Source organism: Clarias gariepinus, chromosome 28, assembly GCF_024256425.1.
Source record: "Clarias gariepinus isolate MV-2021 ecotype Netherlands chromosome 28, CGAR_prim_01v2, whole genome shotgun sequence".
Classification (NCBI taxonomy): domain Eukaryota; kingdom Metazoa; phylum Chordata; class Actinopteri; order Siluriformes; family Clariidae; genus Clarias; species Clarias gariepinus.
This window is the reverse complement of record NC_071127.1, coordinates 19417178-19484092: the sequence shown is the minus strand read 5'-3', so window position 1 is coordinate 19484092 and position 66915 is coordinate 19417178. Positions and strand designations below refer to the sequence as shown.

Here is a 66915-nt window from a genome sequence, read left to right as displayed (position 1 = left end):
TCTGAATAAACTTCTCTGCAGCAGAGGTCAGTTTTGCTTTCCTGGGAAAGTCTTCATGAGAGACAGTTTCAGTGTCAGGGTGCTTGGTAGGTTTTGCAAATGCACTTGACAATACTGGTATTGCAAGAACTCTTTAGAACAGCTGACCTCCGTGTTTTAACTACTGTTGGTGCATAATTAAGTCATTAACTGGATCAAAAATGTGTAGGAAGCTTAAAACTGGGTGAGGATCAGTCAAACTCTGCTACAGTTTTATGTCACATCATGGCAAGACTGAGCATCTATGTTACTTTATAAATTCAAATTCAAATTCAAATTTTATTTGTCACATACACAAACATACACAGTACGAAATGTAGTGAAATGTATTATACGACTGCCATTGACCCTAAAAGAGAGTTACATTTTACAAATAAGAAATAAATATGAATAAAAGAAATACGATAGAAATTAAATTACAAAATTAAATTAAACTAGGAAAAATTGAACTAAAAATAAAAATAGAAATGTGCTATGAAAAAATAGAACTAAAAATAAAAATAGAAATAGGATGTACAAAATAGAAATATACTGTGCAAATTGAAATATACTTTACGGTGTGTGCAAATATGCATGGAACAAACTGTCTTAGTGCAGAGGTTATTAAAGTGACTTTGTGCACTGGTATATAAGCTGTACATCCCAATAGGACTCTTTATATCTTCCCTTTCCCTGTATGGCTTCGTGTGCCATTGAGAAGGTGGTTAGCTTCACCGGATTGAGTTCACACGTCATGTTAAGGTGGGGTGGTGAACCTTTTCCAAATCAGTGATTCTGTTTTTGTTTTTTAATTTAACATGTTGGTGTTATGTCTTTTACTTGGATGTTAAAAGTTGGGCTGAGTACATACAGCTGGATAAAACAAAAACTGTGTCTGTCTTTTTTTTTTCAAGCTAAAAAGCAAGAAGGTGATTCTTTTCTATACCCACTGTATAAAAATGCATTAAAAACAAATTCGTTTTTTTTAAATATATATAATTATAACAATAGTTACAAGAGTTAAGCAGGGCTGTTCAAAATCAAGGCCAGAGTGGTCAGTGGCCATATATATTCTTGAGTTAAAAAAAGTAACTAAGCACATTTATATTGATCTGCATGTTTGAGTGCAGTAAAAAACAAAGTGTGGTATCTTGGGTAAAACTGTATAAGTTAAGGTTGACCAGTAAAACAGGATGAGTTAATGTTAATCTATTATAGAATAACAAACTGTGTATAGTATGTTTACTATAGTAAGGAGTCGTCCAGTAGAGGGCACTCAATCAAATTCAATTCAAATTAATTTTATTTGTAGGTCTTGTAGGTCTTGTAAGGTCTTCTAACAACTGTCATTGTCGCAAAGCAGCGTTACACAATTAAAAGAAAATGTGTATCAGATTGTCCCTGATGAGCAAGCTGAGTGCAATGGTGGCAAGAGAAAACTCCCTGAGAAACCTGGAGAGAAACCAGACTCGACAGAGAACCCATCCTCATTTGGGTGATAACTGATAGCAGGATTATTTTTGCAGTCATACTGTGTGTTAGGAGGCTTGAAGTTTAATATAACAATATTCAATATAACACATTCAACCACTAATGTTTGTATTTTAATCATAGGCTTTAAAAACATTGGACAAACTCTTTGTGGCATTACCCATAGGTTCTCTGAAGACCAGTCTTTAATGATTTTTATAGCTTAATATAATTTTTACTTGTTTTTCGTGGTTTTTGGCTGCTCCAATTGAGGGGTCTCCACAGCAGACCATCCAATCCACATAACAACTTGGTACGAATTTTACATTGGATGCCCTTCCTAACGCAATCTTCTTATGTTATCTGAGCTTGGGACTGGCACTGCATCCAGTGGCTAGGGTTTGGGCATTGGCCAGGATTTGAACCCATGCCTTCTGCTTGGCAGGTGAGAAACCCACCACTGAGCCACCAATGCCCTGTACAGTTGTTGACAAATTATTGCATCCGCTTCTTGGCATATAATCTAAGCATAATAATATACAAATTTTCTGAAACATTTATCAAATAAATCTCGTGTAATAGTCAGCAGATTGCAGCACTGCAGCTTGTTAAGTTTCTGAGTAAGAGTACACTTCTCTTCCCTTTTTTTTTTCTAATTTAGTTGTATCCTCACTGTCACTAAGGGGCTCCCACATTAAGGCTATTATTACTCAGTCGGGAGGGCCGAAAACTATCACATGTTCCCTCCGAACCATGTGACGCCAGCCGACCACATCTTTTCGAACTGCTCGCTTACACACCATGGGGGCGCGCTATCCTCTCCTTCCGCTTGCGGGAGCCAGGGGGGCGGCGGACACACACACTGATAGCAGGGATTGATCTGCAGTCATACTGTTCAATTCAATTCAATTCAATTCAAATTTTATATAGCGCTTTTAACAATGGTCATTGTCTCAAAGCAGCTTCACAAAAATGAAAGAAATTCATTAAAAAAAAATATATATATATATATATATATATATATAATAAATTGTGTATGTGCGAGAAAAATGTGTTCTGATAATAATGAGATGAATGAATGAAATGTCTCTGATGAGCAAGCCAAGGGTGACAGCGACAGTGGCAAGATAAAGTAACAGATAGAGATGATATAACATCATGTTTGTTATGCAGCTGAAAGTACAATATAACAGAAATTCTTTAAATTAACATGAAGTCCAGTTCAGCATAGGGATGAGTCAGTAGGTGCAGAGGGCAGATGGGGTCTGGATCACTGGGAGCACAGGAGCAGGATGTGTAGCTCCAACCAGCATAAAGCAGAATCCAGCTGGAGCTGGTCCTTCTCTGGATGCCTCAGGATCCTCGCAGGGTTGGCCTTTGTCTACTGAAGCTGGTACAATCTCCAGATGCCTCAAGATGGGTAGATAAGTATGGAGAGAATTAGCGTAGTTGCCATTCAGGATAGATGAGTTACGCGTATGCCAGATTAAAGAGATGCGCCTTGAGTCTACTTTTAAACTGGGAAACTGTGTCTGAGCCCCGAACACTGTCTGGAAGGCTATTCCAAAGCTTTGGAGCTAAATATGAAAATGCCCTGCCCCCTTTTGTAGATTTTGAAATTTTGGGAATTACAAGAAGTCCAGAGTTTTGTGATTTTAAGGAACGTGGTGGATTATAGCATATCAGAAGACTAGTTAGGTATGTGGGAGCTAAACCATTTAAAGCCTTGTATGTAAGTAATACTATTTTGTAATTAATTCTAAACTGAACAGGTAGCCAGTGCAGGGATGATAATATTGGGGTTATATGATCATATTTTCTGGATCTAGTGAGAACCCTGGCGGCTGCATTTTGGACTAACTGTAGCTTGTTTATTGAGGATGCAGGACAATCACCTAGTAATGCATTACAATAGTCCAGTCTGGAGGTCATGAATGCATGAACTAGCTTTTCTGCAACAGATACGGATAGGATACTCCTAAGTTTGGTAATATTTCTTAGATGGAAAAAGGCTGTTTTTGTGATATTGGAAATATAATTTTCAAAGTTACTTTCTAATATTACGCCCAGGTCTTTTACTGTTGAGCTAGTAGTAACAGTACATCCTTCTAAATGCAGGCTGAATTGTGGAAGCTGTTGTGTGCTGGTTTTTGGGCCGATGAGTAATATCTCTGTCTTATCTGAATTTAGTAAAAGAAAGTTATTGGTCATCCAATCTTTTATGTCCTGGACACACTCGGTTAATCTAGACAACTTAGGTATTTCATCTGGTTTTGTTGAGATGTATAATTGGATATCATCAGCATAACAATGAAAACTAATCCCATGTCTTCTAATGATGTTACCCAGGGGAAGCATGTATATTATGCTATATAAAACTGACCCTTGTGGGACCATTTGCAATCTTAACTAGTGCAGTTTCTGTACTATGATGGGGCCTGAAACCTGACTGGAATTCTTCAAGGATGTTGTCTTTCTGCAAGAATGTGCATATTTGAGCTGATACTACTTTTCTAATATTTTTGATATAAAGGGGAGGTTTGAAATCGGTCTATAATTTGTTATTTCAGCAACAGTGTTTAATGTACTGGTGAAAATAGTACCCATGCTGCTAGACACTTCATCTAGATCATCTGCATTTAGGGGTCTAATAAGAAATTGGGACAGATCCGGCAGATTACTTGTGAATCTGTCTTTAGTAGTCGGTTTCATATTTTCTAACAAATCGATAACGTGGGGAGACACAGCTAATCTGTTCTACGGGTAGAGTATATATCAGGAGGTGATGATCTGTGATATCATCACTTTGAGGTTAGATCTCTATACTAGAGACATCTATACTGTGGCGTAGGCGGGGCGGCGGCTGACGACCAGCATGCCTTGCGGGGATGCCGGTGTGTGTTCACCATGTTGGGGAAAGGTGTTTGGGTTGGTGGCTTCGGCCCTGTTTGTGTGAGGGGTGTGTGACGTGTGAAATGTGAAATGTGCTCCAGTTTAAGCTAGTGCTGAATTGGATGTAGGCTCCTGAGTGAAGGTGCTGCTCATGCCTTACATGCTGGTGCTTAATAAAGTACTCCCAGCCATTGCATTGGGTAGCAAATAAGCTCACTCGTCTCTCCAGCATTCTTCCCGGCGTAAAAACGCTACATTGGTGTCAGAAGTGGGATGGAGAATAACAGGTTTGAGCGCACAAAGGAGGACCTTCTAAAAATCCAAGCGGGCCGCCGAGTAGCGGAGCGACTACTCGCGCAGAAGAAGCGCTTTCCTGGCGGAGCTAGCGCGAGCACACCACGTCAACCAACGCGGAGCGGGAAGCAGAAAATCCCGGCGCTGGATCTCGGGGCGGAGGCTGGCGCTGCGCAACCGGAGCAAGATACAGCTCTGTGCGCTGTTAGCCGGCAAAGCGACCTGCCGTTGCGCGAGGCCGAGCGTGCTGAGCCCATATCGGCGGCACATCGCGGCGGAAGAGCCGAGCGACCGCCCGCAGCTCAGTGGCGCTCGGTTCGTGAACCTAGCCGGGGACAGGGCTACTCGTCGCGGCTAGGCAACGAGCAGCTCTCCGACGTTTCGCGGCGAGGCGACGGCGCGGGTGACCGTAAGGAGGCGCTGCGCGAGGTCGAGCACGCTGAGCCTATAATGGCGGCACATCACGGCGAAAGAGCCGAGCGACCGCCCGCAGCTCAGTGGCGCTTGGTAGGTGAACCTAGCCGGGGACAGGGCTACCCGTCGCGGCTAGGCCTCGACACCGCTTCCGAAATTCCGCGACGACGCCGAGGCCAGGGACCGCCGGACTACTACCACTGCAACGTTCTCAGGCCTGAGGGACAGCCGGACTACCGCTTCAACGTTCTCAGGCCTGAGGGACAGCGTACACCAGCAGCCGCTAAACTAGCGCCGGGTGGACGGTTGGGGAGCCCCGCGGGGCTTTACATCGACTGTGTGCCGGACGGCGTTTTACTGCGGGCACTCGTGGACACCGGCTCCACTGTTTCCCACGGGTTGTGGAACTGTGAACCGCTCATCGCCAGGCAGAAGGGGCGAATGGGCGTGGACACTCACGGCCAGCTCGGCTCTCCGATGTCATCTACCGGGTGCGGTTGGCGGGGCGGGCACGAGTTTTGCCCCACCGGGACCGTCTTGCGCCTCCACAGCCGCACGCCGGGGAACCATCGAACTCTGGAGGCCGGACCGCCTCAGGGCTACATTTGCGTTCACTCCTCACCTGCCAAAGGACGCCGGCGTTCCCACCGCCAGCGCCGACTGCCTCCACGCCTCCGAAACGGAGTTCGTCATGGTGACCAGGGACGGTCACAGCTCGGGTGGGGGCAGTGTGGCGTAGGCGGGGCGGCGGCTGACGACCAGCATGCCTTGCGGGGATGCCGGTGTGTGTTCACCATGTTGGGGAAAGGTGTTTGGGTTGGTGGCTTTGGCCCTGTTTGTGTGAGGGGTGTGTGACGTGTGAAATGTGCTCCAGTTTAAGCTAGTGCTGAATTGGATGTAGGCTCCTGAGTGAAGGTGCTGCTCATGCCTTACTGGCTGGTGCTTAATAAAGTACTCCCAGCCATTGCATTGGGTAGCAAATAAGCTCACTCGTCTCTCCAGCATTCTTCCCGGCGTAAAAACGCTACAATACCATGAGATATAATTAAATCTAGCGTATGATTACAGCGGTGAGTTGCTCCATTTATATTTTGTTTAACCCCAAAGGAATTTAGTAAGTCCATAAATGCGAGGGCTAACGCGTCATTAGCATCATCTACATGAATGTTAAAGTCTCCTACTATCAACACTTTGTCTGAGTTAACCAATAGGTCTGATAGCAGAACCAAATTCTTTAAGAAAATCGACATATGGCCCTTGGGGTCCGTACCTGATGGCGTTGTAAAATATAGCAAGGGTTTATTATGTATTTCATTGAGTGCAACATTAATGATGAGCACTTCAAATGAGTTAAACCTGGGCCTTATTTTCTGATTAACAGTGAGTACATCATTGTAGATAGTGGCGACACCACCACCGCGACCAGTTAGACGGGGCTCGTGCTTATAAAAATATCATGATGGAGTGGACTAATTCAGACCAATATATCCATTTGGTTTAATCCAGGTTTCGGTGAGGCAGAGTATATGAGGCAATAATCTGATATCATTTCATTTATATAATATATAACACAGTATGGCTGATTGGTGTATGCACTGGGTGGCCCAAATATTCGGCTTAATTAGTTTCATAAAAATGTTTTTACAAGTAAATGGACAGATTGAGGCCTCAGACTTGGCATCACTTGTTTATACAGACAAATACAGGAATGTTGAATGTTTCTTGGTATATCAGAACTGTATGATATATGACAGGGTTCATGCTCAGCTGACTCTGATACACTACTGACCTCAAATTATGAGAAATGACTTTAAACAAACTTAAAGGAAAGGTTGAGTGGTGTTGGGTCTGGTTTTGTTTAGTGTTCATTTCAATTCCATTGGTGTGAAATAAAAAGAAAAATGGCAATGGATGAAGATTTTTGGGGCATCCTGTTAGTGAGGACATATGGGATAGGAATCACGAGTGACCACCCAAAAAGATATCCTGATACATTAGTGCCAATTTAATTTGTATTGCAATTCTGTAAGTATCACAATGTTATGTTTTGTAAGAATTTTTAGCCAAATATTTTACCAAATAATTTTGGCTCCTTCCACACTGAATGCTGTGCCATGTGAATGTTTTAGAGCACACAACCTGTAGGATCACAAAAGAACGGCACAATTTTACCACTTCAAATGCAAACGTTTACATTTAAAACTTAGTTTTAAACAATCTGAGAATTTTGGAGTCAAATTGCAGTACATAACTGAATACATTTTCCCCCCTACCTCTAATGAACATGTATTTTCTTTTTTTTACCCCCTTTTAGCATTCGCTTTTCAGTTTCTCACTTTGTTTTATTCATTTAAAAAAAGGGTCTTTTTTTCCAGTGAATTTTTATTGTTGACAAATGTGTAACAGAATTTGGTCCATTTAAAGCACACTGGTTAAAATGATCCTTGACATGGAGAACAGCCTAAGAGTTATGTCAGTGTACTGAAATTATCCAACTTAATCATTCTTTAAAACATGTCTAATACTAAGCTCTGTTTCTACACAATTACTGATTAAAATCCACATTCATTAAACTTCAAAAGTGCTACAAGTCCATTTCAAAACATGGCAAATCATTTCAACAACCTTCACAGAAGGCAAACCTTACATATTCAAAATTACAAGAAGTATTCATAACTCTTTATTTACTCAATATGCCATTTTGTCGGTTCTTTATTATTATACAGAAAACCTGTATTTAAAAAAGGACAAAGAAACAGGATTGGAATGCAGCAAACCTTAAATGTGTACAATACATTCTGTACCTTCTGCTTTCGAAAGCAGATTTAAATAAAAATGTAAAAAAAAAAAAAAATAGCTTCCTAGAGAAGGGTTTATGCTTTTATCCCCATGACATTATTACAGAGAAGTGGTAAGACATTGGATGGATATTTATCTTTTCAATACAAAAAAGAAAGGAAAAAAAAAGAAAAAAAGCCAAATATCAAGCCAATGGCATAACATTGTATGTTTGGATTTGTAACAGGTAAAAATGTCTCAAAAACTATATAAAATGTATGGCCAAGTCTCAGGCTGGTAAATGTCATGATCATTTTTAATTAGACAATTTATATCATAAAGTTACTGGAATGTGGAGTTGAGTGGACATCCTGTGTTGCGTGTAGTAATGACTGACATACCTCGGGTCAGAAAGGTAGCTACAGTATAAGGGGCTGAAAAGCCGCCAAGAGCGAACCAGACATAGAGTGGCATTACATTTAGCTTCCCAGGCAGAGCACATCTGTGTGTACTAGTTGGTTTTGTAATAGTTTCACTTTTTCTATCTTTCTTTGAAAATCACTGAGGGCAAGTCAAATAAATATAGCACTGTTCTTCTGATGCGTGCCTGCAGTGTCCTCAGTTCCCTCCAGTAATCATCACCACTAGCTTAGAACAATCAGTTTGGGACATAAGCTCTCAACCTGTGAGGTTAGCTGAGATGTACAGTACTGTGCAAAAGTCTTTTACTGAGCTTGCTGGAGAATATAAGTTCTTCTGGTAATTCTGTCACACTCGCTCCTTTCTATTTTTATGCAAATCCCAGGAGCGTACATTAGGTATTTTGTTTCCATCTGAAAACTGGTCTCTCTTGTACTATATATTGTTTCTTCACAGCCAAATATTCTCCTGTAATGTTATTTATTTATTAAATTTTAAGTGATTTTGTACACAATTATGCAGACATGATAAACATATATAACAAAATTGGTACAGCAAATAATATGGTGCCTAAGACTTTTGTAAAGTACTGTAGATAGGTTTATAGATAAACCTGACTGAAGCATTAATTTGAACCAGTTTATGTGGAGCTCCCCTTTAGCCGTTACACCAGATGGAGCAGCTCCATGACCAAAACACATTCCTGTTGTATCACACTGATCTTTTACACCAAATCTATGCACTAATCAGGTTCAAGCTATAAAGATTCCAAATTGCAGCATTCATGGAGTGTATTCTTATATTCTAAAGAGGACATTTTCCATCATATTTCCATCCATATTTTCCACTGCATCAAAAGAAATAAGTTCTTTAGCATGGAATGACTTGTTGCATTCATGTTTAGTAATTGCACAAAAAAAGGCTGTGTAGGGCTGTACACTGAATTTGCATTAGTGGAACATCGTGTATGACTATTATTTTGATAACTCAAAACAGCAGAGTAAACACTAGATAACACACACATTATGGTTTCATTGCCTCACTAGTGCATTAACACAACTGCACCAACGATCAAGTCTAACATTAAAAATTGTAAAACACGTAAGAGCATGTGCTGAATCAAACGCGGTTTTATGATTAAAATAAATAATAACAGACTATTATAGCTCTAAAATGTAGTTGATTACAACTAGAATTATTCTTGGACCCATATGTATGTTCTACTAAGTGTTTAGTCATCTTAAAACTCTAAACATCATTCTGAACATTGTGCCTAGAGTGATATACGGTAGAAGGCTCAGTGGTGTCTTGGTCTTATTTTGTTGCTTCATGTCCTGCGTGCCTTAAATCTGTGCAGGACGGGGAGAAATCTAAAGACCATCAAGGCATTCTGGAGCAGAACATATGGCTCAGTGTCAAAAAATGTGTTCTGCAGGATAACAACCAAAAGCACACACTAAAACACATCCAAAAATGGGCAAGGAGAAAACATTGGGTCGTTCTGACCTGGCTTTCCATTTCTCCTGATGTCAATCCTGTGGAAGGTTTGTGGGAGAGGGTTGAGGAGGGTGTTGGAGAAGAGTGTTTCACACTACCGGCAGAGAAATCTTATTCAGAATTCTAGAGACGATTTAACTGCAGTTATTGCCTCCAAAGGCTGTGATACAAAATTCTTAGGTAAGGGTACCAGTATTTCTGTCCAGTTATTTCCACTTCTTGTCTTATTTTAAATATTATTTCAATAAATCAAAAGTACAGTTTCTATTCTCCATCCGTCTATTATCTACACCCCTTGTGATGGCTTCAGAGATGCGGAAGCCATCACAGAGATCTCAGGGTACAGGGAACCCTCACTCTAAAGTAAGGAACTCAGGGCACCAACACATCACAGAGCACAAGCACACACACTCACGTACCCAATCACATACTACTGGGCAATTAGAAAACACTAGTACGCCTAAACACATATCTCTTTGGACTGCTGGAGGAAACTGGAGTACCTGAAGGAAACCCATCAAGCAGAGAGAGAATGTGCAGGTGGAATTTGAACCAACAATGTTACAGGTGCGAGATGACCACCTTGCAACCTAAAAATAAATCGTCATTTTGAAGATGAAAACCTCTTCTTTTTTGGGGGGGTTAGCCAGATTTTAAACTTTATTTCTGGATGAAATCTGCGCAAATTAGAGACATATTTCAGTGCTGGAAACCCTTGTTAGAAATATACAGTAGATATGTGTGTGCCACCACACACATTATATTAGTCTTTTCATTTTTAAATTCTTGCTTGATTGAAGGAAACAAAGTTGTAATTTAAAAACCATTTTATGTCTTCAGTCTGCAATTTTTTTTTTTTTTTGAGGAGCTTAAAGGCAGGTGCTTGTGTTTAAAGACGCTACGGACGGGGATCAGATCACAATACTGCCTGAAGCTGGAATTAACACCCGAGATGAAGAAGATGTAGTCTCGTTATACACGGTCTGGAGTCGTGGGCTCTAATACACATGGCGTCATCGAGTGTGTAAATAAGAACCCATTGCTGAGGTAATATGATGTGTTGCCCTGTAAAAACTATTTACAAATACATGTTTTTTGTGATGAAATTTGTCCAAACAATCAATACATCTTTAAATCTGTGTACTGTGCACTATTTTAGATTAACTCACAAAGGAGAGTTTTGGTATATAAAAGGGTGCTCTTACTATATTAATATACCATAAATGCTCTAAGACTGATAAATTATTTCCTTTCTAACATGTTACGTGTATCATGCTCACAGACACTATCACAATCAGACAACTGTACACATGGTCCCACGTGGCAATGCTTTTTTTAAAGGACGTTACGGTAATGCTCAAGTGATGCTGTTTTCACCAATACAAACCTCACTGATATCGTCCCCACATTCGCTCTGACTTACATCCAGCCCGAGAACCCCAGAGCCATGGCCATACATTCCACTTTGAGGATTTATCCCTATAAGAGACCCGGGTACTGGCATGCTTAAACCACTTCTACTACTACTACTGCTGCTACTACTACTGGAATGGTGCGGAGACAAAACTGGAATTCCGCTTCTGCCTCCGACACTGCCTTGACTACCTTTGCTTCCTGACTGCTGATGCTGAAGAGGATTTTGAGGAGAAACTACTGACCCTTCCGAACCTTGGGCCTCACTAGTACCGCTGATTCCACCGTGCCTTTCACAGTGAGAGCGATGCCTCATGAAGCTGTCACGCCACATAAACTTTTTCCCACAGCTAAGGCAGTCGTAGGGCTTCAAACCTGTGTGTGTTTTCATGTGCTCGGTCAGATGGTGCTTCATCTTGAACTTCTTGGAGCAAACTGGACAATGGAAAGGCCGCAGATCGAGATGCATGTTGATATGGCGGTCTCGCATGCTCTTGTGAGTAAACCTTTTGCCACAGTGGCACATAAAGACTTTGCCTGTAGCGCTAGCCCCGTTGCCGTCTAACCCGTCTAAGCCGCTGTCCATTCCTCCCTGCCCTGACAAGTGGACTGTTCCATGCTCCACAGCTCCCTTTAATGACACCCCAGGCAAAGCTTCTTGCAGCCCAACTGTAGGAGAAGCTTGGTTATAGAGAAGAATCTGGTTTCCTTGCATGTCCAGTGGGAAGAGTTGTGTTCTGGCAGCAGCTGTTTGGACCGAGTTCAGTAATGCAGAAACTGCTCGACTGGTACTCTGGCTGGGGTTCTCCAAAGAGTGTTGTGATGATGATTGGTCCATTAAACCACTTTCAAACTTGAGGTAGTCTTCAGGTGATTGGCAGTAGTCAACCTGTAACAACAGCAAAGTGGAATTCAGCATGTGATAGTGTGATATTGTGCAAAACAAGAGCACAGGGTGGAGAAGAAAAAAAAAAAACAGTTGACGGATCTGGCATGTTACTGTAGGATTAGTTAAAATGTTTTAGCCAAAATACTTCATATGAAATAGTCACCCGAAGTCTGATCAATTCACCAATTTCAATTCACTCTCCACCAATCAGCCATATAACTTTAACACATTAACAATGATTATACAACAATAACATACCAGAAAACTAGTGAAAGAATCTTGGGCACCCAGGGCCTACCCATGCCCGAAAGGCCAGCCTGTCCAGTCTAATCTCACAGAAAAATACAATGCTAGTCATGATAGAAAGCCACCAGAACACCCAGTCCACCAGAGTCAGCCATGCATGGGGCCCAGCAAGGAAAAAGAGCCAAAGGACACCGACTTGGCCTCCGAACTCCCCAGATCCCAATCCAGTTGTACACCCATGGGATGCAAACACTGGACAAACAAGTCCGAGGTTTACTTCATGTGCAGCTCAGAAAACAATTCACATAAACTCATAGGGAGGGTTCCAGCAGAATTTCAAACCCAATCACACCTCAAAAAATTTACCAGAATTTCACCAGAATCATTAAACATCTTCTCCATACTTTTCTCATTCTTGTTAAAGGAAACAAATTAACATCAGGGCGCATTTCTAATTAAAAGTATATTTATATACAGTATGTGTAATATATGCACATCATAAGCAACGCTGCTCGTGAAATGAATACCAAATTCATTAACATTATACAAATGGTAGATGCAGTGCTCAGTTTTGTCAGACTGCTATACCGAACTCTAAAACAATTAAATTTGTATAAGGTTTTTCTGTAAAAATTTTTTGCCATCCAGAATTAAATCTCTGGTGTATAGTATACTGACCTCACATTTAGGCGGTTGTAAGTGCTACTTACTTTGCAATCTCACATCTGCACCATCTTCAACCGAGTAACATACATTTAATAGTAAAAGGAAATAATAAACAAAACATTCTTACCTGTGCTTCAATTTCCTCCCTGTTGCTGAGGTCTGCCGAAAGAGTCCTAACATTGGAAATATTAAACGTTCTCTCTCTTTCCCTCTCCTTGGCGATGTCTAACTCCTGCTCATCTTCGTTTTCACCTCCTTCTTCTCCAGAGACCACGATAAAGTCATCGTCCCTGGAGCGCTCGGTTTTCACCACCACCCACTGCTTCCGAGGCATAATGCTCGGTTGACTGTACATGGGGCGCTTCTGCGGAGGAGACGACTCTATGTCCTGGTATGATGAAACCCCGAAACTGTCACTCACTCCCATTTCTTGATCAGAGGCAGGTGTTAACTTCTTCCTCCTGCCGCTGCCCTGTTCCTGTTTCCTTGGATACACAAGCTCATCATCTTCCTCTTCCTCCTCATCAATAAGAAAAGCATCTTCTCGACTGGATGGCATGCAGTAGTTAGGAGTAGAATGCATGCCCCCATCTCCCACTGTTCCAGTACTTGGCATTGTTCCACCAAAACTAGCATCTTTGGGGCTGAAGTAGTTGGTACTGCTGGGAGACTGACTCTCTATTAGTGAGGGACGGTTCAGAGGCTGCACCATGGACTGCGCCTGTCCTTCTCCTCCTCCATAGGAATCCCTGTTGGCAATACCGCTGCACCTAGTGCTCTCTGTGGACGGAGTTGTACCCTGTGGCCCAGAGGACCCTCCTCGGTCCTCTCTTAGTAGTTCCGTGCACTTGTCCACGATGTGCCACATCTGGAGCACACTCCCGATGGTGAGGTAGTTGACAATGTCTTCACGCAGCATTTGCAGCTGGCCAGTGTAGGCGCAACTCAGAACTCTCTCAAACGCCAGTGGGTCCATAACAGCTGGGATAGAGACTGTGGACATGTTCTTCAGTAGCACCTATTGAGCAGAGACACAGTAAGCTCTAATCGGAACACCACGGTCAAACATCTCAAAATAAATAAATAAAAAGTCCAGTTGTGACTGATTGAGCAACTTTGTTTTGGGTAACACAGATTGGAACAAAAATAAAAACATGTAGAACCAAATTCCCCTCACAGCTAAATACATTTTTTCCCTTTTCCCATGGATTGCCCTTTTACTTTTAATCATTTGGAATATACCATTTCTTACTTCTAAATACACACACCTTATACAATTACCGTCCACAGGAACACCTGTTAAGCTGCACATTCGTACAGTTATCACGTCAGCCAATGCACAAAATCACTGCAGAGATGACGAGGCCTCACATCAAACACCAGAATGAAGAAAAAGTCTGATGTCTTTGTGACTGAAGTCTGACGTGGTGACCATGGTAAGGAGGTTGGACTATGGCAGCAGAAGGTCAAATTAGGCTCTACTCCTGTCAGCCAAGGAATGGAACATGACGTAGGTGAGGAATCGTGTTTTGATGTAGTAAGGTATCGTGTGTGCGGAGATGCTTTTCTGGTCACCACAGTTGTAAAGAGTGGTTTTATGAGTTACTGTATCCTGGCAGATCAAACCAATCCTGGACATGTTTAACAGTTTAACAAACACATATAAATATACATTGTCACTGAGTAAAAGACACACCTGGTCATGAAAATAAGGTGAGGAGGCAGCTAACACGCAGCGATGCGCTTTAAACACGTGTCCCTGCACGTGTATGGAGAGGTCACACAGCTGCCCGTCCTCACGCTGCCGATTAAGGCTGTTGAGCACAGACGTCTGCACGTTGGGGAAACACACCTGCACCATCGAACCTGTTGGCACACCCGAGGCGCCATCACAACTGTTCTCCTCTGTTGCTGACTGCATTCCTGAAAAACGTAAAAGATTAAAAAAATATATATGGTTACAAACATACAAACATATATACACACACAACTAGTCTATTCACTGTTCCACGCCAAATGTCCAAAACAGAATGGTCATGAATGGTCCAGTGAGAGCAAACAGAGAGTCTTACAGTAAAAATTGTTAAACACTGATATAAATATATTCACCTGTCACTTCAGGTGAATTTTAAGGTGCGCCCATATTAGGATTGGAATTGAGAAGTTTTTCTTTTAAGCTCTCGATTCCCGATCATACTCGTAATCTACTCAGGCCAAGAAATGTCAAAACAACATGCTTCCCATGCTTTCCCATATTTTTATGTTCCATTGAGTTCTTCCTCATTCCTTATATTACAATACTTCCCATGGTTCACAGAAATACACACTTTTGGTGTGTCAGTCGTGCTATGTTTTTGCTGTGTTAAGTGTGTGAATACTTGTACAGTGGAACCTCAGATTACGAGCATAATTCATTCCGGAAGTGGGCTCGTATTCCAAAACACTTGTAAACAAAATTTAATTTTCCCATAGAACATAATGGAAACTTAAATTATTCGTTCCACAGCCCCAAAAAATAAATACATAAAAATAATTAACACAAGATATAATGTAAAAATAAAACAAATTATCCTGCACTTTACCTTTTAAAAAAGTAAAAAATAAATCCCGGCAGATAAGTGTTTCCGTTTGTGCACGCAGGTGTGTGTGCGTGTGTGTGTGAGAGGCTGGAGTAAGTGGAGACTCTTGCTTTCAGCCCCTCCAGTCTCCCCCTTCTCATCATACACATTAAAACTTTCTCCTCTAGAGGAGAGCCTGAGTTTTGTACTGAAAAAAAAAAAAAAAAACTCAGGCTCTATATCCTAGCTTACATCTCGCATTCGCGTTTACACACACCGGACTGCATTACCCACAATGCATCTCCCGCACTGGACTACACTTCTGTAAACAACGGTCATAAATCAATGAGTGTTCCCCGCTACACTGTTTTATCTGAAAATGAGCAATAAACCTCGCTAATGACACTCGTGTAAGCGCAAACTAACAGAATTGCTGCTGTAAAGTAAAACAAACAAATGAACCAGCACCTTACCTCTGAAAAGATTTGCGACAGAGCAAAACATCAGAGTTTCTTCGAAGAGCAGAGTGTGCGTCTCTCGCCTTAATTTTTGTGCGAGTGTGTGTTTGTGAAGGGGGCTTCACACATAGCCGGCAAAGTGTCAAATTACGCTCGTGCGCACACACACACACCGTAAGGAAGAAAATTTATTTTTAACCTCTGTATTGAGAATTTCTTTTGCTTTACTTGTGCGCACACACGTGTGTTATAAGAAACAGTACACGCGCTGTACACACGCGCTTCCTAACACAAAATAAAATATGTTTTACACACACACACAGTGTTTTACATAGTGTTATAGTAAACAGTACACGCGTGCACGTATGTTGATTATATCAGTAAGAGACGAGCACCAAGACCCAGCAGGGGAGACGATTCTGCAGCGCAAGAGAGAGAAAAAACGTTGGCTTAGTTGTGATCACGTGACGCTCGGCGTCAAAACAAGAAGCGCATGCGTGTAACATAATACTCGGTGCTCGTAAACCAAGCCAATGCTCGTTTTTAAGTCAAAATTTATTAAAAATCTTTGCTCATCTTGCGGAACACTCATACTCGTAACCCGAGGTTCCACTGTACGTGGATTTATTGCGTATTCACATTTCTCGAAAACTAAGCTGCAGTTCCTGAGACTGTCTCTGGACAAGTAACAATATGTATTCATGGTCACACATTTTGAAAATCCAAGTTTACATTATTTTTAATAAGATTTTTTGATATATACAGTGTCAGTCAGAAGTTTTAGTACACCTTCTAATTCAATGGTTTTTCCCTATTTGTCTTTCTATCTACCTTATAAAACGATGTTCAAAGCATCCAAAATATGCAATAATGTACTTTGATCAGTTATGGTTGAGATGTGTCGGCACTTAGGTGATATTTACATTGTTATGTAACCAGCGTCGTACTAAAGCAATGCAATGCAACAGAAAAATATAAGCCACTGCCACAAGTGAATGCCTTTATTTGCATATATAACTGGTATATAACGATGTAAATATACAGGTGACTTTTATGATTAACCATAACCATCACCCCCTTTACCCGTGCCTTTATACCTGTTGTTTTGTCTATGTCCAAAATGTTGTTTAAATTGTTTAAATATGATGGAGGCAGCATAGATGGAGAATGGAAAAGGAGAACGTAGGAGACTTTACCAGGAGAAATGACATTGCAGTTTTTTTAATCCTTTACAAACTAATAAAGATAAATAAGACAGATCCACAGTTCCAGCCTAGGATTGAATTACAGACCAAGGTGCACTTCCTTCACGCACACACCCGGAAATGATCCCAGGTTTGGCCTAAGTGCATTCATTTGTGCAAGTTATACATTTCTAAACCAGAAGTGTCAAATATTCTCCAGAAAGGGCTGGGATGTGTGTGTGTGTGTGTGTGTGTGTGTGTGTGTGTGTGTGTGTGTGTGTGTGTGTGTGTGTGTGTGCACGTGCTTGTTTCCATTTCAACCAAGCAGAAGCCTCACCTGATAGTCTATTAAAAGACAAGGACAACTTATTAAACAGGTTGGACCAGCTATGACCTCTTCCTATTTGGAAGTTTTTTCTGGAGTTCATGAACAATTTGCTCAAGAGGCACTTTTGGTCCACTTATTAAGTCTTTAAACTATTAAATTATTATAAACACATTCAATGGCTATAAAAACAAACAATGGCTCTGGGGTTAATTCAATTAATTTCAATTTTATTTATATAGCTTTTACCTATGGTCACTGTCTCAAAGCAGCTTCACAAAATGAAGTAAATTTATCAAATTAGCACTGTCGCCTTGCACCTTCAGGTCCTGGGTTCAATTCCAGCCTCTGAATGTGTGTGAATAAATACAACAGTCACCATAGGCCTCCACGGTCCCTAGTTGGACTACAGAGGTTCCTAGATGGATGAATGTAATAATAATAATCTAAACTTGAAAGTGCTAAATGCAGTGTTTCCCACAGGTCTGAAATCAACTTGCGGTGGTAGCCAGCAGAATTTACCCGCCAGCACAAAAATAGTCTTCTACGCACAACAACCAGCACACTTTTTCCCCCAGCACAAGGTAAGCAATACGATGAACTGAATTTTATTTAATTTTAATCAGGTATACAAACATGGCTGAGCAAAAAAATTACACTTCAAAAGAAATAGCACACATTCATAAGATCATGTGTTTTTGTGGTTGTTTTTGGTTGCTTCTTTCACCAAATAATAATAATAATAATGTGCAAAGTTTAAAAGTTCATCATTTTTGCAACGTCATTCCCATATTCTGGTAGCAGTATGATTTACACGTTTTAAAAGTAAGTTTGACATATGAAGCTTACCCAAATCCCAATCCCATTCTTTTTTTTCAAACACATGCTGAAGCCAGTTTTTTAACAATTCTTTTTTTTTTATCCAATACTGCATCTTTAAACTAAACCTTAACAGCTCAATAATAATAATATTAATAATAATAACAACAACAATAAATATAGTTTCAAGCAGTGATGAGCGGGCCCAAGCACCCTGCGTTATTGCACAGTGGGCACACGTGTTTAAAGGGCACATACCAATACCATTATGACATAATTTTAAAAAAGGGGGATTTTTATGTTTAGACTCCTAAAATTCTCCAGATGCTGGAAAGAACGTGATGTCACAGAAAGTTATGAACCACTTTTTCACAAGTTTAAGGCATCATCACGGCTGACCCGTTTGAGCTATGGAAAATTCCTCCGCAATTCTGCATCCATGTCTGGAGATGACATAGGCCCAGGATTGGAGCCGATCGTATAAATCCCTTAGGAGGAGTAGATCAAAATCCATTGGGTGCGTTTTGCAAACGACCCAAAATAACTGCCTTTCTGTTGAGTAGAGCCCATGACTTGCAACGCGAAAGTTGTTCAGCCCAGTGAGCTCTTACTGTGTACAAGGTTACATGCGCATACATGCAAGTGTGTATGAGCTATGCAGTTAAATCTTGTGAAAAACTCTCAGGCATCATAATGGCAGCAGATTTCAACCTGTCTACCAATTTTCATGAGTTTTTGAAATATTACTAGAAAGATATTTTTGAAACATTAAAATAATAATATAGATGTAATAAATCAGAGTTATTCCATAGTTAAACAGAAGCCTGGCTGCACAAAGTTTCACAACTGCTCTGGTCCAGAAGAGAAGACAGACACAGAGACAGAGAGACAGACAGACAGAGAGACAGACAGACAGACAGAGAGACAGACTGAGTGAGTGAGTGACTCGGGCAAAATGGCGGATCAGCCATAAGACGCCGAGCAGCCCAGAGTAGTGGAACAATGACGGGTTTTTAGTCACACACGGCCATGGAAGCTCTCCTTAGGCTCTATTACATTCTGGTTGAACACATTAAGGTCAGTCAGTAATCCAGTGAGTGTAAACACGGCGGTAACAGCGGCGTTAAATCAGGAAGCTCGGGACACTAATGGCGTTATTCAGCCTGCAGCAGGAAAATGACGTGATGGTGTCACAGATGCTCTCTGAAATGTTAAAACAGCAGGACACACACACACACACACACACACACTCTCACTCATTCACACACCCACTCTCGCCCTCCATCTCTCACTCACACACACACACACACACACACACACGTCTGCGATAGTAGAAGCTTCCTTTATCCCTTACAGCGACTGCATGCAAACAGCCCACTGTGTGTGTGTGTGTGTGTGTGTTAGTCAGCCATAACCTCATCAGCATGTCAGCGTGGCTAGCATCGAAATGCTACTTTTAAATCGTCTTACCCCTGAAAAACCCCCTTCAAGGACCAGCACGAGCACATCCGCGTGGCAAAATCTCCATCTTCGAAAAGCGAAACGCGAACATTTGCAGTGAAACGCTCGGCTAACTCCAGCGCGAGCCAGCTGCATGCGATCCCTTTAAGAAATCCCAGACAGCTTCATCTGGGGTCATTTAGCCGACCGAAAATAGACAGTGAGGAAATACAGTGATGTGTGTGAAGCAGAGCTGAGTCATATTGGTCAGGTATTAAATCAGCGCAAAAATGAGCGTGTCTGGGTTATACGTGAATGAGTTAACTGCACTACTTAAACTGTTTAACAGCTGACATATTTTGTCTACGATTAGTTTACTACAGTTTACTAATTTGTTACAGTAAACAGTAAAGTATATTAAATCTCATAGTAATTTATTACAGTATACTACAGACCATAGTAATTTATTACAGTATACCTGACCTAACAGTAATTTATTATAGTATACTACAGACCATAGTAATTTAATACAGTATAACATAGCCCATAGTAATTTAATACAGTATAACATAGCCCATAGTAATTTATTATAGTATACCTGACCTAATAGTAATTTAATACAGTATACCATAGCCCATAGTAACTTATTACAGTATAACATAGCCCATAGTAACTTATTACAGTATACCTGACCTAATAATAATTTATTATAGTATACTACAGACCATAGTAATTTATTACAGTATACCTGACCTAATAGTAATTTAATACAGTATAACATAGCCCATAGTCATTTATTACAGTATAACATAGCCCATAGTCATTTATTACAGTATAACATAGCCCATAGTCATTTATTACAGTATACCTGACCTAATAGTAATTTAATACAGTATAACATAGCCCATAGTAATTTATTACAGTATACCTGACCTAATAGTAATTTATTATAGTATACTACAGACCATAGTAATTTAATACAGTATAACATAGCCCATAGTAATTTAATACAGTATAACATAGCCCATAGTAATTTATTATAGTATACCTGACCTAATAGTAATTTAATACAGTATACCATAGCCCATAGTAACTTATTACAGTATAACATAGCCCATAGTAACTTATTACAGTATACCTGACCTAATAATAATTTATTATAGTATACTACAGACCATAGTAATTTATTACAGTATACCTGACCTAATAGTAATTTAATACAGTATAACATAGCCCATAGTCATTTATTACAGTATAACATAGCCCATAGTCATTTATTACAGTATAACATAGCCCATAGTCATTTATTACAGTATACCTGACCTAATAGTAATTTAATACAGTATAACATAGCCCATAGTAATTTATTACAGTATACCTGACCTAATAGTAATTTAATACAGTATAACATAGCCCATAGTCATTTATTACAGTATACCTGACCTAATAGTAATTTAATACAGTATACCATAGCCCATAGTAACTTATTACAGTATAACATAGCCCATAGTAACTTATTACAGTATACCTGACCTAATAATAATTTATTATAGTATACTACAGACCATAGTAATTTATTACAGTATACCTGACCTAATAGTAATTTAATACAGTATAACATAGCCCATAGTCATTTATTACAATATACCTGACCTAATAATAATTTAATACAGTATAACATAGCCCATAGTAATTTAATACAGTATAACATAGCCCATAGTCATTTATTACAATATACCTGACCTAATAATAATTTAATACAGTATAGCATAGCCCATAGTAATTTATTACAGTATACCTGACCTAATAGTAATTTAATACAGTATAACATAGCCCATAGTAATTTATACAGTATAACATAGCCCATAGTCATTTATTACAATATACCTGACCTAATAATAATTTAATACAGTATAGCATAGCCCATAGTAATTTATTACAGTATACCTGACCTAATAGTAATTTAATACAGTATAACATAGCCCATAGTAATTTATTACAGTATACCTGACCTAATAATAATTTATTATAGTATACTACAGACCATAGTAATTTACTATAAAATACCTAATACCTGACCTCATAGTAATTTATAGTATGGTTTATGGTATACCATACCTCATAGTGATTTACTATAGTACACTACAGACAGGTATTAAATCAATACAAAATTAACATGCCTAATTTATACAAGTTAATGAGTTGACTACAATAGTTAACTACACTACTTTTATAAACTGTTTTTCAATTTACATATTCTCTACAAGTAGTTTGCTATAGTTTACTAACTTACTACAGTAAAGTATACCTAAACCCATAGTCATTTATTATAATATACCTAATAGACCTAATAAGAATTTATTGTAGTATACCACATAAGCAGTAACTTATTCTATACCTGACCTGATAGCAAGTTATTATAGTTTACCACAGGCTATTGTAATTTAATATAGTAATTTAAGCAATATGACCTAAGAGGGAGTGCTCTCAGGTGAAGTACGTGCTGATATTTATGAGGAATGCCTTTTATTCTATCAAATTACTTGGTTGGAACTAATTGTTGTATAAACTACATAATACAATTACCACTCCTATTAGATTAGATTACCCCAGATTAGGTTTCAGAACATTTGTGGCTTGTCCCAGTGTTTCTTTGTGAATTCCAATCTAGCCTTCTGATTCTTACTGCTGATGAGAGGTTTCCATCTTGTGGTATAAACACATCTCTCTCTCTCTCTCTCTCTCTCTGAGACTTTTCAAACAGTGGATAGTGAAAGTTTTATCCCTGCCCTGTGGAGAATGTTTGTGGTGTCACTGACTCCTTTTCCCCCCAATGCTTTTACAATGCTTTCTTTCTTTATCAGTAAATTACTAATTAATCAACAGGGTTTTCCTCAATGATTGTTCAATGACTGATTCATTTTCCCTTTTTTTCAGCTTCGAAATGGTTTGTTTTTCTCCCTTAGACACCCTGGTCCTATCCTGTTAAACAACAAATGTAGTCTTCACAGGTAAAACCCAAGGCTAAAACAAAGAGTAGATAATCAGAGCTATGAACTGTTTAAACAGTCCGTCTAACAGAACTTGTCTGGGCAACAAGACATCAGTAAGTCACGTGTTCCAATAATTTTGATCTCTTGCAGAATTGGCCCCCATTAAATGAGGTATTTTATCATTGAAATTCAATATGAAGCTTTTGCAACAGTTTTTTTTTTATTAGGCCATTGAAACATTTTAAAAATTTGTCTTTAGGCAAATTGCCTGCACTCAGTGCGGTGTATACATCATAATCATCTGTGCAGTCACAAAGTCACATAACAACAAAAATATATATTCAGTTTTCCAGAAAGTCTGTCTTTAATCTTTCTTAAATTGTGTTTGATCTTTAAAACCTTTATTTTTCAACATTATGTTTAGTAAGGAAAATCAGTATGAAATTGAATATACAAGCAGAATATCATACATCAACTTTTAAATGAACATAAAAATAAAAGCACATAAATCCCAAATACTGTAAAGAAAGCTGACTTTTAGGTAAATGTTTACAGCAATTCTACAAGTTAACCTAGAAATGTCAACTAAACGTCATAGAACATCATAAAATGTTTTTGTTTTTCTTGTGCATAGACAAAAAAGTAGGAAAAATAAATTGAGAACACCAGAAACCTATGAAAAAATATAGCTGCCCATCACAGTCTTTGGCAGTTACCACAAATTTGTTATTTCATTTTATTTTATTATTTATTTATTTTTGTGTAAAACCTTTATAAAGTCAAAGAAAATCCATTCACTGTCCAAGGTAATGCAATAAAAATATTGATCAGCTTTGTCAAATAACCGGCATTCACACCTTAATAATTCAATTTGTTTATACAATTTGCAAATATTTACCCACCGGCTGTTCTATGTACAGTTATCTCACACACGCACGCACACGTGCACACGCAGGCTTATTCCATGAGTAGAGGTGATGCAGTGATTCGGGCCGTGATGTGATTCAAACGTCATTTGTCTCACTGTTCACATGAAGTCGTTTAACTCTGCCTCCAGGGCAGCAGCCATCTCATCTGCTTCTGAGCTACTACCGTCTTCGTTTGACTCTTTACTTGACTGGCTAGCCATGTCTCCATCCATGTCATCGTCCTCCTCTCTTGTGTCTTGCCGTTTCCTCTTGTGACCTCTAGAAAACAAAGCTGGCTGTAAGTAGGGCTGAGAATCACCAGGGATCAGCCGATCCGATATTACACCTTAATGTTAATTTGATTTGCGATTCCCTACATGAACTGCCACACAAAACAATCACGATACATGACTGAATTGATTCTCCCCATCACTCAGTTGTTTCAGAAAGAGGACAGACGTATTTACACAGTGGGTTTATTCAAGATCACAGATACAAACAGACACACACCATATGGCCAAAAGTGTGTGTACCCAAGACCATTACGTCTAAATACGTGGTTCTTCCCCAAACTGTTGTATAAAATCTCTGTGTGCTCTAGCTTTACAGTTTCCCCTTACTGGAACTAAGAGCCTCAAACCCTGCAAGATCCACAGAGCCAGCTACATGAAGACATGATGTGTTAACAGTGTGTTGGAGTGGAAGATCTCAAGTGTCCTGCACTGAACTGCAGTCACAAAGCCGAACCATCACCTCTGGGATAAACTGAAACCGGCGCCTCCTCACAACAGCGGCATTAATGCTTTAGTAGATGAATGAACACTAATCCCTATAGCCATGCCTCAACATCTAGACTGATTTGATTAATGTGGCCTTTTTATTTTTTTTAGGGAGAGACTTATATGAAATAAATTCATTCCATAATAGTTACTAGTAATTGTAATGTAATAAATAAATAATATATTACTTACAAACTATGGAATGAGGTAAACCGTGTCCTAAAAAACTAAAGAAAAACCTTGAACTGCGAACGAATTGTTTTGCAAGACGAGCGAAAACTCAAATTAATTTTAACTTGATAAACGATTTAGGTCTTGGAATACGAGTAGTACATATACGCCTTGTCCGCTGAGCGTCATATGATCACAACTGAGCCAATGGTTCTTCTCTCCCTCTCTTGCTGCAGGATTGTGGGTAATCATCTCCCATACATGGCCTCAGTGTGTATGCGTCAATCGTATAGTCAACATCCATGTGAGTATAGTATATACTGTTTACTAAAGCACTGTGACCACGTCTGTGTGTGTAAAGCATTTTATTATTTTGTGTCCAAGTGTAGTGACTGTTCTTTAGTAACTGTACTAAAACACTATCCTCATAAAGGAAAAAGGTTAAAAAGGCTGCAGGGAAATGAATCTGTTTAACGGCAATGCAACGTCACATTTTCACGAAATCCTTAAAAGGAGGCAAAAGCAAATGTCATTAGAAAGGTTACTTGTTAAAGTCACACAAAAAGAAAAAAAGATTCCAGTTTGGCCAACAGTGAGCTGTGGTATGTTGATATTAGTGATGGTCAAAGTCGCCCTACACAATAACCCTCCTCCTCTCCTCTCTCTCGTCTCCCTCACACCAGCCACAAATCTTTTCAAGGTAAAGTGCAGGTTAATTTTTTTTATTTTATTTTATATTTTGTATTCATTTTTTTTTTTTTATGATTTAAAATTTTTGGTGGGTTTTGGAATGCATTATTGACTTTCCATTATTTTCTAGGGGGAAATTCACTTTGATATACGAGTGTTTTAAATTACAAGTATGTTTCAGTAACAAATTATGCTCACAATCCAAGGTTTAAGTGAATAGTTAATTAAAATCAGACAGCCCTGTAGAGTCATAGTATTTAAGACTGAGAAATAATGAATCGAATTAATGTCAGTATAATAAAGATCTCCACAAACAAGAAGTATAAGAAGTCTTATGTGATTTTTTTAAGCAGCCAGTAAAACTTTTAAACAAAGTTAAACTTCTGCCAATGCCACAGAAGTATTGACTCCGAGATATAGGAGAATATACGCTAAGTAGGAGGGGCATACACGCTCTCTCCCCCACCTGTGAGCTCATTTATGTGGAAGAGCATTGAAAGCACTTTACTCTGCAAGTGTTACACTGCCATGTGATCAAGCAAGAGCAACAGATTTTAAAAAAAGATGATGATCAACTGAACCTGAAATCCTGTATACAACCAGAAAGCAAATTGTAATTTACAATTTAAGTGACTTAAACTCCATGAATTCTTCTAAAAGAACTAACAGATATGGTACCTTGCTATGCTCTCAGTCTGACTGCGATCTTCTTTAGATGTCGATGTCGTGTCTTTGACAGAAGAGCCCGGGGTCTGTTGGTAATCTGTTGGTTCAGCACTCTGACGGCTGGCATCGTCTTCCTCCTCGCCCTCCACTTTCTCGTCCTTCTCTTTTCCCTCACTATCGTTTTCACTTTCTTCTCCAAGAATATCATCCACCTGCAACGGGCATATACATCTCACTTCTGGACCTGGTCCATCTTTAAGATTAAAATGAATTAAAACTATACTTGTATTTAGAAAGCAGCAATTTCCTTACAAGTACAGGGAGTCCTCTACTTAATAACACATTCGACTTACAAACGTGCTCCTGCAAACAGAGCTCATTCTTAAGCCCCACAAAGTGAGTCTTATACGCCTTTGACAACAATGTACAATGTAAACCATACCAATCCACTCAACCAAATCTGTCCCCTTTCCCCATCATGTGGACAAAAACCATAATCAAGCCTAAGGAAATGAACCTTCATATAAAATGTAACAGTGTTGTCTCTGCGCCTTTAAATCGCGAGGGGAATCCCGGATGCCATTTTGTCTCAGAGCTGTTTTCCACTGTATTGGACTGTGAACTCTAGTTTTGTTGAGGATTTTTGGATGTTGAGGAAATTAGGATTGTTCCCCAAAGGAAAGCTTTATTAAGCTTAATTACAGGACATCCGTTTTCTATCATCATGTTTCCAAACTACATTGAAACTGATTAACACCAGTGAAGCCGACTTATTTCTACCCCCACACGCACACATACAATATACCGGGCTTTTGAACATTTTATACATTTACTTACACACTGAAAATATTGTATATGATTGTTAATATTGGTATCTGGTGCATAGCAGTGTCTTTTTTTGTACAATACACATGAGCTACTTTCGTGATTGAACCAAAAGTAGAACTGCAGTCCGTTTGTATCTGTGGAACTCGAAATGTTTAAATATGATTTAAACCACTTAAACCGCACACAGGTAGGAAAAATTATCCCACGACGCATAAAATTATCCATATTAAGTGCTTTTGAATCTGCTGATGGTAGAAAACCAGTGCCACAAATATCATCTCAGTATTAAAATAAACTTTAAAATAACAATAAAGAGCATACAGTATATTAAAAACCGGTCTCTCTGTGGATATTTCTTCAGTTGATCTCCACAGCAACAACAAACGTAACACTGAAAATGTAAACAGAACAATTCAAGGACTGTACCGAAAGTAATGCAAAAGTGGACTACTCAACAAAATGTACTAAAATATATTTATTCTCCATTGTTTAATCCCCCTTCTCGAACACTCTTTTTAGGGCAATTTCACATTAGGCACGATTGATTTGTGCCTTGAAACGAATGCCCCCTTCACTGTCCAAAGTTCACATAATTTTTTGCTCTCTGTTCTCGGGTACGCTTGGTTTGTGAGACGCCATTAAAGTGATGAAAAGAAGAGAACGAGTAAGTTAACCTTTGCCTGAAATTATTCATATTTCTTAAAAAAATGTCAGAGTAAAACTCTCATGTGCTTTCCTGCTTTATCGGCTACGGCTGTGTAGGTCAGAGACTGAGATTGGTGCATGCTACACATACGAACAGATTGTGATGTACGGTGATGATGTTGTGTTTAAACAGTTCTGTTCGATTCTAAACTAGTTTCATTCTCAGGTGCGATTGGCTTCTGTATGTGATATGATACTGAGTATGCTGTATCGTCCTTGAAAACATCATCTCCCGACTTTGCTATAAACAATTTTTTTTTTTTTTATTGTAAATAGGCCACTTATGCACTACTGGTTAGATGATAACTGCATTTAGCTCTGTACATGTAAGTTGCACAGTGATAAAGTTAAATCTAATCTAAACAATTATTTTACTCAGTTGGTTTGGTATTTATCTTCCCCTTCATGTTATTTCCATGTCGCAGACTAAACAGGACGGAGTCATGTGACCACACAGTGCCTCATAACACTGACCAGAGACTGTAACACTAAACGTTGTACAATTGCTGTTCAATGAGGACATCAGGAAGACGTCAGGTCTCACCTCTCTGTCCATACTGTCCAGGTCCTCTTTACAGAGCGTGTAGAGAGGCATGGTTTCAGACAGGCTTGGCTGGCGTTTTCTGCGTGACGGCGCCGGCTGCTCATCATCTGGTCTTGAGCTGTCGACATCTCCCTGCCGCAGAAATCTCATATCCCTGAAGGAAAAACAAAAACAAACAAACAAAAAGTTCCTTAACACTTTCCACACCGCATAAGATAAACTGCAGCAACACTAAATAAAACAAGTAGAGGGTAGGCCCGTGGCTCTGAGACTGACTTAGGACTTAAGGCGTCGCGTTAAAACTTCAGCGTCTTGACTCATTCCACAGTGTGGCTGAATTTGTCTCTTTATTTTTAGTCAATTATCCCAAATAAAACCGGGAAAAGAAATTCAGCATATAAATCTTTAAATGATTGTTATTTTATGCTTTAAGTTATTAACTAGAAACTCCACCCCCTTTCTCGACCTCATGTGCTCTTTGCCACGTCTGATCACTTTGCGTCATGATCGATGGAGAATGTTTAGAGCTACCCATCCAACCTGGTCGACATTGAACGATTCTGCCAAGAACTTTGAAATAAACGTCCAAAAGAAAAGTTGACCAAGCTTGTAGCATCATTCCCAACAAGCAGACCTGAGGAAATCACTGTTGCCCAAGGAGCTTTAACCAAGTACTAAGTTATGGGTCTGAAATGGAATATTTCAGTATTTTTATATTTTATTCCCCCCATAAATAAGAGTAATAATAACAAAAAGAAATACTTCAAATATTTTTTTTGCGTTATTATTATAGAGTATTGTGTGTAATAAGGTTTGAAAAAACTTTCCATTGCGAATGTAACCACAGTGATGGCCAAAAGTATTTGGACAACATATGCCATGTTTTATGTTAATCACTGTGCACATAACACAAGTAATTTTACACACAGACACACACACACACACACACACACACACATAGCCATTGACACCTCTTTTTCAAGCCCTTACACCAGTGTTTTTAGATCTTTGTGTCAGATGTTACTCTGGTATACTGAAGTATAATTACAAGCATTTCATAAGTGTCAAAGGCTTTTATTGACAATTACATTAAGTTTATGCAGAGAGTCAATATTTGCAGTGTTGATCCTTGTTCAAGTCCTCTGCAATGCTCTCAATCAACTTCTGGGCCACATCCGGACTGATTCCTGCGTAATCAATGCTTGGAGTTTGTCAGGATTTGTGGGTTTTTGTTTGTCCACCTGCCTCTTAATGATTGACCACAAGTTCTCAATGGGATTAAGGTCTGGGGCGTTTCCTTGTTATGGACCCAAAATGTTCAAGTTTACTTTCCAGAGCCACTTAGTCATCACTTCTGCCTTATGGCGAGGAGCTCCATCATGCTGTAAAAGTCATTGTTCGTCACCAAAATGTTCTTGGATGGTTGGAACTAAGGCTTCTTAGCCTAAATCTTAGGCTAAATTGTAAGTGAGCTCACTCGCTTGGCTGAGAATCAACCCCACACATGAATGATCTCAGGATGCTTTACTGCTGGCATGACACAGGACTGATGTTTGCAGGTGGTCACTTTTCAAGAGGCAGGTGGACAAACAAAAACACCTAGGATGTGGCTCAGAAGTTGATTAACAGCATGTCAGGTTTGGAAATATTGACTCTCTGCATAAACTTAATGTAATTGTCAATAAAAGCCTTTGACACTTATGAAATGCTTGTAATTATACTTCAGTATACCAGAGGAACATCTGACACAAAGATCTAAAAATACTAAAGCAGGAGATTTTGTAGAAACCAAATATTTGTGTCATTTTCAATACTTTTAGCCATGGCTGTAAATATATATATATATATATATATATATATATATATATATATATATATATATAGAAAGAGAGAGAGGGAGAGAGAGAGAGGGAGAGAGAGAGAGAGAGAGAGAGAGAGAAATACCTAAAGGGTACTTCATGTCCAGATGTTGTCGCAGATGATTTTTGAGGAGGACGTTGTACCTGAGGGCCTCTTCGGATCAACTTCCCAGTTACAGAATCATACGTGTGAACCTCTGGAGGCGGTCGGCCTTTGGGCTGGATGGAAACAGGGTCGATAACAGGCGCAGGGAAGGGCTCTTGAACATCAGGAAATGGTGATGGGCTACTACTTCTTTAAAAAAAAAAAAAAAAGAAAGGGAAATAATCTTAAGTGTTGTGTAATACATATTATTCTTCATCAGGTAATTAATGAAACTTGACTATGGTTAATAAACTAGAACCTCCTTAACAAGACTCAACCAGCAGAGCACTTCTACACAGAGATGATTAACGTTGAGTTTAACGGGGTTGTTCCTGTGGAAATGGTCTCATAGCCTTCACGCTGGCCCTGCTTGTCAATTTGTTCTTTCTAACCTCCTCTGCTTGTCCTTGCCTGTGCATGTTGAATGTGAAAAACTGCAATAAAGTGAGTGGATGTAAAGTTTTTGTCTTCTAATGAAATAATGTTCCTAACAGACCGCAAATTTACTAAAGTATTAATATGACGAGTAGATAATTATCATCAAATGTATAAAATTCACATTCAAAATAGTGTTAACGCCACAGAGCGTAACTATTATAATAATGCCAGCAGAATATGTGAACATGCCAGTCAAATAAGAGAGAGAAAGAGAGAGAGAAAAAACACAAGAAAGAAAATATAAAACAATAAAAATAACTGGAGTAAGACCTCTGTGATTTGGTGTAGTCCTCCTTGAGCGGGAACAGCTGCTCCTCCACTCTTTCCCATCGCTCCAAGCAACCCCAAAGCCAATCCGGATTCACCACGTGCAGGTGTTTACAGGCCTGGGCCTGCCGGACCTTCTCCGTACCTTACACATAAACCGGAAACATAAGAATATTCAAAAATATAGAAGAGTTTTTCCAGCAAAAACTGATGAAGTGTTGTTAATATATGATCACCAGCAGACGAACACAAACTGGGCTGCTTTCATTGTATAATAAACTAGATGTGCCTGTGACTTTGTGCGTGTAGAATTTAATCACACACTCATAAGCGCGTTTTTACAAACGCACAGCGCCACCATTTGTTGAATTTTAAGATGAACTAATGATTTTACTGCGTTACCGTTAAGCGTGAGATCGCGTTTATTAAATACAGTCATGTGAAAAAATTAGGACACCCTTTGAAAGCATGTGGTTTTTTGTAACATTTTTAATAAATGGTTATTTCATCTCCGTTTCAACAATACAGATAGATTAAAGTAATCCAACTAAACAAAGAAAACTGAAGAAAAGTCTTTTCAAGATCTTCTGTAAATGTCATTCTACAAAAATGCCTATTCTAACTGAGGAAAAAGATAGGACACCCTTGCCCCTAATAGCGAGTGTTACCTCCTTTGGCTGAAATAACTGCAGTGAGACGGTTCTTGTAGCCATCTACCAGTCTTCGACATCGGTCTGAGGAAATTTTACCCCACTCCTCAATGCAGAACTTTTTCAGCTGTGAGATGTTTGAGGGGTTTCTTGCGCGTACAGCCCTTTTCAAGTCACCCCACAGCATCTCAATGGGATTCAAATCTGGACTTTGACTTGGCCATTCCAGGACTCTCCATTTCTTCTTTTTCAGCCAATCTTTGGTTGATTTACTAGTATGTTTTGGGTCATTGTCATGTTGCATGGTCCAGTTCCGCTTCAGCTTTAATTTTCTAACTGATGGTCTCACATGTTCTTCAAGCACCTTCTGATACACAGTAGAATTCATCGTGGATTCTATGATGGTGAGCTGACCAGGTCCTGCTGCAGCAAAGCAGCCCCAAACCATGACACTTCCACCTCCATGCTTCACAGTTGGTATGAGGTTCTTTTCTTGGAATGCTGTGTTTGGTTTACGCCAAACATGTCCTCTGCTGTTGTGTCCAAATAATTCAATTTTGGACTCATCTGTCCAAAGAACATTATTCCAGAAGTCCTGGTCTTTGTCAACTTTATCTCTGGCAAATGTCAGTCTGGCCTCGATGTTTCTCTTGGAAAGCAAAGGTTTCCTCCTTGCACACCTCCCATGCAAGTTAAACTTGTACAGTCTCTTTCTGATTGTAGAGGCATGTACTTCTACATCAACAGTAGTCAGAGCCTGCTGTAGTTCTCGAGATGACACTTTAGGGTTTTTGGAGACCTCTTTTAGCATCTTGCGGTCTGCTCTTGGGGTGAACTTGCTGGGGCGACCAGTCCTGGGCATGTTGGCAGTTGTTTTGAAAGCCCTCCACTTGTAGACTATCTTCCGGACAGTGGAATGGCTGATTTCAAAATCTTTTGAGATCTTTTTAAATCCCTTCCCAGACTCATAGGCTGCTACAATCTTTTTTCTGAAGTCCTCTGACAGCTCTTTTGTTCTCACCATGGTGCTCACTCTCACTTCAACAGTCAGGAGCACACCAAACTAAATGTCTGAGGTTTAAATAGGGCAAGCCTCATTCAACATGCAGAGTAACGATCTACTAATTATGTGCACCTGGTGTGATATACCTGTGTGAGATCTAAGCCAATTTAAGAGGGAATACATGTGAGGGTGTCCTATCTTTTTCCTCAGTTAGAATAGGCATTTTTGTAGAATGACATTTACAGAAGATCTTGAAAAGACTTTTCTTCAGTTTTCTTTGTTTAGTTGGATTACTTTAATCTCTCTGTATTGTTGAAACGGAGATGAAATAACCATTTATTAAAAATGTTACAAAAAACCACATGCTTTCAAAGGGTGTCCTAATTTTTTCACATGACTGTAGATTTCAACTGCACACCTACAAGCGCATATTTTTTTTTAAATACAGCGCTATCTGTTAAATTTTGAGATGAATGGCATTATAATTCTAAATCTACATTATAATATAAAAATTATATTACATTTGATTTTATATATATATATATATATATATATATATAAACTTTAGTTGAGCGTGGAGCGAACACACTCGGTCTCGCGCACTGATGCTAGCAGAGTTCAGCGCCTCATAGACAGGGCGGAGCAAAAATTTTTTTTAAACGAGAAGGTAGAGGAAAGATACATGGCGGAGGCAGAGAAATCCGTAATCATGTAATTGTCTCCCCTGCTGGGTGTTAGTGCGCGTCTCTTACTGGTATAACCAGTGTACTGTTTACTATAACACTGTGACCACGTGTGTGCGCAAAAAACATACAGTGGAACCTCGGATTAGGAGTAATGCGGTTTACGAGTGTTTCGGAAGACGAGCAAAAATTTTAATACAATTTTGACTTAAAAAACGAGCGTTGTCGTGGGTTTCCGAGCTTCGAGTATCATGTGTAACACATGCGCTTCTTGTTTTGACACCGAGCGTCGCGTCATCACAACTGAGCCAACGGTTTTTCTCTCTCTGGCGCTGCGGGGAAATCATCTCCCCTGCTGGTGCTCGTCTCTTACTGGTATAATCAATCCGTGTGTGTGTGTGTTTTTCTTTCTCTCGCGCTGCAGAGTGTGTGTGTTATGTGTGTGCGCGCATAATTTGACAACGCCGGTTCACACAGACACACACACGCTCTCTTTCTCTCTCGCCTCTACTGTGTGTCAGTGTTTGAGTATGTGTGTTATGTGTGTGTGTGTGTGTTTTTCTTTCTCTTGCGCTGCAGAGTGTGTGTTGTGTGCGCGTGCGTAATTTGACACCGCGCAGGTTTGCACACACGCTCTCTCGTCGTTAGTGTGTGTCAGTTTTTGAGTGTGTGTGTTGTGTGTGCGTGCGTAATTTGACACTGTTGCCAGTTCACACTCTCTCTCTCTCCTTTAATGTGTGTGTGTGAGAAACAGAGAGGGGGTGCTTCAATCACACACAACCGGCACGGTGTCAAATTATGCTCGCGCACACACGTAACACACACTCAGCAGCGGAGGAGAGAGAAAAACACACACAGCGCCTGTGCGCATAAATGGAAACACTTATTGGTCAGGATTTATTTTTACTTTTTTTTAAGGTAACATGCAGGTTAATTTGTTTTATTTTTACTTTATATTTTGTGTTAATTATTTTTATGTATTTATTTTTTTGGGCTGTGGAATGAATAATTTTAATTTCCATTATTTCTTATGGGAAAATGTGCTTTGATTTACGAGTGTTTTGGCTTCCAGGACGAATTATGCTCGTAATCCAAGGTTCCACTGTACTTTATTTTGTGTCTGTTTCAAAAGCAAGTCTCATTAGAGACGTTAAAAATCCATTTTCTCTTACTGCTCAAGGCTTAGCCTGCTCTATGCCTGCTATGTGTGTCTGTGTGCACGTGTCATTGGACACCGTGCCCCACACACACACCCCTCCTACTTTCAACTTCACAGACACACACACACACACACTCTTTCTCTCTGCTCTACACAGAAACACTTCTCTGTCGCGATTATTTTCACAGGTAAAGTGCAGGTAAATGTGTTTTTCTTTTTACTTTACAGCAGTGATTCAGTTAGTGCGTTTAAAAAAAAATTAAATTTGGTTTACGAGTGTTTTGAAATACGAGCTGCTTCCGGAACAAATTATGCTCGTAAGCCAAGATTCAACTGTATATATTTGGCAGATATAAAGCATACAAGTCTATGTTTTTCGCTAGTCCATTTGTTTTTCTTTTATTATTATTCTAACAGCTCAAGGAGCACTTTAGTTTGTGCACTTTCTGAAGAGTTTAGTTCTGTTCTGAATAAAGGGTTGGAAATGAATTATTTCCTTTTTTTTTTTTTTCATCCGATTCATCGATTAAGCGAAAAAATAAACGACCAATTAATCAATTATTAAAATAATATTGTTAGTTGCAGCCCTAGTAATAATGACAATGTGCTGTTAAAACGGCCACCACGTTCACCTGACTTGACATCTTGTGATATTTTTCTATGGGTCTATGTGAAAGGACTGCTCCTCTTTCTACAAGCCTAGAGGAACTCGAGCAGAGGCGCTGGAGAATGTTACACAAGCAGCTGGACTACAGACTTCACAAGCTTTGTGAGATCGGTTATAAAATCTATATCCGTTTGAATATGTTGTTGAAATTTTGATAAATAAATCTGTAATTTTTCAACATGAAGCCTATTTAAATTTATTTGCCTGGGACATGTAGTGACTCAGATATTCATATTTTAAATGATGTAAAATATTTTTGGATACAACCTGATTGTACAGACAAACAAAATAACACTCAGACTCAGTACAGGTTTTATTTCTTAGCTGAAAAAAAAATAAATTATGGAGCTTTTTAAAGAAAACCCAGGACATGACTGGGTGTCTGATCGTATCCATAGTGATCTGTATGCATGCAGGTGCGTGTCGGTTGGTTAGGCTGTTGCTATAGAATTGCAGGCAGATGTTGGGTGGTTGCTATGGTACTGCCGCATATGATATGCGAAATAGTTGCTATGGTGTTGCTAGGTGCTTGCTATGTGATTTCTATGGTATGGTATCCAAAGTATTGCTAGATGGTTACTAGGTCGTTCCATGGGGTTTGATACACACACAAAGCCAGGAAAACATGTGTATGTGTATAACAGCGATAAATTCGCCTGCTGACAACGTGGGTTTGTAAAATGACAGGCGATGTCCCTCACAGTGACCCGTTACACAACGTTTCTGGACAGGCCTCTCCTGGACGTGGGCGTGATCTGGTTTTAGGAAGTAAACCTTAACATGAGGAAAAGCTCAACATGAAAAATGTGGCACAAGGACTCTGTTCTTCTGCTTCAACAGACATGTCGTGTGTATTTTCTATATATATATAAAAATCACTGATTCATTCTGCTATAGATATTAATATGAGTAATGCTAGTCTGTGTAGATACTCGGGTGCAGTAATAGTGAACTGGTGGTGGGATCAATTTTCAGGAAGAACAACGAAGCGCTGTACTGTGATGTTAAACAGATTAATAATCAATCATTAATCATTAGTGTGACCGACTCTCATCACTAGTTTGCTAGGGGATCTGTCTTTCAATTAATGCTGTCGATTGTAGTTTCTTTTGACTTTAAATTCTTAGAAAAAGAAAAAGGTCAGACTTTATATGAATATAAAAATTTTGAAAACGGTACAGGACAACAAAATCATCCTCAGTGCATCTCTGGTTGCTAGGTGACAGATAGGCAGATTATTCGGTTGAGTTAAAATGTTCTATATTGTATTATTATTTTAAGTCTGATCAGTCCCAGGAGCACAAGTTCACTGGGGATCATGATTCTACGTCTAAAACCAACCTGATGGCACTACAATAAAAAATAAATGTCTGTCCCAAAATAATCTAATTTCGTAGTCTGACGACATCGCCAATTCCCGCTCAAATTATCTAAAATTTTATTGAGATGGGTAAAGGCTAATTTTAAAGTTTTACATTTAATTTAAAAGAAACCTGAAGATGAGGCGTTTGAGAAACGACTTGTTTTCAGTAATGAGGCCACATTTTCTTACGAATGGCGAACAAGCATAATGTTCACATTGGGGGGCTGGGAAAAAATCCTGCTGCCGAGCACATGAAGGACTCGCCCAAAGTCAATGTGTTGGAGCTGGACTACTGAACATTTGTAAAGCTTTATGAAATCACTAATAAAGTCTATATTCATTTGAATATTCAGTTCAATTATCAGAAATTTTGATAAATAAATTTTTAATTTTTCAACATGAAGCCTATTTAATTTTGTTTGCCCCAAGACGTGTAGTTCTCCTAGATATTTAAATTTCAGATGGTTTACTTTTTTTTGGCACACCCTGTATGTTTTTTTTTTTTACCTCATCTTCGATTAATTTCTTGTCTGTTGGACTTTTTTATAAATTGAGATGAGATGTTCAGCACAACTGCAGCCTTGCTTTGTACAATGTTGCTTAAAATACTAAATATACTGTATAATACTGATCTACAAACAGTACTAAATCTAATGTTTTGACTTCTGTTTAATAACTAACTAAATAACTGATTGATTGATGTATAATTATATATCAATCTGTGAAAACCTGCAGCAAATAAGACTGAACATTAGATTTAATACTATTAATAGATTAGTATTATGTAGTATAAAAAGCAAGATCTCAGTTGTGCTTAGCATCTATATAATTTATAAAAAAAGTTCTACAGACAAGAAATTAGAGATGAAGTCAAAAATTAAAAACAGTTATATATCACAATTCTTTTGTGTGGTATGATTTATTTATTTTTTATTTTTTTAACATGTTTGCATTTGAGGGAGCACAATCTTCCTATAAGTGGCGCTTTAAACTAATCACACCTTGGCACGCAGAGCAGCACCCAGTTTGTTTAGCATTGTAACAAAATCTAAAAAAAATATATAAAAATAAACATTGAATTAACGTATTACAGATCAAATCGACCAAGGTTGCATGATCATTTCGTTTCGACTGGTCCCTGTAGATTCCCATCGCATTACCACCAACATTAAAAGCGATATTGCTATTTATGGTAAAAATTTCACATAAACGTTACAGCCAGATAGAGCGTGTTGCCATGGCGACGTAGGCACTGACTGACAGCCCATAGTAAAGGGAGTAACGAGTAACGGTAGTGTGGATTTGATGCGGTAAACAGACGAGTGTAGTGATACAGTAAGGGGTGTATTAAATATCGGCGCCCTTCGGCTGTCCAATCAGACCAGTGCGTTGTGTAAACAAACAGTGTGTGACGTACCTGCGCGTGCAGCGATTAAGTGGGTGGTGCTGTTGGGATCTTTGGCACTGAGCACGAGGTTCTTGCTAACTTTGGCCCCCAAAGCTTTTGCATGGTAGCTCTCTCGAGTTCGCTCCATGGGGTAGTTTGTGGGGTACAGGCCACTGAACACGATGTTGGTGCCTGCGAGAGAGCTGCTCTTCAGCTCAGGGACGATCTTACGAATGTCTGGCGTCTCGGAGAAGTCCCCCCGGAGGTAAGCCTCGTAGCGCGAGTAATACTCGTTGTGAATGCGCATCAAGATCTCCTGAAGGTAAATTAAATGATCGTCCTTGTCCGTGTCTTCCTCCTCCTCTTCTTCTTCTTCATCCACCATGCTATGGTCCAAAGACTCCTCGCCCATGGTGACACCTGACTGCTCGCTGTTTTGAGACTCCGTCTCGGTTTCCTTCTTGTCACATCCGTTATCACCCAAACTCTCTTCATCCACATCACATACGCCGTCCGCGTCCACCCCGCCATCTCCGTTCTCCTCTCTACCGCTGCACTCCTCATCTACGCTTGTGTCTTTTGGTTTTATGGTTTCTAAGGGCTCATCGTTTTTGTCACGGGGCGATCCCACTTTAGCCGAGTCACCGCCATCGGCTACAGTCACAGTCTCTCGCTCCTCAGTGGTACCTGACTGCCTCGTCCCGTCCGCGCCATCCAACTCTTCTACTTTAATGTCGGATTTGTTACTCAAATGTGACTTTTCTGTCCTCTTTCCATCAGGATTAGCTGATGCTCCTTGAGTTTCAGGCACATGAGCGTCATCATGAAGAGACTTTTTATCCTTGTCCTGTTTCCGATGCCCGTTATTCCTCCCCTCATCCGCTAATGATACAGATGTGGTCTGCAGAGGTTGACTCGCAAGGTTGCCTATAAGGCGACAGTTAAAATCTAAAATTAATTGATTGGCAAAAATAAACCACATAAGTTGCTACGTACAACAAACAATTATGGCCTTTAACACGATATTTTGATTTTTCGGAATTTCTCTAACCTTACCCTTTGCCTACTCCTATGTGTACAGTATTACGAAGCAAAAAAAAATAATTAGGAACTAAACACTCTTTTGTGTACAAACATGGCACTTTTGTCAGAGCATGTAGCCCTTTAAAACCATCGCTTTTTTAAGCACACTGAATTGGGTTTTTATTTTATCTCAACTTTACAAACTTTTTTAAGAAAAAAAAAAACATTTTAATGCATTTTGACACACACCGGCAGGACTTTCATATATAAGCAGCTGGGTTTTTTTTGTTCCTGGTATGGGTTAATGCCACTGAGTTTTTAGGATTAATCTCCCATGGGTTTTTACAGAAGAGCCCTTCTTATTCTTTTATACTTTTTACAACAGCTAACAGTAACAAAATAACCTGTATCACCCCTTTTAAAAAAATCTGTCAGAAGATTTGGGAAAAACCACATAAGGGTGTGATGATCGTAGGCGCTTATTTATTTTTTTTATTCTAAAGGTGATGAAAATTTTAAATCCAAATGTTTATTAATCCTAACACGAGTACTTGTTAATGCTTCACTGTATGTAGAATAAACAAAGATGCCACAGCCGTAAGACATCAGACATCCATCTGCAGGTTATGGTAGCATGCTGCCGTCAGGATCCACATATGGGCGAAGCCACCGCTAAACCTTACAAAGAAAATGTGTAAGTCAGGCCGGCTACTAAAACCCCCTGATTAAGCTGTAGAGGATCTACAGAGACGGTGCAAATGACAAGCAAATGAAAACCCGGCTCAGATCTGCACTCGGGCGGAGCCACATGTAAAACTTTATACTGAAATCCCCGACTGGACTGCAGATTGTCTACGGCAGGTGGGTGGATCAGGCGTCGAGATCTGAACCTGGGGAAAAACCTCATGTGTGTGGGCGCGGTCGCAGTTTTCTACACATTAAATTACCTGTGCTTTTTTTCGCCAGCTGAGCCTCCCGTGACCCGGGTGGAGCGTTGATGTCACCCGTCCCCTTGAAGTAGACGTATTTTTTCACTGTAATGAGGTTAGGGGCGAACTTCCACACGTCCTCTCTGTCGTCGATGATGCACACCATGGAGTCGCCACAAGGGAACAAGTTCCTACACGGAGCCCAAAACAAGAGGACGTACATTCAGCTGTACTGTAGTACACTTCAACAAAAAGGAAGTGACACCATGTGGCGTTTTTTGGCATTACAGTGTAACCGCTTTAGTAAACCTCAAGAGTGGTACAGTATATTGGCTGGTATATGATCAAAGAAAATGTATTTTTTAAGAATTTTAAACATCTATGCTTCCTAATAAAGGTTCTGTGAAGGTTCAGGGATTTTTTTTTTAATTCCCTTAAATGTTTTAGGAGGGGTTGCGGATAATTGATCCCCATGTGTTGCCTATGATTCACAGGTGGGAAAACAAACAAAAAAAAAAAAAACAGGTTATACTATATATGAACATTTGGTGTTTATATAGCATTGTATAATAATATGCAATATAGCATATTGTCTATATATTCTGATTTTTGCTTTGGGACAATGCCAATTGTTAAAAGCGCTATACAAATAAAAATTGAATTGAATATAACAATCTACAGCAACAGGAAATGAATCTCACACGTCAATTGTAACAGCGTTGTCTCTGAGTCTTTAAATCGCGAGGGGAATCCACGGGCCGCATTTTGTCTCAGAGCTGTTTTCCACAGTATTGGACTATAAACTCTGTTTTGTTGAGGGTTTTTTTTTCCCAAAATTAAGATTATCCACCATAAGGACAGCTTTACAGGACAAACATTTTCTATCATCGTGCTCCCAGACTGATTCACTGAATCCGATAAGGCCGACTCCCGCTCCCCCACACACGCACACATACAATATACCAGACTTTAGACAATATATAGATTCACTTATACTCTTAAAATATTGTATATAATTGTAAACACTGGTATCTGGTGCACTGCAGTGTCTATTTCTTTGTACAATACATGTAAGCTGCTTATGTGAACCGCAGTCTGTTCGCATCTGTGGAAATTTAATACTCGAATGTTCCTCAGTCCTAAGGGACTACCTGTAACGTAATAAAGAAACCTCGGACTAAATACCTGAGGTTTCCGGTCTTGGAGAACGGGTCGATGCACTCATCTCGAGACAGGATTCTGTGTGAGAAAAGTTTCTTTTCAGGGTCCAAAAAGCCTTTTCAGAAAACAGAACAAAGATAATAAGATGAGCATGTTAGTAATATAAATTTAATCTGTGAGATTTTATTCAGATCTACGCCAGTTAACCTGGACAAACTTGATTTTTTTTTTGTCTGCATTCGTCTGTGTAGCTTATAAACACTGGAAAGTAATAGTGTGTGTTAATCCAGAACTCTGGGGCTCGACATTACAGAAAGTTTGTCTGATAGTAGAATTATCATTTGCTCAAAATGCGGAAGGTAACATTTTAAAGTACACCAGGTCTATCATTTTAAGTCTGTGCTTCAATTGAAGTAAAGACAGTACAGTTAAACACTGTTTTAATTATTTATATGCTCTATAATCGATCACTCCGTGATTATTATAATTTTTTGGACTAATGCAGAGCAAGCAATAAAGTTGACAATAAAAAAAAGCAGAAGAATCTACTTAATCGATGATCGATCACTCCCTGGCTGAAAAAAAAAAAAAAATTCAGCACCTGAATTTAACTAAGCAAACAGATAAAAGCCATAAACATTGCGGATGATATTTGCGCTTTCTGTGAAATTGCGGGGGTTTCCATGAACAATTATTAGTCAGGTTCTGAAAAAAAAAAATCTGTAAACGACTTCAGACTTCAGAGCGGGGGTCGACTGTAACTAGATTTTCCAAGATGACGATACCAGGATTCATCAGGGTTAAAGTGTGAAGGAGTGGTTCAGGGAACATGAGGCTTCATTGTTACACATGGATTGGCCACCACAGAGTCCAGACCTCAACTCCATTGAGAATCTTTGAGATATGCTGCAGGAGGCTTTACGCAGCGGTCCAACTTTCACAGCATCCATACAAGATCTTGGAGAGAAATTAATGCCACTTTGGACAGAAATAAAAGTTCTGACAAAAATAAAATGGTTGTAATCAAAACCAAAATCTGTCCATTGAAACGTTAGTGTGTGAGATTTTTCTTTTTTTGGTCCGAGTAGTGTATTTTGTAATAATAAAGTTAAAATAAACAAATTTAAGCTATGAAACGTATGATTTAAATGATCTTATGTAATACTGTTTCACAGCTTTTGAAACTTTTTTGAGCCATATCTAATGTCAGGGTGGCACTGATTACCCGACACCTGTTTGCTGCTAAAGTTGAGAACAAATTCGTCTTTCTGGTAACGTGGTTACGTCGAACATCTCACCCATCCCTCTCAGCGCATGTCTGTAAGCAAGTGCCAAACGCAGAAAAGAGGCAACCTGTGGAACATGGAAATATGTTCATGACGTGAGATTTCAAGTGCTGAGATCTCTTTGTGTCTGAAATCCCCGAGTGTCTCCCTGACTCAAACCAGGGACTTAATCTCAACAATCACTGACTCAAATGTTTCCTTAAAACTTCCAGACTGTTTTACTATAAACCTCCTGAGAAGACGTAAAGACGTAGTCCTGAAAGAAACCAGACTTAAAACATAACTGCAAATGTTTAACCAGAAATTAAAAATTTAAAAACAAAAAACAGAGTGTGTATATCGGGTCACCTGCAATGGTGTGTGCGTAGAGTCGACTTCCGAACGTGAACACGTGCAGCTCGTACATCTTGGAAATCTTCTCCAGAAACTCTTTGCAGTAAGGCCTAAGACGTGTGTGCAGCATGGGTTCCCCTCTCCCCAACTGGAAATGGAAAATTCCCTGCGACAAACACACACACACACACACAGACAGTCAGGAACAGACTGCTGAGAACTACAGTAAGTGTGAGGATTGTGAAATCAAAGTCATTCCTCACTTTGGTGGACATGTTCTGGCAGTGCTGCTCTGTGGTGTGGATCAGAGTCTGGTCCAGATCCACCATGAGAACCAGCTTCCTGTTTCTGTGGAGCCTCTTCTGGTCTTCTCGGCCAAGCTGCTCTGCTTGCTGCTCTCAACACACACACACACACACACACACACACAAATACAAAACACAAGTCACTATATAATACAATATCTATACATATAACAAAACTGTAAAGTTGGTGAGTCTGTACATTTAAGAAATTTGCGATATTGTCTGGACTGGTGTGTTTGGGTGAACTAGAGGTAACGTATAGTCTTTGTTTCATTACAATCAGAGGAGATATGCTACTCTGAAATTTAAATGTAAAACGCCCTCAAAGCATCAAAAACATTTGTATGAAATGTGAAAAAAAAAAACTGAGATGTCAACAGTAAGAAACGTATACAGTGTTTGAATTAACAGTGTCTGAACTACCGTAATCAAGATTATCCATTATAATATCTATATAAATACAAGACGGTACATTATACAACCAGCTGTATACATCAGACCAAACAGACTAAACAAATGGGCATGAAAAAAATGATCAAGAGGTTCTGTCTCGGAAAAAACTAAATGTACAGGAATCCACATCATATTTAAATCTGTTAGATAAAAAGTCACTTTGACGAGGTGTAGAGCCGACACTGTTTGAAAAAGTTTTATACATTTTTTTAATTTCATTCCAAAATTCAACAGATTGTGCCGCTGTGTATTCAAAAAAAATCATACATTTGTATTATTATTTAATGAATACTATAATTATTACTATAATAACATAATCAGACATGAGCGCGACTCCACAGCTCACCTCTGAGCTGACCATCAGCTCAGGAACACTGTGCACCATGGACACCATTGCTGTCGAGATGGGGTTCTGCTGCTTCCCGTTCCTGTTCTGTAGCCTTTAAACACCACACACACACACACACACACACACACACACACACAAAGATCATATCCTAAACCTAAAGTGTAAGACTGGTGCTGAACTGGTGAGATAAACGTGAGTTACTCACTGTGTTAAGTCCTGACCGCACTCAGCACACAGACCCTTCATCACTATGGGGTGGCTGCATTCCTCTATTCTTGCTATAACATCCCTGGTTTAGACACACACACACCCACGCACACGAAAAATAACACATCTGATTATCTAAAGATATTCCAGGTAAAATGGGAGACACAAATATGATTTAAACTTTACTAATCCACGAAGGAAATTGTTCTGCCTTGACACACACACACACACTCACTGCACATCAGTGCCTTAATGCATCAGAGATGTGAATTCAAATCTGAGCCACATTCAGGCACTAATCTGATACAGGACCATGCGCTGGGATTAAGAATCGAGTGGATTTTTTTTTTTTTTCATTTTGCGTGCATGCGACCCTGTCCAGACTCATCGCTCCAGACAAACAATGAAGAGCATCCCCAGAATTATTATAAACACCTGGAGTGATGAACAGCACTGGAATATCAACTGCCATCATAATAATAACAATAATGCACCAAGGCTTAAGAATGAAAAAAGCTGACTTATTAACTTCTAATTTAAAGAAAGATGTAATGACGAGTTACAGACCGCCTCTTCACGTCAGGCCGCGTGATATGAGTGACATATTGTGACGAGGTAAAAACAAAGAGGGAAAAAAAATAAATCAGAGCTCATCATTGTTGGTCAGAAGTGACCGTTGTAGACGGTGTAGTCTGGATGCTTTATTAAGTAATATAACATCATGTCTCTTCACTCTCACGCCATACCTGCCAAAGAAACGGACGGGCTTTAGTGGATCGTTTTGGGGAGTCCCGGACATCAGAGCTTATTTTGTAGATTAAATCGCTGCTAAAGGAATGAAATCTGACGCGTCAAACTGAAATAGATGTTACAAACACCTTTTCTTCATAAAGCACTCGCAGTCAGTAACGTGTCTCGATTATTTTCTTCAAACGGTGAGAACTGGGAGTGATGTTTATCTGGAAAATATCCACGTGCGTGGACCGATCTCGAAAGTCGTGCAGTGTGAGAAGCGATAGAGCGTTTATGAGTCGTCCCCAAAGCGAACTTTTTTCTTTCTTAACGTATCCATCTGGATTGTAGGTTTAACCGCCTGTTATAAATGTTTCACACATCTCCCCAGCGTTAAAACTTTCCCATCTGGACATCAAAGAACTCTTCAGAGGAAAAGAACGCTTCTAGTGGGTTGTATTCGTGTCTGTGTTTGTCCCTCTCTCCTGTTTCGGTAAGCAGCGGAAACGCTTCATCAAGCAATAACTCTTCCTTTAACTCATTTTAGACTTTACACACAGTCACGCTTCATCTTTCATAACTAGCGGTCAGAGGGGAACTTGTTTTAGTTTGAAGCGAACCAAAGATCAATAATTATTGTTTACAACAAGCATCAATTTTTCTTTTCTCGACGCTGCATAAATAAAAGTGTTTATATACACACTGATCAGCCATGACATTATGACCACCCGGCTAATATCATGCACTGTGTGTCCTGACTCCTTTCTATCATTAACCCTTTCAGCAATTTGAGTTACACAAATTTGAGTTACACAAATTTGAGTTAGTGATTCTACTGAATCGGACTAAACAGGCCAGCGTTCACTCCACATGTGCATCACTGAGCCTTGGATGCTTTCTTGATAGATGCCGATCACTTCAGACCAGGATCATCTCACAAGAGCTGTCGTTTTGGAGTTGCCCTGACCCAGTCAACTAAAAAAAAATCACAATTTGGCCCCTATGACCAAAATGGACAAAAGGTTCACTTACTCCCTAATATATCCCACCTACTTCCAGCTGCGATTGTATTAAGATATTGTAACTGTAGCTACTGTGAGAAGGGACACAATTGTGATGGCTAGAGAACTGGGTCAGAGCAACTCCAAAACTGAAGGTCTTGTGAGATGATCCTGGTCTAAAGTGATTAGGATCTACATACCAAAAGTGACCAAAGGAAGGAAAAGCGGGTCATGGGTGTCCAAGGCTCACCACTGATGCACACGGTGAGAGAAGTCTGGCCCGCGTAGTCCGATCCAATAGACGCGTTGGTGTAGATCAGATTGATGAAAAGTTTACTGATAGAACTGAAAGGTGACAGAACACACAGCACATCACTGTTCAGGTGGCAAAAGGGGGCCATCAAGGACTAAACGAAGAAAACAGTGGTGACAGAACATGGAAATGGAAAATCACACATCAGACTGTGTACAATCATGTGTATACACTTCATCACGTGCGAAAGGCTGAACGTGCGCGCTCGAGCAGTGACGTCACATGGCGGGTAACTCTGACCGTTACATGACTTCCCTCCTGAAATGAGTTAGTGAGTGACAGGTTTGTGTAGATGAGCTGCACGCGTTGTTGTTTGTAGCCTGTAGCCTGTAGCCTGAAGCTAGCCGCTTACCCGGGAGATATGACCTCTCCGAGCTGGTAACACAGCTCTCTCACCACTCCAGCGCGGTCAGACTTCACCTTCCTCTCCGCCAACCCCCTGTGCGGCTGCTCCTGGTCCTCCGAGTCGGTAGGTATCGCCACGCAGAGCGCGACCACGGAGTCCACCGTCACCGGCGCCCCGGGCTCCACCTTCCACTCCCGCAGCCGCACCGCACGCGCTCCCGCCGGCAGCCGGATCTCCGTCACCTCCATCCTGAGGCCCGCGCGCTTCTGCACGCGCTGCTACAACCGCTGACTCTCCGGAGCCTCGCTAACGGCTAAACAGCTCCTCCGTTATTAACCACAACTCCGGGAATAAATAAACACGCACACTCCGCTCCAAACACTTACACAGCAAAGAGCCAAAATTATCCCCACAAACACACACACACTGGAATTCACATCAGTTCGCTCTTCCCGCCGTAAACCGGAAACAGAATTGTTAAAGTCCGGAAGTCAAATCGCAGTTTTTTTTTAAATCATAAATAAATATTTTTTTTATTTTCTAAGATGATTATTAAGATTAAGATCACTATAAGCTACAGTATTATTTTCCTTACGCTAAAACACTAGTCTAGTTTCATCTTTATTCGTTAAACTAAATTTAATCCCGGAAGTGTCGTAGGTACTACATTACCCATAGTTCCTCGCGCGCGTCTCAACCAATGACAGGCAGTACTGTCTAATAGACTACATGGTACATCGGCATACGAGTTTAATCCGTTCCGCAGGCGAAATTTTCATATACCGAAACACATTTTTCCATAGGAAATAATGTAAATGCATATAATCCTTTCCAGTCTAAAAAATATTGCCATTATTACCGATTTCCAACACTATAATCATGTATTTGTTTGCATATAAAAAGTCAAAACATAAATAAAGTAAAGAAACATTTTTTTTTAAAGTGGCAACTTTTTCTCCTTGCTGCTGTCTTTGTTTTACACAGTAATATGTAAACTTGCTTTGTTTGGCTTTCCACTGACAAAAGTTTTTTAAACGGCTTCCAGTGTACATACAACAACGTATCTGCAAGCCAGCGTTCAGCTCGGTTCGTTCACTCGTATCCCAAAAATGCGTCATATATGCTGATGCAAATTTCTTACAAGATTTTAGTTCTTAAGGCAAAAAATCTTAAAGGGGCCTTTGTATACCGATGTACCACTGTACAAGAATGTATCTTTACTACATTTTGTATTCGACAAAATCAAATGCTATGTGTCCCATGCATCCGCTTGGGATGCATGGGTCCCGCTTTTATGAAATTATTTGGCCCGTCCCAGCCCGCCCCGCACTGCTGTATCTATTTTTACAACCCGCCCCGCCCCGCACCCGCAACCATTAAATAGACATACTAGGCATTGTAATTCAAATGAATTATTTCAGCCTGAACGTGCTTGGAAACATCACCATGTAAACTGGCAACAACATATGATTATGAATATGAACGATAAATCAGGTCATATTAATAACAAGATAATGATACACATTTTAAACCTTTACAAAGCAGCATTTGTAATCTAATCTAAACAAATTTTTATTTTAGATTTGTATAGGGCAGGCCTACAGTTTACAGCCTACGCTAAATAACCACTGACATTTTTTTTTATTTATCACACAGAAATGTTCATTTAGAGTTTTTACATTCGCTGTGCAAAAAAAAAGAATTCTAAAACATTAGATTTACCAGCCAAACTTTTTTTTAATGACGTAAAGTCCCGACCTCAATTTCTCCCTCGCCTCATCTTCCATCTTCACTTTTATTTCTTTGTTTTTGTTGTGACTGGCAGCGGTAGCTGGGTCCGCGGGTTACCGGGTTACACTAATTAGCGCTATGCCATATGTTGTGATTATAGTTTTTTACTATTCCTCTCCTTAGCCATTTCTGAATCTTGGCCTCTGTGGCAGTTGCCTGCAATTTAGCTAATAAGCAGGACATGGTTTTCAGGTATCCCCAGCCCTCTCTTTTCACTGTTGAGGATATTGGTGGTGGCTCTGTATAAGCAGATGAGCCTATGGCTGATGTGTTTGAAGTTGATTCTCCACTCGTAGGTGCTTTTGGTTTCTCCTGTGGGTTTGGATCTTTTTTGTCGGGTTCTGGTATCATATTTGTCTGTCCCATATTTGTCTGAGCTCATTTCAAATTTGATGCGGCCACAGGTTTAAAAAAAGTTAGCAAAGGGGCAGCAAAGGGCTAAAAAAAATTTTTTTAACTGTAAAGGTTCAGCTGAAATAACATCTATAAACTACATAAGTTAATTGACATCAGGTCTGTGACATGATTATCCATAAAAGGGATGTCTTAGGGAGTCTGCATTACTCATCGGCATGATTCTGTCATTGACATTACTAAATGGGCCCAGGAATACTTCCAGAAACCATTGTCGGTAAACACATTCCACCGTGCCATCTGTGGGTCAAGGCTCATTTAAAATGTACTGTTTTAAAGTAAAAAAAAGTGTTCTATAGTTAGATGTGTCAAAATTTGACATTCTTCTTGGAAATCACAGACACAGTGTCCTTTGAGCTGAAGAGGAGGGAGACCTTCCAGGAGGGAGACCTTCCAGACCTTTTAATGTTATCAGCATTCTGTTTAAAAGCCAGCATCTCTGATGGTATGGGGTTGCATAAGTGTATATGGTATTGGCAGCTTACATGTTCTGAAAGGCACTATGAATGCTGAAAGGTATATTAAGGTTTTAGAGCCTTATGCTCCCCTCCAGACGACATCTATTTCAGGGAAGGCCTTGTATTTAAATACTAACAAGGTATTTCAGCAGTTCTGCAGCTATTGCAAAAGCATGGCTTTGTAGTAAAACAGTCTGGGTGCTGAATTGACCTGTCTACAGCCCAGATCCTTTACCTATAGTGAACATTCGGCACATCATTAAGCAAAAAACATGTCAAAGATGACCACAAAACTGTTCAGCAGCTGGAAACCTATACCAGGCAAGAATAGGACCAAATTCCAACACTAAAACTCCGGAAACTCATAAGCTCAATGCCCAGACGTCTTGATTTTCAGAATTTGGGTTATACATCATACCCTGACCACCCCACATTCGTTATTACAAATGATGGACTTGTCAACAACAGGTCTATGTCATGTAAAGCGTTGTTGACTGTCCCATGGTCACTGATTTTAGGTGATCTAGGTGATCCACCATTTGCTTACAAAACTGGAGCTTTTTTCTCCTTACTTTATGAATGTTTTTGACAGCACAGTTTTTGCATCGACTAAAAATCTAAATATCACCTACAAATTGGAGGACTCTACTATAAATGTTGACTACTACCAGATCAACAGATCATCAGTTTCGTTGTGGCATTTTTGACTAGGTATATTGACGTCCCGCATACTGTACCTTATGACGTGGGTGAAGCGAGATGCTGAAAACTGCTGAACAGTGTTCAATAATCATATACCACTTTGTGTTTTGTGGGATGTTAGGTATGGTGTGTAAATAAAATACTATAGGTGTCTTTGCCTGCTCTATTTGGTTTATCGCTTGTAGTTCATGTACGAGTCTCCATTTGTCCAAGTTGGGATTCCTGGCAGGGAAGATAGGCATGTTCCATTGGCTTTGCATACGGCTTTGCATAAGGTACATCCTGCCTCTACTTATCCTTCTACGGTGGGTTTTTATTCCTTCTATGGCTTCCTTCTATATTTTTCATTCTGATCTTCTTCTTCCTCATCCTCCTCCTTTTCTACAGTACATTTTTTACCTTTCCAAACATTACCATTTTTGTCATTAGTGTATGCGATAACAGCTGGATATCCCTTACCCCCTCTTTCAGGGTGTGGTGACAACATCATGTTCCTGTCTATCTTCACATAAGTTGCCCTCACTTTCCCTACTCCTCACAATGTTATTTTTTAAAAACTTCTTGTCTTGTTTTTTTAAAAACTTCTTGAAATATTTATAGATGGATCAGGGGTATGTAAAAAATCCTTTGTGTCTGTTGCTTCCTTGCCTATTGTTGCCTAAACCTTCAGACCTAAAAACAGTGATATATCAGCAGAGGCTCCTAGCACTTAATATTAGGGGTTAATTGGCTACTAGTATTATCTCTGCCATGAGACTATGGCTGTATTTGTAATTACATCCACAGCTGTGCATATCACTTGTGCTATTTTGATCATACTGTAGTAAATGGCATAATGTGGTGGTACCATGCTTTTTTAAAGTACATTTACAGGTCGTAGCACTGACAAATCCATTCTTTCCATAAGTCTAGTGCCTGGTGAACACTGTCGCCTATGCAGTCCACCCAGTGCACAATTTGCAAATACTGCCCCATCGTTTTGCCTTCTGGAAAGGTCACATAAAGACTTTTTGCATTTCACTGAAATTTGACTAGAATTGGCATAATAGGTCTCTTCTGGGTTAGTTCAATGGTGTGCTGGGTGAGTAAAGTGTTGGTGCAGTTATTGTGGTGTCTTCCAACGTTATCAGTTGCCTGTGGCTTCCACTGTCCAATATTTAGTGATGTGGGTACTTCTCTATGCAAGCTTTTTTAGCATCATTTAGTACAGCTTTTTCATGTGTTTTTTTTTTCCATGGACCTCTTGTCTCTTCCCTTCATTTGTTTAGATAATCGTGAATCTTTAATGCATTCTTTTCTTTTCCTTGCATAACACATTCCAGCTTACGTGGATCCATTTTTGTGACACTTCTTTCAGAGTGTGTTCCACACTTTGTTCCTGAATGGCATGTGCGTCTCCCGTGTGATGTTGGCCATGTCTGCCTCTGCCAAAACTTCTTCACCAAAGCCAAAAGTTTTTGTTTTACATACAATTTGCGCTGAAATTGCTTTTATATTCCCTAATGAGAGCATGTGTCTGGTGGTTTTTTTCTTTAAACTGGGTAATCGACTTCTGGGCTCTATTACACATATCAGGCAAGTGGTTCGCCAGTCTGTTCATGTCCACAAATGGCCATGGCACATAATGCCTTGTACTACCAATGGTGTGGACATAATGAACGGATGGTGTATGGTATGCAACTGTTTCATCCAATGAACATTTTGTATGCTGTTTCTACAAAAACTAAGGTGATTGCTACTTTATGTTTTTAGCAGCAGCGAAGATGCAGCTTCGCAACAGTGACGATTTTGGTTTGTCACAGCTATCAATGTTAGATATAATACTGTATATAATACCTTTGCTCTTAAAGCACCACAAATCATGCACAGTTTTATACATTTTCCCACCACTGCATGAGATCAACAAAAAACAGCTGCAATGATGTGCATCCCGTTTCCCTGAAGTTGTTGGCATCATCCATGGTAAAGTACACCTATTAAAATAATCATCCCGAGCACCAAGGAGGAAGCTTAAGTGAACGGAAAACATCATCACAACACCAACACTCAAGTGGTTATGGATGAATATTGAGTAAAGGGAAAGTTTTGATCAGTTATGTGCCAGTTGATTTAAAATGTATTTTAATCAGCCTGGTTTAATCTAAAGCGCCATCTAGCAGGGATGCACTTCGTCTATATAAATAAAAGAGGTTTTGTCTTTACGTTGGTCAAAACTCGATCTTGATATCTTAATTTCATGAATTGGACAAAGGTGGAAAGAGTAATAAAATGTTGTACTCTTACTTTAGTGAACTTTTACTAAAGTACAAGTAAAGTTACCCTTATAAAAATCGACTCAAGTAAAAGTAAAAAGTAGCTTATTAAAAATTTACGCAAAGTTCCTTTTTTTTTTTTTTATAAAATCTGTTCCCTTTGTTGTGCTTGAAATCAAAGTGTGTGCTTAAATATGACTAGGGGTTTGCTTCATAAGAATTTGATGGCATTTCACTTTCAGCTGTGTCTGCATCACTGGCATCTGTTTTGCCCGTCTCCATCGTTCTTGTAAATTTAGCGCATTTGTTCTCCATCAATCAATCAGTGCAGTTGTATTATTTGTGTTATTTTTCATTTTCATTCATTTATTTTTTACTCAGTAGCAAATATAAATGTAGTGAAGTACAATACTTTAAACAAAAGATACTTAAGTAAAAGTAATATTACAGATTTTAATAACTACTTTTAAAAGTAGAAGTACACAAAAAATCTACTCAATTACAGTAACGCGAGTAAATGTAATTCATTACTTTCCACCTCTGGAGTTGGAGAACCCAAAACCAATCTCAGAAAAAAATTTTGTATGTCAAAAGGAAACTTCATACACTTTAAAAAATTTAATTAGTACAAAGTTTTGGTGAAACATTTTTACCCTTAAAAATATTGAGTAAATGTAAAGCTTGCAAAATCATATACATAAATATATTTGCGTAATGAATTGAGTAGACCTGAATAACTACATTTAATACAATGACGTACAAAATTGTAAAATGTAAATTTAATAAAAACCACAAGTTTAACGACATGGTTACTTTAGCGAAATAATAATAAAAAGCTTGAATTTAATTGAACTGCAAGATAGCAAACAAATTATTTAACAAACAAATATGCTACATTCTGTAAATATTTTTAACTGAATGTAATTCATTCTGGTCTATCTCCGAATTAATATGTTACACCTACTCATTTTTTTTAACTATATTTACCCTTTACTTAAGGAGTATTTTAATTCATCAATGTATCTAATGCCATCAATTATATAAACAAAGGAGCAATACACACATTACCATTTTAAGAATACTTCTATTTTCCATATTTTACAAGACATAAAGTCTAAACTCAACCTGGTTTACTTTGCAAATGACACGTAAAAAAATCATCAAAATCATTGAGCTGAATTGATTTTATTAGTAAACACTGTACACTACAGTACAATTGCAAAGTAGTCTTTTGTATTAGATTCTAATGAGTTACACATTTTAAATCTGAAAGATTGCACACCTTCACATAGTTTCTGCAAACTGGTGGATATCCTCAGGTCTAAGGAGCAATGACACTGTAAATGCAAACTGTAAACATACAGGAATTATAGTATACTAAAGTAAGTACGAGTGTTACTGTTACTGTGAAGGCTAGCAGACTGGGAAAATAGTACTTACATCCAAATACATACCTTTTTGGATTGATATATAATTTTATTGATCTACGAATGGCGTTCAAGTCAAAGCGGGACTTTTAAATAAGAATTATCTGGAACAAAGACGTAAACCAGATAGAAGACTTCAAGCATAGTACGGCGATGAGACCCTTACCCACAGCAAAACATCTGAAGGGTCCAAACATTTTAAAGAAGACTGTCCGTGAATTTGATACTTGGTAACCAGTTTGGTACCTGGTAACCATTGTAAGGATCTATCCAATGACAGAAACTTCAAAGCACTTTTGTAAGTCGCTCTGGATAAGAGCATCTGCCAAATACTTAAATGAAAATGTAAATATAAATGTGGAATGCTTGGACACCAGGTTATGTGATTTGATATATGTGGGAACAGTAGCCTGGGACAGTGACAGGTTGAACATATCACTAAAAAAGTACTGAGTGCACATATATTGTGGAGAGTGAGAGAGGATAATCAGCAGTCATCAATAGTCATCTTTTTTGGCATGCTGCCTACCTTCTAGGTCAAAGCAAGAAATTATGTCTGTATCAATGCTAAGTTTGTATGTGTGTTTTGCTTCCCAAATCCCCTTTTTCTGGTTAGTTCTGGCTCTGCTACAGGGCTCTACATCACCGGATTTAAAGGTTTTTTATTCAGCAGAGGTATACCTCAAAGTTCATCCATGGCTTCTGATTGGGAAACTTTTCACATGTTCAATGGTTGTGGCAATGCAGGAGATGATATGGTCCAGGACAGATGTGTACATATTCGAAGTTGTGTATGAGCCCATGGTGGTCTGTGAGGCAAACCTGTTCCAGTCAGTGTATTCGAAACTTCTGTTGTAGTGAGGAAACTCCCCCCTTTGGCTATAGCCTCACTGACTTCACTGATGGTTTCAGACATCTGATCAGTGCAAGTATAAGAGAGGTGATCAGACTGACCCCAGTGGGGGGAGGGCAATGGTTCTGTATGGAGTGATTGAACAATAAAAGCTCCTTCTGTGTGTGCAAAAGGGTTTGCACTTAGTGTAATAATCAAATACCCTAAATTAGCAGAGCAAGGCCGTACATTTGCAAGGAACATGTTTGGGAGAGATGGCTGATGTGCTCATGCTGATGTGTCCATGATGTCCTGGCGATTTCCAGAGGTATGTGAAAGCTGCTTAATATGCCAACTGCATAACTGTAGCTAATGTCTAAAAGTGCCTATCTGCCTTATAAGGTTTATGGCTATTTTGAGTGAATTGGCTTGCAGCCAGTACAGTAATAGCTACTAAATCATAAAATCTGGAAAGATGCTGAGCCTCGTGTTGAGCATGTGCTGCCATCTTACTCGTTAATACTTGATCTTAAAATCTCCTTATGTCCAGTCCAGCAAGTCCAGTTCAGAAAAAAGACCAGATGTATTATTATTATTATTATTATTATTATTATTATTATTAATAAAGTATTGTACAGAGTGCAAATGATGGGTGTAAATGACACCTTAGTATAAGTTCCAGCATGTATAGGTGTGGAAGAAAATGAAGCATCTGACAAATGTGGCAGCAACAAAAGCCGCATTAACAGCAGTATGTTGCAGTAAAAAAAAAAAAGTCTAAGGACCATAATGTAAAGCTTTCAAATTTTGAACAAGAATGAACAAGTCACTTGGTCTGTCTACTGTGCTTCGATAAACTCAGGAATGCCATCCAGTAAGTTTATGGAGGTGTGGCGTACACAACAGGCAATAATTCTTTTTCTTTTAATCCCCTTTCAAATCGTAAAAATTTAGACACGCTTCTTCGTAAATGTTACAGGTATAAAGGATCTATATATATACACTACCGTTCAAAATTTTTAGAACACTTGCAACTTTGTTTTTGTTTAGTGATTTATTTTCCACATTCTACAACAATACTGGGGATTTCAAAACTATAAACTATAAAATAACACATATGGGATTAGGTAATTACGTAACAACAAGAAAAAACACAATGAGTTGTTATTTTAAGACACAGAGGTCAGCCTTTCTGTAACAGTTCTTGCAAGAACAGTATTGTCAAGTGCATTTGCAAAATCCGTCAAGCACCATAATGAACCTGTCTCTCATGAAGGCCATCCCAGGAGGGCGAGACCAAAACCTACCTCTGCCGCAGACGAGAAGTTCATTTAGAGTTATCTTGCAAATTTGCTTTGGTGCGTCACTGAGCCAGAGAGCGGTTGTCGTTTATAGGTTTTATTTAAGTTTCACAAACCGTCTCTTCAGTCACCATTATTTCTTACAATATGATTTGCTTACAATAATTCAAATTAGCAGAGGTACTGGGATAAAAGTTTAAATTTTTGTCATAAACACTAATGTATATACAAACCAAAATAGAGTTTTTGAAAATTTTAAATAAAGGTCTCATCAGTTGTATCAGGAGGTGAAGACAAGTAGATGCAAAAAATGTACTTCATTCATTCATTTTATTCATTCATTCAAGAGATTAGTTAAAAATGTTGATTTATCCAGTAATGCAGTAAGTAAAGCCTTGAGTCTTGTGGGAAAATTATGTTTATTGTAAAGAATAAAAAATCATGGCTCTCCATTTATCCATTTATGCAGCTTAGAGTGAATTATCAATAATTATAAAAGACTTTTTCAACAGGTAACAAGAGTTAATTGATAAAATAAAATAACAGCAGCATTACATAGCAGCCTGCAAAACTTTGGGATCACTTGCAAATTTCTTTGTTTTTGTTTAGTGATTTATTTTCTACATTCTACAACAATACTGGGGATTTCAAAACTATAAAATAACACATATGGAATTAGGTAATTACGTAACAACAAGAAAAACAGCAGTTAGTTGTTATTTTAAGACACAGAGGTCGGCCTTTCTGTAATAGTTTTTGCAAGAACAGTATTGTCAAGTGCATTTGCAAAATCCGTCCAGCACCATAATGAAACTGTCTCTCATGAAGGCCGTCCCAGGAGGGCGAGACCAAAACCTACCTCTGTCTCAGACGAGAAGTTCATTTAGAGTTATCAGCCTGAAAAATGACCAATTAACAACCAGCACCTCAGATTAGAGGCGTTATGAAGTCTTTACAGAGCAGAAGTAGCAGAAACATCTCACCATTAACTGTTCAAAGGAGATTAATGCATTTTTTGGACGCTTTCAGCCTTTACAATGTAGAAAGAAATAAAAATCAGGAACCATCATGGAGTTAGAAAGTGATGCCAAACTTTTAACGGTATATATATATAAGCGGTATAACGGTATAAGACATGAACCAAACCATCATGAAGTCATTAAAGAATGTACAGTACTTCTGGAGAGATTCCTAAATTGTGAGAAAAACTGTGAGAAACATTTAATGAAGGTGGTGTGTTATTCTTGTGTTTTTTTCGGCGAAGTTTATTAATTAAACATTATGAAATAAAGTAATAACTTAGACGTGCATCCTGTTCTTGGTTGGAGTCGGTAAAACTTGATTTCCGTTGTAATTAACTCAGACTGCGCAAAAGGTGTGTAAAGCTGAGCTACTCGAGCGCTCCTGGAGGGCTGTGATTGATTAATTGGTGAGGTCGCATCTGATTGGCTAAAGAGTACGAGTGACATATTTTTAAGACTTTGCTGGCACGTTGGAGTCAGGAAAGTCTCAAAAATACCCCCACACAAATCCAGCGATATTCACACACATAAATCGATTTTCACATGCACAGCCAATGATGCACTCCTAAATTTTAAACATTTAAAAATTTTTTACAGTTGTACGTGAATTCTACAGTATATTATGAATATGTTTATTTTAATGCACGTGAATGTGTTTTTTTGTGAATATATTTTTTTCAATCGGCGACCTCCATGAGTTAACTCTTTCATGGAATAAGCCGTATTTATCCCGGGTTTTTGTGCTATTTACATCTGATTTGTTCCAATGTCATGGGTGAAAGCGCGGTCCTTTATGATGATGTCCCAGATCAGATTGACGCTCGCTGGGAACCTACTGCCAGCTATGTCTCCTTAAGCACGAAGCACTGTGGACAACCAGCACCCTCAGGAGACCGGTGCTTAATTCCCGCCGGCACTGGTGTTTCGGTCGACAGCGGTCTCCGACAAAGTGTTAGGTGCTCGGGTTCCTCCTGCCGTGTTTCAGGACACCGAACACCTAACAGCCACCACCATCACCACCACCCCTCCGCCTGGCTAAACAACAAAGCTACCGCCCTTCTGAGAAGTTGGCAGCGTGTAAGCTACTGTCAAGCATGTCTCCCGGGCTACTGGATTCTATCATTGTGTTTCAACGGTGTGGGTTTTCCACCTCCGTGAAGCCACAGTGATCACCTCTGTTAATCCAAAATCACAGGCTTGCTGGCCCCTCCCAGACAGAGCCGTCCGGCGTCAACACGTCGCATTAGCTCACCTCACTTCTTAGGGTGGAATGCCACAAAAGCATTCTCCTTCCTACACGAGGTATGAAGTTGAGTGTCATGCGCAATCCGAGCGCAATGCGGGCACAGCTGTCTCCTGCGCGCGCCGAATTCATTATAGCACTCTAAAGGAGTATAAGCTAGGCCAGGTAACGTCACCGCTCCCAGAGTGGTTTCAGTGGTGGCTAAGTGCCGGGGGATTTCATCCAAGGGCCAATCCCCAGAGGCAATAAGGGTTACGTGCCGAGAACTTCGTTACCTTTCTATGTGGTTCAGACCCTCGTGCTTAACTCTGGGTGCCACTCTAGGTCCGTGCTGTCGTCGCAAGTTGCTAACGGCAGAGGTTTTTACCCTTACGGGCAGGAGCGCGGCCTTTGATCTGGAGAGGTCATCTTCTCGCATGGTATATCAACTGACTCGAATTGATGACTTTATTTCTGGCCCTGAAATACTCACTCCAGCAAACAGGAGACTAGCACGTCCTAGCACGGATGGACAACATCATGGTAGTCTTGTAAATATCGCCCAGGCAGACTAGATTTGCACCGTTAGGGAAACTAGCGCACTAGGTTCTGCTTTAAGGACAGGACAATTCTGTCCCTCAGGGTCATTTACATTCCAGGACATAAAACATGTAGATCCAGTCCACTGCCAAACTGTTTCAGTGCTGGAAGTTTCTGAAAGAAAAAAAAAAAAAAAAAACCCGTTCTGCGCTTTTGCGCAGCATCGAGTGTAGCTTTTGAAAGGGAACATCTTGGGTTACTTTGCTGTCACCTTGTTTCCTGAAAAAGCGGGAACAAGATGCTGAGCTCCAATGCCGCACTGCATGCCTGACTGGACATCCTTCAGACAATATTGACCTGAGGGTGTTTCCAGTTCATGCCTATTTATAACCTCCACATGCACCTCATTGGTTTAGATTAAAATTTTGGTGTTTGACACACACGTGCTTTACAACCAGTCACAAGGAATCGTTTCCCATAGCGCTTTCGCGCAGCATCTTGTTCCCGCTTTTTCAAGGAACAGGGTTACAGCAAAGTAACCCGAGACGTTCTGTTCTTATAAGTAACGTAACACCTCTTGATCTGGTCTGAATTATAGTGTGCATTATATTGTCAGATTTGGAGCTTTACTGTCCTAATTTAGGGAAATTGGATTTCTAGGTCTGTCAAATGTGTTCACAATAGGGTAAACATGTGTAAACATTTATAATGCAGAAGCGCCTGACCTGGGCTACAGAGAAGCAGCACTGGACTGTTGCTCAGTGGTCCAAAGTACTTTTTTTGGATGAAAGCAAATTTTGCATGTCATTCGGAAATCAAGGTGCCAGAGTCTGGAGGAAGACTGGGGAAAGGGAAATGCCAAAATGCCTAAAGTCCAGTGTCAGGTACCCACAGTCAGTGATGGTCTGGGGTGCCATGTCAGCTGCTGGTGTTGGTCCACTGTGTTTTATCAAGGGCAGGGTCAATGCAGCTAGCTATCAGGAGATTTTGGAGCACTTCATGCTTCCATCTGCTGAAAAGCTTTATGGAGATGAAGATTTCATTTTTCAGCACGACCTGGCACCTGCTCACAGTGCCAAAACCACTGGTAATTGGTTTACTGACCATGGTATTACTGTGCTCAATTGGCCTGCCAACTCTCCTGACCTGAACCCCATAGAGAATCTGTGGGATATTGTAAAGAGAAAGTTGAGAGACGCAAGACCCAACACTCTGGATGAGCTTAAGGCCGCTATCGAAGCATCCTGGTCCTCCATAACACCTTAGCAGTGCCACAGGCTGATTGCCTCCATGCCACACCGCATTGAAGCAGTCATTTCTGAAAAAGGATTCCCGACCAAGTATTGAGTGCATAACTGAACATATTTATTTGAAGGTTGACTTTTTTTGTATTAAAAACACTTTTCTTTTATTGGACGGATGAAATATGCTAATTTTTTTAGATAGGAATTTTGGGTTTTTTCATGAGCTGTATGCCAAAATCATCAATATTAAAACAATAAAAGGCTTGAACTACTTCAGTTGTGTGTAATGAATATAAAATATATGAAAATCTAATGTTTATCAGTACATTACAGAAAATAATAAACTTTATCACAATATGCTAATTTTTTGAGAAGGACCTGTATACATATGCATATGTGTGAAAACGTGATTGCCCCCTTGTTAAAAAATAACTTAACTGTGGTTTATCACACCTGAGTTCAATTTCTGTAGTCACCCCCAGGCCCGATTACTGCCACACCTGTTTCAATCAAGAAATAACTTAAATAGGAGCTACCTGACACAGAGAAGTAGACCAAAAGCACCTCAAAAGCTAGACATCATGCCAAGATCCAAAGAAATTCAGGAACAAATGAGAACAAAAGTAATTGAGATCTATCAGTCTGGTAAAAAAATATAAAGCCATTTCTAAAGCTTTGGGACTCCAGCGAACCACAGTGAGAGCCATTATCCACAAATGGCAAAAACTTGGAACAGTGGTGAACCTTCCCAGGAGTGGCCGGCCGACCAAAATTACCCCAAGAGCGCAGAGACAACTCATCCGAAAGGCCACAAAAGACCCTAGGACAACATCTAAAGAACTGCAGGCCTCACTTGCCTCAATTAAGGTCAGTGTTCACGACTCCACCATAAGAAAGAGACTGGGCAAAAACGGCCTGCATGGCAGATTTCCAAGGCGCAAACCACTTTTAAGCAAAAAGAACATTAAGGCTCGTCTCAATTTTGCTAAAAAACATCTTAATGATTGCCAAGACTTTTGGGAAAATACCTTGTGGACCGACAAGACAAATGTTAAACTTTTTGGAAGGTGCGTGTCCAGTTACATCTGGCGTAAAAGTAACACAGCATTTCAGAAAAAGAACATCATACCAACAGTAAAATATGGTGGTGGTAGTGTGATGGTCTGGGGTTGTTTTGCTGCTTCAGGACCTGGAAGGCTTGCTGTGATAGATGAACCCATGAATTCTACTGTCTACCAAAAAATCCTGAAGGAGAATGTCCGGCCATCTGTTCGTCAACTCAAGCTGAAGCGATCTTGGGTGCTGCAGCAGGACAGCGACCCAAAACACACCAGCAAATTCACCTTTGAATGGCTGAAGAAAAACAAAATGAAGACTTTGGAGTGGCCTAGTCAAAGTCCTGACCTGAATCCTATTGAGATGTTGTGGCATGGCCTTAAAAAGGCAGTTCATGCTAGAAAACCCTCAAATAAAGCTGAATTACAACAATTCTGCAAAGATGAGTGGACCAAAATTCCTCCAGAGCGTTGTAAAAGACTCGTTGCAAGTTATTGCAAACGCTTGATTGCAGTTATTGCTGCTAAGGGTGGCCCAACCAGTTATTAGGTTCAGGGGGCAATTACTTTTTCACACAGGGCCATGTAGGTTTGGATTTTTTTTCTCCCTAAATAATAAAAACCATCATTTAAAAACTGCATTTTGTGTTTACTTGTGTTATCTTTGACTAATAGTTAAATGTGTTTGATTATCAGAAACATTTTGTGTGACAAACATGCAAAAGAATAAGAAATCAGGACGGGGGCAAATAGTTTTTCACACCACTGTATATGCTTTTTCACTTTCTCTGCGTCACGCGTCAAGTCGTGTCCTGTCCTGCTAATCCATTTTCAATTGCATTTCCAACACGTTACACAGAAGCCTGTCAATCAGCGTCAGGGGCGGGTCTATACTGTTGGGCGGGATTGTGTGGGGAGTGACGTCCAAGTCGCCGACCAAGAGGGGGGAAATTGAGCAATGGAGGTGAACCGAGATTATTTCATTTGTTTATCAAGAAATAAACACACAAAAATGACAAATCGCATATTTTCTTACTCTGAAGTGGACAGAGAAGCTATTACAAATAAATATATTTTTGATGTTCCGTTAATTGCAGATGTTAAACTAGCCATGTCAGATCGGAACCTAGAATACTTTACTCCCCTTGAAGAGAATGAACTAATTTCACTCATCTCTTCTGCAAATTTATCAACCTGTATATTAGATCCTATACCATTCTCCTAAACTGATAGTACCAGCAATAACAGAACCCCTGTTGAGAATAATTAATTCTTCACTCAGCATTGGGTATGTTCCAAAATCTTTTAAATTAGCAGTTATCAAACCAATAATTAAGAAACCCGACCTCGACCCCTGTCAGCTGTCCAATTACAGGCCAATATCAAACCTCCCCTTTATCTCTAAGATTCTGGAAAAGATAGTAGCGGAGCAGCTATGCTCATATCTACATAGAAATAGCATACATGAACTGTATCAGTCAGGAAATGACCTCCAATTGGCCTCTGATTCAATTCAATTCAATTTTATTTGTATAGCGCTTTTAGCAATTTTTCATTGCCGCAAAGCAGCTTTACACAGACAAAAGAATTATTTAAGTTTGTATGAAATGTGAATTTGTATGAATCAAAATGGTCAGTTTGTCCCTGGTGAGCAAGCCGAGGGCGACAGTGGCAAGGAAAAACTCCCTGAGATGGTAATAGGAAGAAACCTTAAGAGGAACCAGACTCAACAGGGAACCCATCCTCATTTGGGTGAAACAGAAAGCAGTAAATGATCTGCATTTATACAGTGTGTAGGGTGGGAGGCAGTTCAGCTATAATAGCTGATGTTAATTGATGTTAATATGGAGTCCAAGTGGTTATTGAAGACCCAGGTAGACTTGTAAGAAGTTCCAGTCATGAACTATCGAACTGTCAAGTCCCCAGAGAAACAGTTGCCAACACCAGTCAAGGCCAGAACCATTTCCTAGGTAGAGAGACACCAGACACCAGACGCATCCCAGAGAGACACAAGGGGCATCCATGTGACGAGATCTTCAGCCAGAAGCGGGGCACCAGGATGGGTCAGACAGGTCCAGAGGGCAGAGGGAGTCTGGATCACTGGCAGCTCAGGAACGACATGTGTAGCTCGACAGAGAGAGAGAGAAAGAGTGAAAGGGGGAGACAGGAGGAGAGAGGAAAGAGAAAGAGGGGGGGAAAGAGAAGAAGAAAAGAGATGGCAGTTAGGTATGGTCACAGTCACACAATGTATAATGTGAATGTATATTAACTGTAGAGTGCAAGCAGAGACTCCGGCAGGACTAACTATGACAGCATAATTAAAAGGGAGAGCCAGAAGGAAACACAAACATGAGGGCTTCCTGACATGTAAAGCAAACAATCACCTCACCGTCAGCAAACCTGAGTGATCAATGAGAGTCAGGAAGACAGCATCCAAACATACCAGTTCACCATAATACTCTACGTCCATGAGTCCCCCAGATCTGCTCCTTTACCTATGGCAAATCTATTTATAAAAGTGCTTGGCTAAATAAATAGGTTTTTAGCCTGGACTTAAACACTGAGACTGTGTCTGAGTCCCGAACACTATTTGGAAGACTATTCCATAATTTTGGGGCTTTGTAAGAAAAAGCTCTGCCCCCAGCTATATTTTTCATAATACGCGGTACTGACAAGCAGCCTGCAGCCTTTGATCGAAGTAGGCGTGGCGGATCGTAAGACACTAGCAGTTCGCTCAGGTACTGCGGCGCGAGACCATTTAATGCTTTATATGTCAAGAGTAGTATTTTAAAATCAATGCGAAATTTCACAGGGAGCCAATGGAGTGAAGATGAGATAGGGGTGATGTGCTCATATCTTCTGGTTCTAGTGAGGACTCTCGCTGCTGCATTCTGGACTAGCTGAAGCTTATTTATGCATCTAGCTGAACAACCAGACAGTAAGGCATTACAATAGTCCAACCTAGAGGTGATAAAAGCATGAACTAGTTTTTCTGCATTGTTTAGCGACAATAAATTTCTTATCCTGGCAATATTTCTGAGGTGAAAGAATGCTATCCTGGTAATATTATCTACATGTGCTTCAAATGAAAGGCTGGAATCAATAATCACACCAAGGTCTTTCACTGTTGCATTTGATGGAACAGAAAGGCCATCTAAAGTTACGGTGTGATCTAAAATTTTACTCCTAGCTGTATGCGGTCCTATGACTAGAACTTCTGTCTTATCCGGATTTAGCAGAAGGAAGTTAATTAGCATCCAATTTCTTATGTAATGCACACATTGCTCAATTTTAGTAAGCTGTTTTTTCTCATCAGGTTTTGCTGAGACATATAACTGTGTATCGTCAGCATAACAATGAAAACTAATACCATGCTTACGGATTATGTTGCCCAGAGGAAGCATGTAAAGGGAAAAAAGCAGTGGACCTAAAACTGAACCCTGCGGAACAGCGAACTCCACTAGAGTGCATGCAGAATAATCACCATTTAAGTCTACATACTGATAACGATGGGTCAGATAGGATCTGAGCCAGGAGAGGGCTGTACCCTTAATTCCTACTACATTTTCTAATCTGTGAAGAAGAATAGCGTGATCAACGGTGTCAAAAGCTGCACTGAGGTCAAGTAATACAAGCATAGTTACACAACCCTGATCAGAGGCCAATAGAATGTCATTTACTACTTTAATGAGTGCTGTCTCTGTACTGTGATGAGGCCTAAATCCTGACTGATACAGTTCATGTATGCCATTTCTATGTATATATGAGCATAGCTGCTCCGCTACTATCTTTTTCAGAATCTTAGAGATAAAGGGGAGGTTTGATATTGGCCTGTAGCTGGACAGCTGACAGGGGTCGAGGTCAGGTTTCTTAATTATTGGTTTGATAACTGCTAATTTAAAAGATTTTGGAACATAACCAATGCTGAGTGAAGAATTAATTATTCTCAACAGGGGTTCTGTTATTGCTGGTACTATCTGTTTAAGAAAATGTGTCGGTACAGGATCTAATATACAGGTTGATGAATTTGCAGAAGAGATGAGTGAAATTAGTTCATTCTCTTCAAGGGGAGTAAAGTATTCTAGGTTCTGATCTGACATGGCTAGATTAACATCTGCATCAATTACATTGTTCGGTTTCAAAACCTCAATTTTATGCCTAATATTTACAATTTTATTATTAAAAAAGTTCATGAAGTCCTCACTATTGCATGATGTTGTTGTGGAGATTTCTGCAGTGGTCTTATTTCTGGTTAATTTGGCTACAGCATTAAATAAGAATCTAGGATTATTTTTGTTATTTTCTATAACCCTCTGATCAGGGTTGTGTAACTATGCTTGTATTACTCGACCTCAGTACAGCTTTTGACACCAATGATCATAGTATTCTTCTTCACAGATTAGAAAATGTAGTAGGAATGAAGGGTACAGCCCTCTCCTGGCTCAGATCCTATCTGACCCATCGTTATCAGTATGTAGACTTAAATGGTGATTATTCTGCATGTTCTTTAGTGGAGTTTGGTGTTCCACAGGGTTCAGTTTTAGGCCCACTGCTTTTTTTCCCTTTACATGCTTCCTCTGGGCAACATAATCTGTAAGCATGGTATTAGTTTTCATTGTTATGCTGACGACACACAGTTATATGTCTCAGCAAAACCTGATGAGAAGTAACTGCTTACTAAAGTTGAGGAATGTGTGCAGGACATAAGAAATTGGATGCTAATTAACTTCCTTTAGCTTAATCCTGATAAGACAGAAGTTCTAGTCATAGGACTGCATACAGCTAGAAGTAAAATTTTAGATCACACCGTAACTTTAGATGGTCTTTCTGTTTCATCAAGTGCAACAGTAAAAGACCTTGGTGTGATTATTGATTCCAGCCTTTCATTTGAAGCACATGTAGATAATATTACCAGGATAGCATTCTTTCACCTCAGAAAAATTGGCAAGATAAGAAATATAATGTCGTTAAACGATGCAGAAAAACTATTTCATGCTTTTATCACCTATAGGTTGGACTATTGCAATGCCTTACTGTCTGGTTGTTTAACTAAGTGCATGAACAAGCTTCAGCTATTCCAGAATGCAGCAGCGAGAGTCCTCACTAGAACCAGAAGATACGAGCACATCACCCCTATCTTATCTTCACTGCATTGGCTCCCTGTGAAATTTCGCATTAATTTTAAAATACTACTCAAGACACATAAAGCATTAAATGGTCTCGCACCGCAGTATCTGAGTAAACTGCTAGTGTCTTATGATCCGCCACACCTACTTCGATCAAAGGATGCAGGCTGCTTATCAGTACCGCGTATTATGAAAACTACAGCAGGGGGCGGAGCTTTTTACTTACAAAGCCCCAAAATTATGGAATAGTCTTCCAAATAGTGTTCGGGACTAAAAACCTGGCTAAAAACCTATTTTTTTAATCAAGCATTTTTATATATAGATTTGTCTTGGGTAAAGAAGCAGGGGACTCATGGACGTAGAGTATTATGTTGAACTGGTATGTTTAGATGCTGTCCTCCCCACTCTCATTGATCACTCAGGTTTGTTGACGGTGAGGTGATTGTTTGCTTTACATCTCAGGGAGCCCTCATGTCTGTGTTTCCTTCTGGCTCTCCCTTTTAGTTATGCTATTCATAGTTAGTTCTGCCGGAGTCTCTGCTTGCATTTTACAGTAAATATACATTTACATTATACATCATGTGACTGTGACCAGACCTAACTGTTATCTCTTCTCTTCTGCTCTCTCTCCTGCTCTTTCTCTTCCCACTCTCCCCCTCTCTCTCCTTCTCTCTCTCTGTCGAGCTACACATGTTGTTTCTGAGCTGCCAGTGATCCAGACTCCCTCTGCCCTCCGGACCTGTCTGACCCATTCTGGTGCCCCGCTTCTGGTTGGAGATCTCGTCACATGGATGCCCCGTGTGTCTCTTTGGGATGCGTCTGGTCTCTGGGGATGGTTCTCTCTACCTAGAAGACGGTTCTGGCCTCGACTGGTGTTGGCAGCTGTTTCTCTGAGGACTTGACAGTTTGATAGTTCAGGACTGGAACTTGCTACAAGTCTACCTGAGTTTTCAATTACTAACTGGATTCCATATTAACATCAATTAACATCAACTGTTATAGCTGAACTAGGTAAGACACCTAACCCACAGTATGAATGCAGATCAATTCCTGCTCTCTGTTTCACCCAAATGAGGATGAGTTCCCTGTTGAGTCTGGTTCCTCTCAAGGTTTCTTCCTATTACCATCTCAGGGAGTTTTTCCTTGCCACTGTCGCCCTCGGCTTGCTCACCAGGGACTATCTGACCATTTTGATTCATACACATTCACATTTCATACAAACTTAAATAATTCTTTTGATTGTGTAAAGCTGCTTTGCGACAATGACAATTGTTAAAAGCGCTATACAAATAAAATTGAATTTAATTAAATTGAATTGAATTAAATTGAATTGAATTGAAATCCAGGAACATAATTTAATGTACTGCACTACTTGAGGTGAAAACATTATCTGGCACTAAGACAT

The 66915-nt window shown here is 39.6% G+C and overlaps 2 protein-coding genes across 3 annotated transcripts; both read right to left on the bottom strand.

Annotated features, from left to right (window-relative positions):
• Positions 1–7458: 7458 nt before the first annotated feature.
• Positions 7459–19951, bottom strand: zbtb22b (zinc finger and BTB domain containing 22b). Its single transcript, XM_053490511.1, has 4 exons — positions 19812–19951; positions 14694–14920; positions 13125–14015; positions 7459–12085 (listed from the first exon to the last, which is right to left on the bottom strand). Exons 2-4 carry the CDS (start codon positions 14916–14918, stop codon positions 11141–11143), a joined length of 2061 nt encoding a protein of 686 aa, XP_053346486.1. The 5' UTR covers positions 14919–14920; positions 19812–19951; the 3' UTR covers positions 7459–11140.
• Positions 19952–23153: 3202 nt separating this feature from the next.
• Positions 23154–46576, bottom strand: ctdp1 (CTD (carboxy-terminal domain, RNA polymerase II, polypeptide A) phosphatase, subunit 1). 2 transcript variants are annotated; one of them, XM_053490136.1, is made up of 13 exons: positions 46131–46571; positions 43731–43814; positions 43523–43616; positions 42682–42810; positions 42434–42584; positions 40824–40914; positions 39657–39829; positions 37717–38613; positions 30778–30919; positions 30010–30219; positions 28066–28219; positions 26001–26200; positions 23154–23961 (listed from the first exon to the last, which is right to left on the bottom strand). In XM_053490136.1, the coding sequence occupies exons 1-13, from the start codon at positions 46370–46372 to the stop codon at positions 23802–23804; spliced, it is 2727 nt and encodes a 908-aa protein (XP_053346111.1). In that variant the 5' UTR covers positions 46373–46571; the 3' UTR covers positions 23154–23801. The 2 variants fall into 2 exon arrangements, with proteins under 2 accessions (XP_053346111.1, XP_053346112.1); XM_053490137.1 differs by lacking the exon at positions 26001–26200 and having other exon boundaries at positions 46131–46576.
• Positions 46577–66915: the final 20339 nt, after the last annotated feature.

Excerpts from the sequence above, each read along its gene's own strand:
- zbtb22b (XM_053490511.1), bottom strand. The coding sequence starts at position 14,918 with ATGCAGTCAGCAACAGAGGAGAACAGTTGTGATGGCGCCTCGGGTGTG. Across the intron at positions 14,016-14,693 it reads CACCTTATTTTCATGACCAG|GTGCTACTGAAGAACATGTC; the intron begins GTGTGTCTTTTA and ends TCTGCTCAATAG. Across the intron at positions 12,086-13,124 it reads GGGAGGAAATTGAAGCACAG|GTTGACTACTGCCAATCACC; the intron begins GTAAGAATGTTT and ends CTGTTGTTACAG.
- ctdp1 (XM_053490136.1), bottom strand. The coding sequence starts at position 46,372 with ATGGAGGTGACGGAGATCCGGCTGCCGGCGGGAGCGCGTGCGGTGCGG. Across the intron at positions 30,220-30,777 it reads GACTACACCAAATCACAGAG|AAGTAGTAGCCCATCACCAT; the intron begins GTCTTACTCCAG and ends TTTTTTTTAAAG. Across the intron at positions 23,962-26,000 it reads CAGACTGAGAGCATAGCAAG|AGGTCACAAGAGGAAACGGC; the intron begins GTACCATATCTG and ends TTTGTTTTCTAG.